The sequence below is a fragment of the Schistosoma mansoni genome (assembly GCF_000237925.1).
Source record: "Schistosoma mansoni, WGS project CABG00000000 data, supercontig 0204, strain Puerto Rico, whole genome shotgun sequence".
Classification (NCBI taxonomy): Eukaryota; Metazoa; Platyhelminthes; class Trematoda; order Strigeidida; family Schistosomatidae; genus Schistosoma; species Schistosoma mansoni.
In genome coordinates this window covers 201815-273903 of record NW_017386077.1, presented here as the reverse complement: position 1 = coordinate 273903, position 72089 = coordinate 201815, and the positions used below count along the sequence as shown (strand labels likewise).

At 32.5% G+C, this 72089-nt stretch overlaps 2 protein-coding genes across 3 annotated transcripts in view; both read left to right on the top strand.

Annotated features, from left to right (window-relative positions):
- Smp_174580 (vesicular integral-membrane protein vip36 (mannose-binding lectin 2)-related) overlaps positions 1-6402 on the top strand; it is a gene marked incomplete at its 5' end in the record, with an annotated part of 21740 nt that extends 15338 nt beyond the window's left edge. The window contains 2 exons of the mRNA XM_018793276.1: positions 3808-3871; positions 5643-6402. Coding sequence (XP_018647168.1) covers positions 3808-3871; positions 5643-5791 — 213 coding nt within the window. The 3' untranslated portion in view covers positions 5792-6402. The remainder of the gene's footprint in view (positions 1-3807; positions 3872-5642) is intronic.
- Positions 6403-12825: 6423 nt separating this feature from the next.
- Positions 12826-55423, top strand: Smp_095620.1 (4.1 G protein, putative; the record flags this gene model as incomplete). 2 transcript variants are annotated; one of them, XM_018793265.1, is made up of 14 exons in its annotated part: positions 12826-13002; positions 13036-13143; positions 13177-13219; positions 13255-13336; positions 14797-14894; positions 19610-19877; positions 23964-24051; positions 35979-36070; positions 41397-41468; positions 41959-42143; positions 46467-46478; positions 48499-48592; positions 49630-49768; positions 53981-54574. In XM_018793265.1, 14 exons carry the CDS (start codon positions 12826-12828, stop codon positions 54572-54574), a joined length of 2052 nt encoding a protein of 683 aa, XP_018647167.1. The 2 variants fall into 2 exon arrangements, with proteins under 2 accessions (XP_018647167.1, XP_018647166.1); XM_018793253.1 differs by lacking the exon at positions 46467-46478 and having other exon boundaries at positions 53981-55423.
- Positions 55424-72089: the final 16666 nt, after the last annotated feature.

Below are 72089 nucleotides of genomic sequence, written 5' to 3'. Positions count from 1 at the left end.
TAGAGCATCGTAAGGAGATGCAGTACCATGGTCGCCGGTGGCCGACGATTGGTCCGTACGCCATTTGTTCCCTCAGGATACTGGAGCCCATGTGCACCATTGATTTCAGGGTTCTCCAACTTCCCTAGGTGAACTTTCCGTGTCCACTAACCCGGTTATAGCGCCGGACATTTGCTTTTCATCCTCTCAATTTCGCAAACAACACTCGCACCACGAATAGGCAGTGAGTAAGACTTCCCTGGCAGAGACTGTATACGCATAGCCGTGTGAGAGCCTTTCGAGAGAGAGGGCTGGCCTTCTCAATCTCGACCGCACCAGGGCTTTTGGGGGCACAACACAAGTGTAAAAGAAGGAGATTGTCACCTGTTGCTAAACTTTGTTTATTGATGCATCACTTTTAAACGTTAAGTTTTATATAATTGATACCTTTTTCAAGTTAAAATCAATGTGTATTATACAGTGAGTTAAGATGATCACTTCATTGTCTTAAAAGTATAATTTGTGAGTAGAAAGTATCAAAAACTCATTCCAAGACTAAAATAAACACAAACACCTTTCCGTAAATTTCACTTGCAAAACTATATTTCTTTAAAATCATATTAGTCTATGCACGAGAAATTCTGTCTTAAAATTATCTTTCTCCATCTCATAATCTTAATTGTTTTTGTACTTGACAAAATTTATTTTGTAAAAGTGGTTCTTCTTTAATAATTAATACATCATATCATACAGTGTTTAACAACAGGTTTTGTGTTAATATATTTAAATTTGTATAGTCCTATATGATCTCATATTGTTTGACGTAAATTTATGAATTACATTCTTGATAATAGTTAACCTCTTTTACAGGATACAGAATACAGTAGTTGAATTTTTGTTTTCATTTCATATGTTTACTTTTATCAAATGAAATAATAGTCAATAAACTGGAAATTTACTCTCTGTCTTTCTGCTTATTAGTTCTCCGTATGTAAGAGAACGTGTGTTACTTGTAACAAAGAGTGCTTTAAGGAATATACATATAAACATGTAAACAAACAATATTGTCCTCAGTAATATCCTCAGACCTCACTCCTATATGAAGTAATATTTATTTGCACGTATGAAAAAATAGTAAACTAATTAAAGCAATTTACATGATAATAGTGGAATATATTACATGACTAATAGTAATGATAATAATCAGTAAAATGTATAGATATGTAGTAAGATGACATGTGTGATAAGAATAATAACATCGTAAATAAATGATTCAACATAGGAAGTAGGTCAGAATAGATATTATAATTACTGTCACACTCATCCTCACAAGTTCATTATGTTAATATATCAGCTGCTCCTGTGAAGAATACTTGACAACAAGCAACTTAACTAAAGGATGAATGAATGTCTCTTTGTGTGGTGGATAAGGGGTGAAACAGGGAAAATTTGTAGCTCCGTTTCATCGTACTTGGTTGATAGTAGTCATGTGGTAGATAGAAATAAATTATCCATGTGATTTTTGCCGTATTTTCGAAGTTTCACAACAAGGTTCGATCTTGTCTCTAACACACATCAAAATGCATAGGGTTCCGAGCTCCTAGCTCTAGTCTGTGCTCAGGAGAGATTCGTAACACTTACCTCTTCCTTGGCTTCATAAAACCTAATGGACGATGTTACCAGTTTTTCATATCATTTGTTTGGTTTTTATTCTTTATCCTTTACTTATCTCTTTTTCACTATCTATGTAATTGTTCTGTTTATTTGGATACCTCTTATTGATAATTTTTAATGTTTATTATGTGTTAAATGTTGCTTTAGGACAAGTCTGGGTCAACTCCCTTACCGATGAAAAGGACTGAAATAGTTGAAAGGGTTACCCTCTTAACGGTCTCATCGATCTTATTGGGTTGGTGTCTAGTGAAACCTCTTCACGGTTCCAAGAGCTCGACTGACTCTTGCTAACCTGGATTACTTGTGGTGTAGACAAGATATCCGTTTCACAAAAAGGACGGAATTACGTTGTAGCAGTTGTCCATGTTCTATTTTATGGTTGTGAAGTTTGATTATTAAAAATAGAGGACATTTAAAGATTACTGGTATCCGATTAGACACTTTCGAATGATTGTACGCATATTTTGAGACCACTTACTGAGCAACTTTGAGGTTTGACTCAAGGCATACGATAATATTGAAGAGTCGGTTGATCAGGCAGTGAATCTTCATCAGTCGAAATGTTTAGGATACGTGTTAGATATCCTCAACCACCACATATCTGGATGCGCGATGTTGGCTGATGTGGGATTAGGTTTGGAAAAAGCTAAGACTTATATATCAGTCCATGAAGTCACTGAGTTGAGTCGAACCGTGTTGGTAGGTTTAGGTCACCTGATCGGGGTTCGTGTGGTTATCGTAACCAACAGTTAGAGACAATGGGTTGTATGGCTGAAAACCGGTCGCAGTGGCTCAGATGCATTTACTGTTTGAATTCCCTTGAATCCTGAGTTTAAAATTTGTCTTATACTTTTTTTAAGTCCGCTGATTCATCATTTCTTAAGGATCATGTCATCTATGGGTAGTCTTTTCTATTAAGATTGATAGTCTGACTACTTCTAGTACTCTACGATTTGCCTTGTTAATTTAGTCTTTTAGTGCTAATGTGGTGTGGCAACTTGAACCGATCAACATATCAGGGACTAGCTTTGGTTAGAAAATCACTGAGAACCAGAAACCACTGGACAGCTATTTTGACTTAGTATGAACTCCTCATGGGTGTGCATCTACGATCGTATAGGGATCAAACCCAGGAAATTTAAATCTTGCAGCGAGTGATCAAAATTTGAACCACTGAGCCAGCATCCATTGGTTTACATATCTAACTCCAATCAATTTGCGATGTTGCGCATCCAATTTTTTATTGATTGTTATTTGTCCTGACCTACTTTTTATGTTGAATCATTTATTTACGATGTTATTATTCTTATCACGATTAGCACAAATGTCATCGTACTACAAATTTGTACATTTTACTGATTATTATCATTATTATTAGTTATATAATCTGTTCCATTAATATAATTGACCTATGAATTGCCTTAACTGGTCTAGTCGTTCTCATATATAAAGTAAATTCTGTTGAAAACATCATTTTTCGCTCAGATTTATCGTTTTAATTTACACCATGGGAATTTTTAGTTCATAGAAATAGTTTGGATAAAGTGATTTTATGGGAATCGGCTTTATTTGTAAGTTGTATTCGTCATTGATTGGTTTCATTTAGAATATCATAGTATAGAACTTCTCTGCAGAAATATATTTCTTTAAGCCAAATCAATACGTCTGTGTTATTTTAGTTTCAATTTGGCAACCTGCCAAGATTTCTTACTTTGTGAATTTGTCTACAGAGTGAGTCATTTCTAATTGTGTCAATGGTCTCAGAAATCTCATCATTTCTCGCCAAAAAATCATTAATATGTAGAACCATAGTATTTGCAGCTAAGTGTCAGAGCTCGCTCACGCTTAACAAGTGTGTTTAGCGGAAGCAATAAGCTCTTTTGCTATTGATCATTTTGGTTATATGGTATTTTTCGGTTTGTTATGGCGAAATTAATAGTCCTTTTATTGAAAATTACCTTTCATGGCAAAATAACTGTCCTAATTTTCCAGTAATTATTTATTTGTTTATGTTTGATTGTAAACTATTTGTAGTAGTAAGATCTTATTGGACTAAACCGCTGTCATTGACTTGTTATTAAATAACTTTCCAACTGTTTACTGTGAACACGTGCTTGCCCTTACTACTAGCCTTGATATTTGTTTCTTTTACAGGACGATCCGTTCGCTGACTTTTCTAAAATTGAACCATCAGCTGATCAGGAGGCTGCACCAAGAGGTCTGTCAATATCAATTTCCAAATATCATTTTCGTTGCCAATGTGTTTTACATTATTATTGTAGGTCTGTAAATGCAAAGCCCAACGAATTTTCATCAGTTATTGACTTTTGTTATTGTTTTCATTCTGTATTTGGAACTCGGAATATAAGTATGACCTCAGCTCCAATAAAATACTGTAATCTTACAAGAATTCACTTCAGAAGCTTAGAATAGCAAGTGATGGATCGATATTTTGCTCTAAATCCTTACTCTCTGTTATTACTTCTCACCTTAAGGACACAAAAACGCAAAACAACTTTAGAACTAAATAGTTAAACTCAATTATTGAGTCGTCTACTTCTAGAAGTGAATCTAAATATATTCTTTGACCTGCATAGTTTCGAAAAAATGAAAACTTAATAATTGCTTGGTTTGTTGGGTTGGCTTTCGAGAAGGAGCTATCTGTGTCCTCTTATCTCTAGTCTTGTTATTATGTCTTATTTCACTACAACATAAAATTAAAAGTTAATGCTTCGGGACTTATTGGAATTCTGACAGTTTAGTAAATAGCATGCAGAAAAGTTTTTCTAGTGAACGTTACTTTCCCTTTAAACCTAACTAGTGCATTGTCAGTTGTTTACCTTTACTACTCTTATTTGTGATGAAATATATAAGACGTCAGATATTAAATAATCTACACTTCTATGAAATAGTAACTTGTGCTGATTTCACTGAGCAGCTTGTTTAAGTGGACAGATTTAAACATATAAAATAGTCTCTTTTATAAGCAAAGGTGTATAGTGGCTAGCAGTGGAATCCAGGACGCACGTTTCGTTCTATTTGGGACTCGTCAGCCGGATGTACCTGCGTCTCGGAGTTGATGTTCACCCTGGGACTCGAACCCATAACCGTTCGCTTCAAACACCATTGCGTTATCCACTTAGCTACTGAGTCCGGCTTGTGCAATCGGGTGAAGTTATATTCACTTGGTGCTGGCGTTTGACAAATTTAGATAGTGCGATCAGAAGATGAAAGTTATCGGAATTATGTGATTTATTTGTGCAACGAATTTCGAACAGTTTCATCACACATATACTCGCTAAGACGTCATGTGTGAAAAGAAAAGAAAAATCTATACTCGGCGCCAAACTATTCGTTCTAACCTTGACGAATATTCGTACAAAGAATAGAAAAATGTCGACTGGACAAGTTAAATAATAATAAAGTACACAGTATAAAAACCACTCTGGATTGCCAGGATAGTTTCAGGGTTAAAACAAATGTATTATGTAAATACATCAAATAATTCAAACGACTTTCGTCTTCTCATTGCATTATTCAGGTAAGATGTGTGATTACAGTTTTCCTCCACTTTAAGTTTTAGATTTCAGTCATATTGGTTAGTATTTATGGACGTAACAATAACTACTAGGGTTGCGTACACATTCATTTTTACGGCTGATCTACGCACAAATTCAGCTGATTATGACTGGCCGCTGGTGATTCTCTGAAGTCTAAAATCAGTAGCTATTTTTAGAATAGTAATTAATTCTGATTAACAGTCATAGTCTTTAAAATGTGGCTGGTTTATTTAAACAATTCGCCTATAGTGTAACTGTGATTTTATTGGTCAAAACACTAGAGTATAGAAAATATATATACTACTATTAGTCGAATCATGATTGGAATAATATAAGGATTCTGCATTCGAAGCAACACTTCCCAGTGATAAGTGTTATTCAGCCATCGCTTTTTGTAGATGTTCATGTAATTTTTTTCCATTTTTTTAGCTCGAGTTGATGATACTCCACCATCGAGATTCAGCCGCGTAATCACATTATTTTCTTGGTTATTCATATTTGGACTTATTAGTGGCGGTGGATATATGGGCTATAAATACTACAAGAAGCGTCAGAGGCAAATGAAGCGATTCTATTAGTTAACAAATTTCAACTGATTATCACCGATTCCTCTTTAATTCTTTAGGAGAACTAATGGAAAACAATCTATTTTCAATAAACGGGCAGTGTATATTTACGGGTATTAGAAACTGGAGTCGTGACTACATCCTTTGTTTTTCTGAATGTTTATCTACACATTTTTTACAGATGATTTTTGTACTTGTTTTTACTACTGCTGGTCAATTAAAAGTGTTAAATATTTTTATTAACCTTATCAGTATGATGTTAGTATTTTTGTTTACCATGTCGGCACTGATATTAGTAGTAGTAGATAATAATTTGTTAAACGATACAACGAATTGCAATATTTATTTTTGTTCAGTCCTTCTGTATCCTTATTTTTTAGGCCAGACAAACTACACTGAAACGTTTTTTGCTGTAAAACTTTTGGTTATTCATATTTTCTTTTGTCGATAATCGTTAAACGTGTAAGAATTCAGTGTACTTTTTTCATTTTGGATATCTTCTTTACAACTATCATAAGATTTCTAATTTTTCTTCTATGGCGGTAAGAAGTCTTACATAATTGTGAAAAATAAATGTTTTCATTGCTTTGATGAATGTGAACGCATAAAAGTGTTCAACTTGTATCAGTTTTCTTTCAGTGTCAAATAGCATTCAAGGTGTCGTTTTTTCTTTCTAGTCACAATTGAATTTTGTTTACTAACATTGTTGGCTACTACATTTATGGGGGAGTTTCTGCCGAAAAAACCCAATGCAGTCTACTTTTGTTACTTTCAAACTTATGAAGAGAATGATAGTATCTGTGCGATACTCATCATACTTGTAAAAAATATAAAGGTTCACTGATACCTGCTGGGTAATCAATGGTCTGAAGTATACTTAGAAGTAGTTTATTCAGAAATCACCATGATTCTGATAATTCCCTGCGTTTGATTTATTCTTGCTTATGAAACATGATATTTTGAATACCATCCTTGTGGAAGCACTATATATTTGTGCATTAGCTTAGTAAGTTTTTAAGGACTACTAAAATGTGCATGAATAGTTAGAAGAAATAATGAAAATGCTCATAAACATTAGGTTGTTAGCAATATAAAAACATTTGACGTTTAGAAATCGCTGCAACGAGAAAGGAATCGAAACCAACGACCAGTCGTACAACGCACGAAGTTTTGAATCCGAGTTTTCATCACGTGTTGTCGCCTTAAAACATGATCAGTAATCCTACGGAGCCAAAAAGGATCAGATATAAATAGTTTAAGTGTTTCTGTACTATCTGAATTCCTTTGAGTATTTGATGCCGTTGGCAACAGCTGAGCAGTTTTGTATATCAACGTATGAAATAAAAACTAAGGTGGACGACGTTTTAATCTAATTTCCATGGATTTTGCCTAGATTAGATACTGTGTGACGCTGAAATCAGCAAACAACTAAATCAGTGTTAAAATGACTGCAGAAACATCCTATATTTGGTGGAATAATGATGACACAAATCAATTAGAATAGGAGCATAATGGTTTGAATTTGTCAGTTAATTGTTGTACATAGTTGAAAACCATTTGAATTTAGAACTGTTTGAAAACCAATGTAATTCCGGTAATAATAATATTAGGTTAAAGGGTTATCAGTTAGATTGGGATGGTTACTAACCTAGCATGCGAACTGGGACGTCATTGAATATACTAAAGATGGATTCACAATTACTTTTATGAGTGTGTGGTATGATTTAGTTTTAGTTACTCTATTTATTTAAAGAAATTGTGTCTCTGAACCTCCAACTATCGATATTTGTGCAATATTAGTGTGGTGAGAAATTTAGTTACATTGTTGAAGCCATTTTCATTGTTCAATCAGAATTTTACAACAATATCGTGTGATGGGTTGAAGTGGTGTGTCAGAAGTAGTCTTACTATTGCTTGTTCATTTACAGTCGTACAGTTTATAATTGTCAGTCGGACTGTCGTACTGTAGACATGATTCTTTAATTAATTAGGTCTTAACTGATGGACAAATAAAACATTTGGTACAACTGGGATCCTGTTGAGAATACATATCTGATATGAGGTATTAAATAATGAGACGGACTCTCAGCTCGATGCCGAACTTTATATCTTGATGATACTGACAAAGAGAAATATGAGTAACAGTTGAAAAGGTTCTCAATGGTCAACACGTTTAATTATGCGATGAAAAAGACCGAGTTATGTAAGTCCAACGACTCATCCATTTATTTCTAATATGTTGGCCACTGCCTAAGATTCTTAAAATATTTTTCAGAACAGAGAATGTAAAACAGGGGATCGGAATGATAATGTAATCGACTTACCAGGAGGAAGTTTGTATTAAAATATGATGGACACTTGAGAACATGTCTCAATTTCGTGTGGATTGCTGTTCAATATTTTTAATTTAATGTAATAAGTGCGCAGTTTAACACCCATCCTTTTGTTTTAATGTTTAAGTTTTAGGCATATCATTTGTTATTGTTTTAGTGTCAAGTTCATTCAATTTAATATTTTTAATTATTTCTCATGAACTACGTTCTGTATAAGGTACGGCGTGGGTTGTATGGTGATTTGGTGTGGTGTGCATTTTTATATTTCTCTTGTATGTGATATTTGTCAGCGAATTGTCAAGTGTGAAATCAATTTGTATATGTGTATTTTCGGCTAAAATTTAGAATATCAAGTCAGTTTTGGTATCCCGTTTGCTTGGGGCAGGTAAATGGTTTCGTGTTCAAAGTTATTTTTTCGGTTCCTTATACCATCAGCGACAGCCTACTGTGAGCGAGAATGAACCAGCTTCCAGCTGTTTAAAAATGAAAAGACGTTGGAAGTGGATAGGTGATGCATTACGGAAATCAAACTGTATGACGAGGCAAGCAAAGGGAAACACAAAAGAAAATTAAAGAAAGCACTGAGTGAGGAATTGGAAGCAGGCATAAAATGGATGAATAGCAACTGGAGAGGATTGCCCAAGACAGGGTTGGATGGAGAATGCTAGTTGGCGGCTTATGTTCCTCTATGATGGATAACATGAATAGGTAAGTAAGTGTACAAAAATAGTATCCGAATGTTAGCCTTGTAAAGCCTTGCACATTCATGACTTCAAACAGAACCGACTGTAATGTCCAAAAGCGCACGAGTCCACTTATAGCAGTCTATACGACCTAGTTTTCAAGTTAGCGACTCACAAGAATTTATATAATCAACCTAAAATGGTTATGTACAAAATGTGTTACTTATTGGCGGCTGCCATATTGATTGTCCCCTCTTTGATTGTGCTACTTGACTTGACTGGGATCGTGCATTTTGGTTGTAAATTGGAGCACTCTCCCAGAATTTGAAACACTTTGTGTTAAAGAGAAACTCATTGAGTGAATTTTTACTTGATCTATCCAGAAAGGATAGAATAACACTTACTTTTTGGATCGTTCGTTAATTTTCTTATATTTCTTATCAATTTGCTATTTATTGTAATTTAGATTGATTATTGTGGGAACAATTGTTGGTTGAATAACTGAGTGGTAATATTTGTCTAGGTAAAATTGTACATTTGTATATATGATGAATTTTAGAACCGTTGTTACCCCAATCACCTCATTCTGATTTCGATTGGGTCGCGCGTAAATACATCTATTCCACAGACAGTTATTCTTCACCCTAACGTAGTTTGGATTTTATACTGACGACAGTGTGATGCGTCTGTAATTCTCACATTAGCTCAGATCTCTTTTCTTTGGTATCTTGATGAGGTATCCCTTTTTCCAGTCTGGCGGTGGCACTTGTTCTTTCTCCCAAAACTTCTTGAACAGAAGGTGTAGCATGTTTGCGGTTACTTAAATGTCTGACTTCAGTGCTTCAGCTGGTATGTTGTCAGGTCCTGCTGCTTTCCCATTCTTGATTTGTCTGATGGCCATCTTGATTTCTTCAATTTTTGGCGGAGTGACATCTATAGGAATGTGTGTGCTGTCTCAATATCCAGTAGGTTCAATGGGACTGTTCTATTCAGCGATTCCGCGAAGTATTCTATCCATATTTTCCTCTGTTTTTCAATCTCTGTGATTGTCTTTCTTTCTTTGTGCTTAGCCGTTTCCTCTGGTTTACTATATCTCCCTGCTAGTTACTTCATTGTTTCATATAATTGTTTCATATTCCCTTTTCTTGCAGCTTTTCCCGCTGTCCTCGCTTGTTTGCCCATATATTTCTGCTTGTTGGCTTTAATGCTCTTCTTCACTTTCCCGTTTGCTTCTGTGTACTCTGCTTGTGCTTTGACTTTCTCTGCTTGTGTTCGACTGTTGTTAATTGCTGTTTTCCTGTTCTTCCTTTCTTCAATCTTGTTCAGAGCCCCCGTAGAGATCCATTCCTTATGACGATACTTTTCGTGGCCCACAACCTCATGACACATCGAAGTTAATGCTTCTTTAATCCCTTTCAGATTGTCTTCCATCGTAGTTTCTTGTCCTTTCAGTAGATTCTGTAAAGCTTGAAACCTGTTTTTGAGAGTTATCTTGAATTGGTTGGGTTTTTTAGTATCTCGAAGGAAAGCTGTATTAAACCTTTGTAATGCTATTCCTCCAGTTGTCCAATGTTTCTTCAGCTTCAGTTTCTATCTGATCTATCTGGTTCTCTGTGATGTGGTTGGGCGAGATACATGTAGCTTTGTGCATGCGTTTGTGTGAAAATATTGTGCCACCTATAACGAATTTGTTGAATGCACATAGATTTACAAATCTCTCCCCATTTTCATTTCTCTCTCCTAGTTCATGTCGTCCAATTATATCTTCATATCCTGTGTTGTCCACTCCAACTTTAGCATTTAGATCTTCCATCAGGATGGTGAGGTCCTTTCGTGAGCACTTAGCTATGATTGATTGCAGCCTCTCATAGAACTGATCTTTATCATCGTCGTTGCTATCATTGGTGGGTGCATAAGATTGGATTACATTCATTGTGACCCCCTCCTTCTTTGTTTTGAATGATGCTTTGATTATCCTGGATCCATGAGGTTCCCATTCTACAAATGCATTTCATGCTTCTCTGGACAACAGTAAAGGAACTCTCTGAGTATGTGGGGCATTTCCCTCTTCGTGACTGGAGTACAGCAGCATCTCTCCCGTATCTAGCCTTTGCTGTCCAGCTTGTGTTCAATGGTTTTCGCTGATTCCGAGTACTGCCAATTTGTAACTCCTCATTTTCATTGCTATTTGACAGGTCTTCCAGGTCTCCCACATTGTTCGGACGTTCCGTGTACCTATAAAGAGTGTTGCTCTGGTTGTTAGAAGGGGCATCGGCCTTGTGACATCTGAAAAATCTTGGCTTTGATCCTGAGGCGTCATAATTATTCTTCAACTCCCAGGGCAAAGTTTAAATGGCTTGAATTTTTCGCTGGTTAGCGTTTTTCTAGCAAGACTTTTTTTCTGCGAGATGGGGTTGTCGACTTCATGCCCAACCCTCCTCCTTTACCGTGGCTTGGGCTCGGCAGTATCTCTGAAAGAGCTACATGCGGAGTTTATTAACAAGATGTGATGAAAATGGCAGATAGATCCATTCTGTTTTGCAGAGGCAAATACTTTGATACAAACTGGTAAGGAATAGGAACGAGAAAATTGTATGAAATACTGTAGAAAATGTATTTTTTAGAGTAACTTGCAGGGCTAGTGAAATGTCCCCGAGCCCTAGACAAATCATCCGTCTGTTGGATAAGCGAATATTGAACAGTTCATCAATCTCCAACAAAGTCAAGCACAACCAACGCGATTCAGTTTATTTTACACTATGGACTTGCCCATGCGGTTGTGAGAACACATTCGTTTGTACTTACTCTATTATATTACTTTAATTACGTCCTATGTGTTATACGATCATCAAAGCAGCAAAAAACCCTTGATATAACGAAGCGGTAAACCACTTTAGCTACTGAATGAGAGGTGTGAATTCGACGTTAGCTGTTAGTCACACGATACTCGTCTTACACGAATAGGCGATCAATCATTAACAATAAATCTTCAAACTCAAACTAGTTATTTGCGACAAGCTAGTGAACATTGTGAAATATGTAACAGTTTTGAAATGCCGAAATGTAGGTGAATAGGGCGTATTCTACTTCATTATATACCACAAATATGCGCTTTAAGTTGTCTCTAGCAAACGAAATTTAATCTTATCACAAAAACATGTTTTTTTAAAAAAGCGGAACATAAGTATGAAGATGTGGAAACATTCACGTATCTCGAGAGCATCACTGATGAACAAGAAGAATGTGATGCAGACGTACAGGAGAAGATCGGCAAAGCAAGAACCGCCTTCTTGTAATGGGTGAACATACAGAACCCAAAACAACTGTCAACCAATATCATAGTGAGAACCTTCAATATGAACATCAAGACAGTCCTACTGTACGAAGCTGAAACGTGGAGAACTACTACATCCATCGTCAAGTATGTACAAGTATTTTTGAATAGTTGTCTACGCAAAATACTCAACATTCATTGGTCGGATACTATCAGCAACAGCCTTTTATAGGAGAGGATAAACTAGCTTCCAGCAGATGAGGAAATTATGAAAAGACGTTAGAGGTGGATTGGATATACGTTGAAGAAATCGCCAAACTGCATCAGGAGGCAATCTCTAACTTGGAATTCTGAAGGGATGCGGAAAAGTGGTAACTAAAGAACACATTACGCCGGTAAATAGAAACAGATATGTCAAGGATGAATGTTCACTGGAAAGAACTGGAAAGGATTGCCTAGAACAGGGTTGGATTGAGAGTTCTGGTGGCGGCCTATGCTTCTCCAGGATGGGTAACAGGTGTAGGTTAGTATGCATGTAAGTTGCTTATAATACTACTACTGTCGACTGATTCCAGCATTTCGCAAACATGGAAGGTCAAAATAGAAAATAAATTAAGGAACATAAAATGGCCACTTCAAGTTTGAGATTTATTGTTATTACTTGTTTAGTCACATAGGGAAGGCACACGTTCATGAGCGGGACTTCGGTTGGCGCGCTGTTAGTGTTCTGTTTGTTTTATCGTTGATAAGTCCTAAATGAAGTTATCAGGAAGGAATAAAACTAAAGAGTCCTCAAAGAAACGGAGAACAGATGACCCCGAAAACAGGGACAGCGAAAAAGTTCCACATTCCAACACCATAACTGATGATTCAATCCATTGTAAAGTCAGGTTACTTGATGATACCCAAACTCCTATTGAGTTTACAATAAAGGTTGGTCGTTATATGTTATTAGTGATGCTTTAGAAAGCTGACAGTGGTTCGGTTCTTTTTAAAAAAGTGTGTCAGTCCATAGGTGACTTAGTTGAATACGACTATTTCGGGTTGAGATATACCGACAAAGATAATATACGGGTAGATTTTATTTCTTTCCAGTAAATCTTTTAGCAATGGCTAGAGTTAGATAAAAGTGTCTATAAACAGCTCAAAGGTACCTGTTAACGTGATAACATAAATGCTTTGTAGACTGTAAGTCTTTCGTGGTAAACTTCCGTGTGAAACATTATCCACCGGATCCTGTCAATGATTTGGCGCAAAGTATTTCCAGGTATTTCACGTTTTGTTGTATATAGTTTTTAATTTTTCGTCTCGGGAACAAATTTAATGTTCGGAGTATTTTATAATCAGGATCTGAATATTAGGTTGTAGCTTAATAATAAATTACAGATTATAAATGTCATCGAACATCATATGAAATATATAGTTCAAGGCTAGTCTTGGTACTAACCTCGTGTATGAACCCTTTGGAACTGAAAGTCTAGAGCAGTAGTATGGATTGTAATCATACTTTCTACTGCATAACGGTTGTCAGGTCTCAAAATTCATATCAGCTAAAGTAGTTCAAGTAATTTCTTCGTAGTCCTTTGGGAGAGGATGTAATTATTCAGTGTAGCGTCTCATATTGACGTGTTAAGGCTTGTTTTGTTCCTGCATATCTTCATGTACTTTGGTATTTGCCTGGAGGCATTGATAGTCTAATGATAATATACACGGTATTTCGTTAAGTCAAATATTTTGTTCTGTTCAGGATTATTTGAGACCATTCATATTACGAATTTTCATCGACATGGCTCTTGTTTCTGCATTTATACATAACTTTATAGCTGTGTTTTAAACTAGTACAGATACTTCCGCGTACAGAAATCGAAACAAATTCAATTTTCCAAAAGAGGCTTTATTATTGATGTTTTGTTTACCTATGTTATTTTAACATGTACTTTAGATGTTGCGCTCGGTGCAGAGTTATCAGTGGTAATTAATTACTTCAGCAATAATGCTCACTGGAAGGAGGGGACAGAAAGTCAGTTAAAATAGAAAACATTTCTACCCTATTAATTTATTGTGCCAGTGCTGTGTTGAAAATATCACGTTAACCATGTAAAAATAAACACTCAACAAAGGTTTAACGCGACCGACTTCCAGCAGCCCTTTTAGTTTTGCAGTTTCTGCACTAAGCTGATATTTAGGAAGTGTCAGTCGCACACTAACAACACACGTTTGTTGACTACACTATAGTTTTGCAAATTCTCTTCATTTTGGGTATGCTTAGTGAAGTTCATTTCCGGGGTTTCCGTATAACTAGAATATGGATTTGTTGAAGACGAATACCGTAAACTTCTGAATTGGTTGATATGACTTTGGTTGAAATTATGCTTAAGGTCATTACAAAAGTTACTTTGGCGTATTATTGATGAATCTTATATGGGAATTTTTCCCTAAGAAAGTTTCCACTTATAAATTTTCTCTTCAAGCTGTCCTACTAAATTTAATGTGATAATAAAAAAGAGTCTGAATCATTTGCTTTTATATTTTCCTAGGAAAATATGTGTTTAAAACATAATGTTTAGCCAATTCTGTTACTATATTTTCACTTATTCTTATTTCGGTTAGTTTTGTGATGAAACTAACCAAGTGTATGTATTGTGGGTAATCTAAACGGTGTGATTTTTGAAATATAGTTCTCCCTTTCAGTTTTTATTGTCTTTGGTCCTTTTTATTTCTTTATAGGTACTTGGTATATCTTCAAATACGTCGGGATTTGACTCAGGGACGTCTTTTGTGTCCCCCATCTATCGTTGGAGAACTTGGAGCACTGGTCGCACAAGGTAAGAGGCACATTGTTTTGTACACACGATTCAGAATATGTTTCCATATCTTTATCAACAGATTCCTATAAATGCAGCGTGTCCTAAAGTTTAAGTAGTTAAAGCACTCGGTTACCAACGGATGTGTGGCTGTCACAAACCCTTCTTAATTTCTTTTGGGACCCAGGTGGCGCATTAACTTGTATAGGGTTAATGCGTTATATTAAATCATGAAATGCATTATATTCATGCGTTTCATCATTCAAAAGATACTGGTATCTCGGAATTTTGTTTTCTTTCTAATCAGCTTTGTTTTTATACGATTCAGTGGTCATTTTCATACAAATTGTTTGTGGAAGACTAAGAATTCGCTCAGTTGACGCCTCAATCCTTACAATCTTTCAATTTGGGATGCTTTCTATAAACTTAAGCTCCGAATTTATAGGCACTAAGTAAAATTAGTTACATAACACCATTGATTCGTTATCTAAAGTTTCAGATTAAACACTCTTTATGTCAATCATCTTATTTCAGTAAATTAATGATATTTATATCAACTTCCCTAATGTTTCATAGCTTTATAAACCTACTGTTCCTTATTTCTGTCTAAGAAATATTAGAGATCATTTATCAAGCTCAGTCCCCACTAAAGGACTACACTTTCGAATTAAAACTCTGAAAGTATGTGCAGATCTTTTTTCACGTTTTTCCCATCATTTTTATCCGTACCTCTCACTTATATTTTGCGTCTACTGTGAACAGACCTCTTGCAAATGAGATCATGATATGGAATGCTGTTTATGACAATTTATACAAACTATTATTATACCTAGTGTTTCGTTGAAAATACACTCATGTTAGTTTGTATGCCTACAATCAGGTAATAATAGACTTAATTAGCATCTTTTTTGTTGCGAAAGGCAGTAAATTAATTAGTCCACAAGTACTTCAATCTGCCATCAGGGTAAAATCAAACTTCATAACCTGTACAAAACGTTTTGAATCAACACGTTCACTTTGTGGTCATGAGTAATAAATGTATAAATAGCACATTTTAACGTTTTACCTGAAAAGTACTAAAAAATATTGTGATATAGTAATGTTCATAGGAAAATGTATGTCTATCTGAAATCCCCCCTAATTAATATGGTATTTCCTAGTGATTAGTTATTGTATCAAAAAACTTCAACCTGAAATGTAAGTTTTATATTATTTTATTTAACTGATAATAATAATAGTGACAAAAGTCATTTGTTAAAGAACCTGCCAGAATAATTCACTTCCTTTTGCATGTCATCGCGTATAACTCGAAAGTACTCGAAAACAAAAAAAATTGGAAAACAGTTAAGGTTGACTTCGGCCTGCAATTTTGTTTCCGTAGTGTTTAGTCTGATTTGAATGGCTCTGAAAAATTGCTCATATATGGTGACATTATATGAGTAATTCCGAGGTCCGGGGATGTCTATGCAGGCACAGTGATTCATATCCGACTGTTAACAATGATTGTGGTTTTATTGTTTTACGGATATCATTCCAGCAAGTTGCATTTTATCCATCGTTTACCAACTTTAAGACAGTGTGGATAGTGGAGAAGGGGTTAGCTTATGACGCCGCGTCGTGGTACATAAAACAGCTGTATAGGACCTGGATCACTTGATTCATGATGACTATCTTATTGAAATTCTCAGACTCGTAAAAGTTAGCGCCTCGAGGTGCTATCAGATAGGCCTGATAACAAAAGCCAGCATTGATAATTCCGTACTTTTCCATCATACTTTTCATAAAAAGAAGATAAGCTTTCCTAAATGTGATAAGTCCTCGTTGTTTTCATTTTTTACAGAAATTCACTTCATATCATACACTGTTTTTATTCATTTATTGATCGATTATACTACTCCCTTCAGTTTTCCACAATAATATGGCTTTATTTTTGCGAAGCACTTCTACACCTAGTTGTACCAGGACTCGTGCATGGTTATGCTTAGACAAAAGGAACGTTTTTCACAGACATACTTCGGTCGCTATTTATAGGGATTCTAGATATCACATTTACAACGTTGTTAATAGTAATTCAGTCCATAGTTTTTTAATTGATTTGGATTTGTGATTGCTGTTTCTTCAATTGTAATAATTAAGTCTTTATGTTCCTTCAAGTTTCTCGTACTTCAGTTTTCAATCTTCCAATGTGGAATAATTATGGAAAGACTGATTTCTATCCTAAGCCTACTATACTCCATTCATACTATTAGTTCAACATGTATTGGAACAAATCTCTTTAACTTTAAGATTTATGGTAACTGAATTAAATGAAATTAAGCGCCAAATGTATTTTCACCATTTCATCGATATTCGTCCCTTATTTGTAATTAATTCAACCACCAAGATCGAGAAGTGGTGAGAACTTTCAAGGTAACTTATTGTCTCTATTTGAACAATCAGGATTTAGATCGCATCATTTTCGCTGTACAAGTTCTAATTTCCCACAAGTTTGCTCATACAAAGTGTACTGTGACGATGTAGTTGATTACCAGAGTTATTTCATACTTTTACTGTTAATCAGTCAAAAGATTACTGTCATGTTGGTTTCCTGAACACACATTTTTTAAACCCTAAGAATCGAAATAAAAATTAAGTAAATATCTGTGGTAGATAATAAAATCTGTTATGAACCTACAGGATTGTTCTTCGTAGGGTCTCATAAAAATGGTTGTGAGAAGAGCGATTAATAAAATGATGACTTCACTAGATAGTTTTATATGAAGTATACCAATTACTTAGAGATAAAATGTCTATGTAACCGACTGTTTGTCTAAAGTGGGTTTCCAACGTTCTTTTCAAGCCTATTCAAGACTTTATTAAAACAAATTCATGATCAGCAACGTCAAAATTAGATTTTTGTCCAATGATAAGACAGTTTCTTCATTAACATTTAATTTCAAAACAATAGCAGTTCTTTATTTACCTTAAAATTCCACATACTTTACTTGTTGCAAGTACATCGTAAATGTCAAACGTACTCAGTCCTTATAAAAATAACTCAGTCAATTTGTCCCCATATTTTCTTATATACAGAAAGTGTAAATAAAGTGATAGTCACTTTGTTTGTATTTGATGTTACATCAAATTACATCCGATCAATACTATTTTCACGTCAACAAATTAGGTTTTCGTGATTATGATAGTAAATATGGTTTGCAACTTCCGATGTCCATCGCATACAAATTTAGGCATCCTGTGAGTTTGAGGCTTCAGACGTCAAGAACTGAATCAATCCAATGATCAGAAGCCTCATATTTCTACATGATAATATATATATATATATAAAGCTTTAACTGATCACCTTTCTTTGCAGTTGATAAAGCCTTTTTGAATTCGATATTCTTAACATCGATTTGATGGTTCTAATAAATGGTATACACCAATACTGACGATTTAGTTTGGAGTTTTTCAAATTATTTAGGATTATTTGGTAGCTTTTGTGGGTAGCTTAGATACTGTTTTGGCTCAAGTCAAGATTTCACGTGATAATTCTCCAATAAAAAAAGAGTTACAATTGACACAATCGAATCTGTAAATTTAATTTGCTTCTTCATTCATATTCTTTGAAGAGTTGGTTTACAAGTAGTCATGAAATACCCCAGAATTTATTTTCTACTGATTTAGATATTAAGAACATGTCATCATTTTTATAAGCAATCTAACCAATACTCAGTCTTCTTAAACTGATCAAATTGAGCCTTAGTAATGATATCAATATGTGACTGGATGTATTTTAGCAAACTACTGACTTGTGATTTGTTAGTTTGGGCATTTGATCTATCTATTCGAATCTAATCTTTTCACCTTACCCAGTCTAGGTAACCAGCGTTTCAGATAGCTACTTTGGCTGTGACTAGTGTCAAATACACGAAGCCGAAAACATTTATGAATTAGTTTTCTCAGTCGGCAGACGCTTCGAAAATTGAAGCTGAGACTTACAGATCTCAGTTTCAAATCATTGGGTTAACTGGTATAATAAATATTGAAGCATAGAAAATCGATGCTAAAAATAAAATGTGCCAAGGATTAAAAATAAATATTTAATTGGATAAATAATAAACGTACGTGTCCTTCTAACCTCTTGATTCGTTTTTTCGTTAACAAACTTTTACCATGGAGTGACAAGCTCCGGGACATCTAGATATCAATCAAAAATTCCCTATTTGATATGTCAGTCATAATTTCAGAACATCTGCTACCACTGACTGGGGAATTAGATATGTAATCTTCCTAGAATGCCTATAAGTTTTTATGGGTATTTTTCTGCAAAGTGATGTCTATTGGAGTTGAAGATTTTCGTTAAACTGCTGGCTAGTTCGTTTTGGGGTATGTAGTTTCCTACGTTTTTGGTGTAGTGAAGTGGTGCGTATTCAGATTTGCGTTTGACCTGTTCTGGTATAAGATTTAGCTATTAACTTGATACTACATTTATTTCAGTCATCTAGTAGTATGCCCGTTTGTTATACAAATTGAAGCCAACAACCTATGATTATAGGTCGAAATTCCGCTCCAAATCAAACATTTTTTATTTGTATTATTATTATGTACTTTCTATGTTCAAATAACACAATCTCGGTAGGAATTGTACTTCAAGTAATGTCGGAAATTAAATTTTATCGTAAGTGATATCATATCTACATTTTATCCACTTGATCATATTAAAGGTATTTTTTCTTGATTAATCAAATTTCTTTTAGCTGAAATCGGTGATGCACCGTCAGAACACGTAGAAACACCAAATAGTGATGTTAATCACTGTACACCACCTCTATATGACTCACGGTTGGATAGTGTGGAGTCTACTGAATCTACAAATATGTCCAACAATAATGATTGTGACCAGTGTATACAAGGAGAGACATTAAATTATACTGCATGCTGTGAGATGCTGCGTAAACTGAAAATAATATTCAACCAAACGCCGGAGGTTGAAGCACAAATAATGAAAGAATACCAAAAGCTTCGGTAATTTGCTTTTTATGCATCTTTGTTTTGGATGACGTCTGTTAGTTTAAATGACCGGAAAGAGATTTTTTCGGCTGCTGTAATCAGTGGATACAATCATTTCCCTTCTTCTTTAAAATATGTACATAGTTCGACTTTAAAAATCAATTTAATTACAAAGGTTTCAGATCTAGTACTGTGTAAAACATATGTATCATTACAAAGGTTAGAATATATAGTTTGAGTACTGTGTAAAATGTTAGTAATGAAACAATGATATATTTATCAACGTATGCTTGAAACTAGGTCTGATGTGTAGAGGGTTATTTCTTCATATTTGACTCCAACATACAAAATTAATATCCCGTTAACTGAATACTTAAAGTAGGCTAAATCTCCTAGTAGAAATTATGGGTATACTCGAGATTATTCAAAAGCCTGAACAGCAGTTATAGAGACAGTTTATTGTTGAAGTTTGGTAAAATCCGCAAGCGTACAGATTGCAAGCACATAGGGAAAACACGTGTGTGTGTCAATGAGTGTTAAAAATCCATATATATTTATGAGTGTTAATGGATTGTGGATAAATTATTGATTGTCTTTGCTTACAACCAATGAGGGAATAGATTGAAGATTGATGTGCAGCATGGGCTCAATCAGACTCATACATAAATTTACAAAGTGAATTAAATGAGAACACACAAATAATAAATGGTTTAATGGGCTTGCGACAGATTTTCGTGTCTGTTTGATTCTTAAAGTTGGAAGTGTAGTGGGATTGAGCTGGATTGAAATAGTATAAATAACTGTCTGTATGTGCTCTACTAGTACATACTTCTTAGGCGTCTAACTGGCTCACCATGTAAATGGAGAATAATAATAGTGTGCACAACTCTTTCATATATACATGCCTAACTAATCCTGAAAGCCATATGATAGCACTGGCCTCCTCCAGTAATTTATTCCCTAATACCATGGCGCTCATAATAACATTTCTCTTAATTATAGTGTCTGTTATCTTTACATGAGAAATATCATTGTGAAATTTCTAAAGATAGCAGTTTCACTTAATTTTAGTCATTAAATTGGGTGAAATTAAGACGTTTTGAAAGTGAGTTTTAACTGGTTCACCGTTCATTACTTCTGCCAACTGATCCATAATATCATTAGATTACTCTGAAATCACGGAGTCCATTTTAAACCGATGACATCATGTCCTGTTGTGATCATAAAACTGTCATGCAAATATAAAAAACTGGTAATTGCACAATCGTATGATTGTTATTTCGGCTAATAGTTATTTTTATTGAAAATCCAAAATGCATTTCAAATACCAAGGGTATCAATATATGAATTTTGCCAAAGTGTGATCATTCCATAAGGTTATGAAGACAAGGTACAACAGTACTAATTAAAATAGGTAAAAACAGTCCAAACAAATTTTACTATATAAGCGCATTTTTAGAAAGTTTGTATATTTTCTCTTATGTTTGAATATAAGCAAAAGGAAGTTATAAAGTATACCTTCTAAATTTAGGAAAAACCGATAGTTTTCAAATTCCATTTAAAGTGTATAGGGATATATGCTGCTGTGGTTAAAGTATATTGCCTTGCATTCCACTGTGTGCGTTTTTCAGTAGCATACATCTGAGAGTCAACTCACATAAATACTAAGGTTTTGAATAAATTTGAATGTTGATTTAAATAAGTATTTGGTGTATACTGCCTAATCTAACTTTTGTACGGGATTGCACACAATTTAAAGTCAAATCCTTTAGTCCTAACTTATTTCTCATCTGACTGTTATTCATATGATTATTATAAAGTCGTACGTATACAAATCTGGTCATTTGATCACACTTAGTAAAAGAACTTCGTATCAATCCGTTGTGTATGTATATCACTGGTAATAGTGTATACTCATTTATCCAACTTTGTAGAATTTTTTCCAACTGCATGGCCAACTTCGTATGAGCTAATCTTCCGAGACTGTCATATTAGCTACAAATCAGAATGTTTATCGCCTACTATCTATTCTTAAATACTAGCATATCTATCTCACAACTAACACACTTTAAACAACCAACAATGTCTCATTTCCTTTTCATGCCTGTACTTTATAACACATGACTTGTTTCCTTTATTTAATCAATTTAATCTACAGTAAACAGCTCGTGGTTCATTTTTTTAAAAACATTGGATATTTTGCACACTTATATATTTTAGTGGGTTTTTTGTCATCTGTTAGCTAAGTAAATTAATGTGGCACTGTTAACATTTATCGTTATGAAGCTTCAATAAACTTCTGTTATTGTGTGCAGACGGTCTGCGTATTGGGTATAAGTTTACAGTGCGAGACATATTTGACTATTCTACTATGGAAACAATGAAAAGCATTCTTAAAAAAAGGTTTTTCGTAGCAGTAAAGGTAAACATAACTCATGTGAAGGATGTAGTAATTCCTAGGCTTATAAATAAAAGTTGGGGACTTCCTCGCCTCTGGGTTCTTGGATTAATGGTTTAATCAACGAACACGTGTAGTGGTAAGTGATGCACTCTTAACAGTAGTCGACTGACAAAACAGACCCAGACATCATCTGTTTCTTTCGGATCTTAGAGACCACAAGTCTTCAAAGCTACTTAATGGACGTTCACTGTCTTCCGGATCGGTTTTGACAGAAGGTATTCTCGTCCTTCCCTCGTATGAGACGCATTTTTCATGTGGAAGAAGTAAGCTTTACTTCTCTGGACAAGTCAGTCGTATTAGTGTACTGAAAAATCTAAATATGACTAATCCTATGTTTCAACAGATCAAGATATTTTAAAAGAATTGAAAAACTTATTCGGTTTACACAGTATTAGCCACGTAGATGCTGAACATGTAAGGTGGTAGAATTCTTATTGTGTTTCTTCATAATTCTAGTGTATACACAAAATTTGCTGTTGGCAATATTTTACGTAAGTATTTCCTCCGTTAGCTAGTTATATTAAGAGTACATAAACATAATCAGTTGATGAAGTTTTCGTAACCTAATGAGACTTCTGATTTGAACATTTCATCGTGTCATGTCACACACATCATTGCATAATCATTTTATGGCATCACACCTAAATATGTACATAACATTCTTGTGAGTTCTCTAAAAACATGTTGAACTAATCCAAATCTCAATCAACTCTAACACTTGTAAGAAACATCTTTTATTTGGTCAAGTCAACCTAAAAGGCTCTAGTAAGCTTATCTTAAATAATGAGCGATTCCATTTTCTTAATTTATGTCTTAATCTTATGCTAGAGAATCAATTTTACAAATCATGTGACCAACTACCTTAGTCACTCCTAAGAATTAACTGAATGTGACTACTTAATATAGAAAACAAATCAGCTTTATTGTACGTACGATTCGATTCTTGTTTATGTGCGGTTCGTATAGGTTCTAGTCTTTTCAATGTTTTTTATATCATAAAAACTTATGTCTGTCTATCCAGTGAACTGTCCAAATATCTACAGAAATGTTGTTATGGTGAATAGTCAAATATTGAGTTAAAAAAAGTTTATTAACCAATCAAACCGATTACTAGTATATATATATATATATATATATATATATATAAACTTGTCATGGTTTTTAACTCAGCAGTTTGTCAGTAAAATTTCCCTTAGTCGCATTCTTAATGAATTTATTGGAAATTCAATTACGAATTCGGAAATTACGATAATAAGTGCTTACCAGTCACTGGAAGGAATATTTTGTACCGGTTCCTTAGCAGTGGTTTCTCAAAATCATTAGACACGTCATAAGATTCTCACAAAGTACAATTGTAACTCGACATCGTTACGAAGTCTTCAATTTAAAAAGTTAACTCCTTTTCGTTTCCTGAATTAGGGATGGAGCGTTTTTTTAAGCCGTCTCTACACATATGAATAACATTAGAGTGAAGCTTGTTTTTACAGTATTTTCTCTACATTTGCTGTGTTAGAATCAAAATGATTCCTATTACTTTCCATTTGTTGAAGAAATTTGAGTTTGTCTTCTCATTACTTTAGCTTCTTCTAAGTCATATGTTGCAACATTTTGACGTGATCCCAGTTTCTTTTTACTTTCAGTGGTCTTAAAGCGGTTGATGCGGAAACTGAACTTCTCCGACGGGCATCACAGTTGCCGACTTATGGGATCGATCCTGTACCAGCTACGGTATTTATGGAATTTTTGTTCTTCAACTAAAATTTTTTTTTCTATATTTGTTTGAATTATGTTTGCAAATAAGTCTCTTTTGACATCAGTGGTTATGTTATGTTATGATATAAATTATATTTTTATTACAGTGGTGGGATACTTTTTAGTATGAAGTCTAAGATCGCTTTGAAGTAATAATAATATTAATAATCATACTGAGTATAATGAGTATAATAGTTCACTTTAAAGTGTAGACCAACGTTAAGGCAAATATAACAAGTGTGTTTTATAAACTCAAATACGAACCGATGCTACATTACGTAGCTACTGTCAATCCGTCTGAATAGGCCTGGTCTTTAAAAAATACCTAAATATATTTTATTTGTACCTTCTTGTGTATCTTTGCTTTAACTAACAGTTTAGAAATAAACCAATCATCAGAACTGAAAACTGATTACTTTTTTTAGAAAAGATATTTTGAAGACAAATATTTGAGTTTGTGGTAGTAGTCTTGTTTTCCAGTTTTCGCACACTTGTGATGTTACGAAAGTGATGTAGAGATTAGATTGAGGCTTTGTTTGCCTGTTATGGCAATGTAGGTGTTATCATTTGAAATTAATGTGAATTTCGGACTAAATATTTATGTTAACTTGCATTTAATGTCTAACTATCCGCTGAAAGATTGTCATTGTATTTTACATTTTGATGAATTACAATCGTCTTGATTATTTTTTTTAAGATTTCGTATCTGTTGTCTTGGGTATTAGTGTAATTTTGACCAGTAAGAGCTTACTATATCATATTGTTATCAGTCGATTAGTATGTAAAATGTTTGGCATAATAATATGAAATTGTGTTATATATTAGAAATAAATGTGTTTATCTAATATTCATCACCATTTTTATTAGTTAATCAACTGGTAGAAATCATGAAATATAAATGGATTGATCGATTTCATTTTAGTAGTTCTTGATAGTAAAATTGTTAATGATTTAATAGTACCCATGACTATTGATACCTTAGACTACTGGTGCCTTTAAACCTTACAAATAAGCTATTGTGACAATTTATTGAGGATCTTCTCCAAACTTGTCGGAAATGTTTGTTATTTGATGAATTGAAATTCCGAAAATTGATTTTGTTGAAGCTTGTATGCTGTTAGAAGTTCAATTAGGAAGATGACATTTATTGACTATAAACACACTGTGATCTCTGTTAGTAAATAACAAAACACAGTAAACGGATTTCTTTAGTGGAATGGCTAAAGTCAGAGCAACAACGATCAGAACTCCTCATTTACTTCGCTGGAGCAATCAACAGAGTTATTTCTGCAGTAATTGTGGATGCTTAGTCAAAAAGAACAGAAGTTTTCCCACTCATGCTAACTTTCAGCTATTGATGGAGGATTTTGACTGAAATGGATTCCCAAACACTTGTGTTAAACAACCGGTCACAATCCGCGCCTATATATTACAAGGATTTCTGTCGACATTATGTGGTCAAACACATCTGTCCAACACTTTGTAACCCCCAATCGAATGACCAGGCTAAATGATTCGTGGATAGCTTTAAGCGGACTCTGATCAAAGAAGAGAGGGTGACAGAAATAGAGACTCTACAAAGTTTATTTTTAATATGAAGCACCTCGATAAATGAGCAGTAAAGTGTCATCGATGTAGGCACTTATTTATCTGAATCTAAAAACAAGGTACCACACAATGTCAGTGCAGAGACACTCAGCCGACCAAAATAAGGTTTTCACTGAGGATTCCAAGTGTTTGTCTGAGACTAATGATCTAGTGAGATCGAACAGAATGTTTATCAAGAAAGCAGAGTAAAATCATTTACTAAGTAAGAGTGGGTAAGGACCTTTAAACCAAACAACACAAAAACACTACTACTGAGCTGTCTAGCACAACAATTTTCATGGATATGACGTTAGACACATTCAGTTTAAGGATGAAAAGAGATGAAGGTCAACAGAAGCTCTGAACAAGAAGATGGTCCGACTGATGACATCTAAAAAAGCCAGATGCTAAACTGAAAAGTGTCGATCTCTAATTTTCAGCAAAGTACTTTTTACTCCATGATTTATGTAAGTTTGGATCCTTTTTTTGCGTTCGAGCGCCTTATGGAATTATCTCATTTTATTTGGATTGGAAACAACATTTTCTCACTGATCAGTAGCTCATTTAACATTCCTAATGTTAACCCAGGTTCCAGATCTTTCTGCATCTATTTATTCACGTTAGTTTGAATCACTCTCCTGGTGTATTTTTTTATTAAATATCTATTACAAGATTTGATTTCTGAGTTACTGTAGCTAGGACAGGAAAGGGACTTGTGGTTTGTAGGTACCCTATTTGGAGATGGAGGTTATTGTTGTCTTATTCAAAATATATCACTATCATAGATTATCTTGTTTAATCAAATCAGAGATTTATTTTCCAATGATTCATGAAACATACACGTATGGACTTCAAAAACAAACAACTGATTTCAGTTTTTAAAGTTTTATGAGACTATAAATTACTCACATCACCTACCTGTTATGTGTTTTTTGATATGTTAATGTGAATCGACACATATTAACTAAAAGGTTGCATTCTAATTTTTTCTTGCCAGGGAAAAGGGAGTAATGTGACTTATAAGGCTTTCATTTTTTCAGTCAACTCGTGTCTTGTGAGATCACTTTTTATACATATGAAAGTCAACATCAACAAATCGTTAGATTGTTAGGTAGTAGTTTTAAAACTGAATTATTATGTAATACAATAATTTCCTTTTTCCTGCCTGCAGGTCGACTCTAGAGGATCCCACATTTACCTGTTTCAACCTCAGCAACTGAAAACAATTCGCCGCCAAATGAAGTTAAAGCTACTAATGGAAAGCAAAACTCAGTCACATTGAGTCCTCAACCTGTAAATTTACCTGAAGGAGCTACTTTCTACTTGGGTATAACCAGTACAGGTGTAGTGACTTTTGTGGGGCGACAAAGAAATGCAGAATATACATGGTGAGTCCCCGTTATCCGAAAAGTACTTATCAAAAGTAAAAAAAAGTATGTTGTGTATGATTATCTTATGTGTATTCACGTTCACACATAGTAGATGTTGAACCATAAGTACGATATCTAGCTACCTGTAAGTAAAATTCGTCTTTTTAGACATCATTTAAAAGTCATGCGGTTAAATAGAGACACCATAGGTTTTTCTTGATTAGTTGTTTTCGAAATTATTTTCAAATAAGTCTCTTTTCCTTATATTCGCTGTTCGCTTTTACTATGCCTAGACAGGATGGATACTTTTAACCAATAATCTTCGAATTATACTCACATTCATATATTATATAAAAACCAAGGTGAATAACGAAGTAGTCTTCGACTTCCACTTAGTACATTACCTGAATGATATGTACGACCATATTATCAATTTGCTGGCTATCGAGTTCCATGTTACATGATTTTGTAGTAATGCCATATAAGAAATTTAGATTCTGTTTGAGGCGTATTTTATATTTTATTTTTCCTAGAACGACTGTATAAATGTTTTTTTAAAATGCAAATATTTATTCCGAAGGTTAAAATTAAAGATTAACGAGAATGAATTTTCGCTTCGAAATCTCTTTCTCAGTACTAACTAATTGGATGTATTAGTTATTATTTATATCTCAGCGACCAATAGTTTCTAAAGATATGTAAATTTTATGGTTTGATCGACTTCTTGAGTTTCCTTACTATCTGAAAATCAATGGATGATAGGTTTGCTTCACACTTCACATACCCAGGTCTTTAACAGTTCACTAATACGGTTAATATTCACGTAATGAATGTAACGTGGAAATAGTTATTGAAACGAATTGATTTGTAGTTATTTATATTTACTTTTCAATTTAAGCAGTTAGTGGTCGTTTAATTCTATAATTATCAGTAGCTTTATTCTTCATATTCATAAATTTCATCTGAGTTCATGCTAATTGTTGTTAAGTAAACAGTTGCATCTTACATGTAAATCTGATTATTTCTAATTTCAGGGATCAAATTCATCGATTAGGCTGTGATGGAAAATTATTCCTAATTTACTTAAAAAGAGATCATGTAAGTCATTTTGTTTTCGATTTTGTAATGTACGTATACATGTACTAACCATCAAAAGTTCCTTCTAATATCCTGATATTAATTTGCTTTTCTAGAAAAGTGTTTTACGTTATTTTTATAGCTCAAAATATGGACAAATTTTTTAAAACAAATTTGGCTTTATTGTTATTCTCTCTTTGTGAATAAATCAATATTATTTTGTTCGGCTAATAAGAAAGGTTAGTAGGTCTTACTTTGGATGAATTAGGACAGACAAAATTATAATCCAAATTCAGGACGATAGACAGATGATAAAAGTTGAATTTTATTGGCTGAATTTATGCAGTTGGTTTTTACTACTGAGTTTTTAACAACTGGGGTATTTTCATGTAGGCTTTAATCTGTGGGTGGATAGATGTGCAATTTGGTTACTTCTACACGTGTTAATCAGAGTAAGCTGAGTTACTATCTTGTACATGATAAATTCACTGTCCATTTTATTCAATATAATATTCATTTCAATGTCTTGGGTAAGGCTGACCAACCTTTGTTTAAAATACCTCATGATAAATAAGTGTTTAACATGACTAGATGTCTCCAACTAGAACGCTAAATAAATTGACTTACGTTTACAGGTGGTTTTCATCATTTAGTTTTGTTTAAATAATTAATAATAATCAGAAAATAGTGATAAACATTTTATTTCAATAAAAGACATCTTTGACTGATATTTTCAGCTTGAAACCTGCAATTAATACGTCATTTTTCCAATCATTCTCTTCAATTTGACTGACTAGCAAATGATTCTTTATGTGAATCAGTTTGTCTGTGCATTAAATCAATATGGTAGGAGCAGATTGGTGGAGTTATTGCAAAGTATAAAAATGATAAGTAAAATTTCGCAGGTAAACATTTTCTAGAATGTACTAATCATAATGACTAGTTTCTGCCGTGAATTCTATGTTAATTCCAATTAGATGATTGTTTTAAAATAAAGATAATAGATAATTAGCGAAAAATTAGTACTTCAAAATATTAATATTCTAAATAATACTAAGAAACAAATGTTTTCAGTTGGTTTCCTGATAGTTAATAGCGATGATTAGGGAATCAAAATAAAACTAAATAACACTATGATAGTATTCTCTTTTGGGTTACTATCATAATTAACTTCGGTCACGGGATACCTGTTATTTTCCAGCTATCGTTTTATGAAGAATTTATCGAAATACACTGTCCTTTAGTGTTTTGCATTTTAAATTTCATATCCTCATCAGTACTTTTGAAAGATTTTACTCCTGCCTGATTAGAAATTCTCCCTTCATGTCATTCGCTTCCCAGTTATTATCGATATTGATTGAAAGCTAGTGATTATAAGTACTCGTACTTAATGAAAGTTATAATTATTCATAGACATTATGTAAACATTCTTAGAAATATTTGTCTAGTTAATTATGTGTTGTTGTTATTTGAAGAAAAGCCATTCAATTAGTAAATGATATAACAGTGTAGATATGATAGCATTCAACAAATATGTTAATCACATTACGATAAAGTGTGCTTTTGTAAGACTGAACAAATAGTCTTATTTGAATGCTGTATTCACATTTGTTGATGTTGTTATCAGTGGTATCGTGTGACGTATATTCATTTTGTTATCTAAATTTTCCAACCATTTTTCTTGTGAAATGTTCCGTTTACCGTAGCGACGCATTTTGACATAATGATGAGAATACTATTATTATCTCAGTGTTTTAATGGCGATTTACTATTTACACCTACCTATTTTTGTCTCTGTGTTGTTGTTTTTTCATTCCTTTAAATCTTCCTTGTTGTGGTTATCGTATTTAGTGTTATAACTCAACGCTTCGCTACAAGATTCATTCGGTTTTACACACATAAAAGTTAAAACCAACCACACCCATATTACTTATCAGCATCATTTATTATCACTGCTGAAAATTTCATATACTTTTGGTTGGTGGGTGTCTTGGAGATTGCTAGTTTGTATTCACCACGGACTAATATAATACCGAGGTACAACTAGGTATTGTGAAACATTTAATGGTTTGTTCAACGTACTGTATGACATTTCAGAAGCTGTAATTTCGGATCGTCAAGATTCGTGACGGTCACCTAAACTTTGACCTATTGGGTTGTAATTAAATATTTACATACAACAAAATAATATGATCTGGAAAATAAAATGCGATTGTTCGATTTTAAGGATTTACATCAGATGCAAATAAAGTAAAGTCTCATTTCATAAGATAGTTAATCGTATTCCATTTCATAAAGTTCGGATAGAGATTTGAAGCTGAACAGAAAATCTTTATAAGGAGTAGAAGACATCAAACACCGTATTAAACATTTGATAAGATTGATGCGTATTCACACGTTAAAAATCATGCACATGCTCTGTTCATATTGACGGATAATTATTCATATTTAATATGATAAATGTGTCATAATTCTAGTCGTAACATTTACATAATAGCCAAATCTACTATCCTTGCTATTATGAAAATAGTAGGTATTAGTGATATACATAGTGTATGTCTAGTTTGCTCTCTTTCAAATGCTGAATTAATCAGCTTACCTTTCTCTACATATTTTAAATCAATCGTGCAGTATTTTAATGAATAATCTAAACTTGACGTTATGCTGAATTGTTAGTGCAACTACATCATAAAGTCTCTTTCATTCAGAACATCAACTATATTGGTTCCACAAATTATTAGTGATAGATTTTAAGCTATTATATCATTGACATTTTTGATGTTCATTCAAAATGAATATCAGTTGAAACTAGTCAGTTTATGTGAGTTGAAATCCGAGTATGTTTTCTCCTTGAATATGGTGATGTGAATTTCGGCTTTGAATCTAATTTAACTACCTGAAGCGAAGTAGAAGTTAGTCTAGTAAAATCTATTCAAGTCATCACACTATAAAGCACCAGAGGAAAAAGAAATTTTCAAAATACCATCGACGATAAAGATGTGTAGTTTCAAAAGAAATGGAAATTAATCAAGATGATAAAACTCCAAGTAAATTCGTATATTGAAGTATAGTTTTTGTTATGTGACTATTGATTTCCACCATCTGGTTTGTCGCCATAAAGATGTTAACTATCAAAGTTTCATTAATTGAATAATTTTGCCGACTTTCTACCTTCTTGTGATTCAGATTGTTCAATAATTTCTCAAAATACCATGCCAATCACTGAATAGATATGTGACAATAAATAATTTACTCGACAACATATGTGTTTATACTTATATTAAATGCGTAAATGTGAACTAAATAGAAGTTTCAAATGTTATTACTAATAAACAAATGTTTAACTGTAAAGTTTAGTTATTTTAGCTTTAATACTTACGAATATTTATTGTATATGTGTTTAATTTACTGTTTCAAATCCTGGGACATGTAAGATATGTGCTCAACGCTATCATTTACAACTTAGTTTATTTTCAGAATTATTTATCCATTAGTCACTAAGTAACTGGAGGATCCCAAGTAACAGTTTATGGAATAAATTGACTAGGTTATTGATCATACTTTTGCTAGAAGTCTTTTTCAGTGTGAAAAATATTTTGATGTTAAATTGGGAAAAATTGCGTCTGTTTTCCTTACTCAAAATTTTTGTCCAGTTTTAATGTTTTCCTTCTCTTCTTTATTATGTTATTAAGTGTCGCTGTTAATTCGTATATCTACTAATTTCTTCCTCTCAGTTGTTGTTTTTCGATTCCTTTACTGTATACAACATTTCACATAGTTTTACCACAATAATTTTGATTATTGCCAAAGTTGTCTTGTAAACACAAAATACACACGCTCATAGTGTTTACTTTGTATTCCACTTGTTATGGCTTTAATTAAAGAAGTGTTATATAACCTCATTCATGTTCATTTGGTAAGTTATGTAATTTTTCGACATTCAAGTATAAAAGGTTTCATGCAGTACTTTTTTTTATATTCTTATCATATTAATTCTAGAACCATACTGGACGAAAATTGTTCCGGGTATATTTACCTATTTTATTACAGTTTTTATCATTGATATGGTTTGGTGTAAAGTAGCATGATTACTCATTCCCTATTTAAAACTGTTTTATTCTAACATAATTTATCTCTAAAACATCTATTGAGATAATTCATGCATCTCATTTATATGAATAATCATACTACTAATTTGTGTTGTTTCATCTGTTTATGTAAACAGTGTGAGTGTGCGTTAGTGCTCCCCATAAAACGTGTTATTGTGGTGTTTTATAGATTATTTTTTTTAACTTATTGATTTCTTTCACTTATTTATTAAATGCACTATCATATTATACACATATTTTTTTTATTTATTGAACAAGATTTGTTTTGCATACACATTGATTGAATTTTCATTTTATCTCAGCACTTATATATTTCTCTGTTTCCTAACTAATACATATTTCTCAAGAAACATGCATGTGTTTATTTGTCAATTCAACATGAAATTTATTTTTCGTTTATATCTGGTTAAATGAGTACCAACAATTGATGATCTTATTTATGTAAATTCAAAATAACCATTCATTTTTAGAACATATACGATTTATCAAACTTTACATAAGCAACTTACCAAATCATATGTACTAATAAATTGTAAATAAAGTTAGTGTAAGGAACTTCTTGACTGGTTGATATAAAATGGAAAGTTAAAATTATTGGAATTTAATTCCTTCGAAGCATATCATTTACAAAAAATCACCAACATGAATTGTGCAACTTATGAATGATTAACTAAAGTCAAATATCTTTCTCATTGCTTACTTTAGGCATTTTCCAACTGCTTTTGGCAGAGTTGCTCCGTACAACTACTATCAGTCACAGCTGTTACCAATACTTAATGTTAATTACTCGTTTTTTAAGGCTAAAGCTCACAAACTACCGTTATTTTGACATAAATGTATGTATTTTGACCAACTTAAATCTCGTTACGGCTTTATTTTTGCACATATCTCACAATTTTTCGTCATGAAAGTAGCAAGTAGTGTCATTTGTTGCTTCGAGAAACATCCTGCTTATTACCAGAAGGTTTTCGTGCCCCGTTTGCTGTTTTATTCCGAAAGATTGCGAAAATAACGTTACATAAAAATGTTTGCAAATGGATGGACTAAACAAGTTCGAAGGTTTTAAGAACCAAAACTAGGAAACCCACTAGTGCTTAGAATTCTTATCGGTACACATTAGAATGTTATAGCTGTTCTGTTGTCCTAGCAACTTCAATCAAACTATCTTGTACGCCTTGGTCCACAAATATTGTTCAAAAAGATTCCCTAACCACCAAGACGTTACAAGTCACTCGATTAACATTTCATTTCTAGAGTACGAACAACACTTCACACTAAAAGTCTATCCAAATTGTTTCCAAATTTTATTATAAACTGATAGTGTACCATCATTCTAAAATAAATCTGTTCTAATTTAACTGAAAACCATGTGTTCTTATAGTAATAGTTTTCTTACAGTTTGTGGTACTTTTTTCATTACTGTCCTCATAGTGTACTTAGTCAATACTCAATAAATAAGCGTATATGATTTTCGATATCTACCTACCTCTTATGCTGTAGATGTTAAATAGCTAAGGCCTGGTCTTGCTCTTATATGGTTATAGAATCTTTTTAAGGTGATTAAATTTTTGCAGTATATTATGACACGTTCCATACCATTTTCAAGAAACCTAGCTAGTTCTAACTTGTAAAACAACGTTAATTATTAGTGAGGATATGATAAACTTTTGTATGATTTACATATGCATTCATAAAAATAGTCACAATATAATAAAATTTGAAGCAGTTTATTTAATTAATTTAAATAAACAATGAAATTGATAGTTGATCAGGCCTCGTAAACATCCTCTTAGGAATCTTCTTCTTAGAAATCACATTATGAAAAACAAAATTCATATCATAAATATACAAGAGATTGTAGTTATTTATTTAAGCAACATAATGATACTTGTCGACTCAATGATATGTAATAAAAATTCGATATATATTTAGTATCTTTAAGTCTCTATTGATCTGACCATTTGTTGTATTAACAATAATAATATACTATTTGCCAAATATTTCACAATTTTAGTATCTCATTGAAATCTGATATCACAGTTTATATGAATAAAATTTTTCATTTCATTCTTAATTTATTGTTACTTAAAAATAGAAATATGTTCTCTGCAATATTTTCAATGTAATAATATCATACCTAACTTACAGATGAACTCTACTTTCATTTTATCAAATTATGTTGTGCCTCGGAAGCTGCATCATTTCCAGTTATATTAACGTGAAATGGTACTTACTGTTCTGAAACACTGTGTAATTTATCTAAAACTTTAATTCCACTCTATACCTGAGAAATATGACATCTCGTAAATGGGGGTGTATTGCACTTATGCTACTTTTTAGGATCATTAATATTTGATGGTTACCCTGTGGATCCTTAACTTTTCATGATACGTTTGGAGTTAATAAAAATCATTTTTACGGCTGGTTGAGAAGATTTGTAGCTCCGGTGGGTGATTTCGATGTAGGTTTTTTCTCTAAGCTGGATGGTTTGGTCGTGGAGCTTTCATCGTCCTTCTGAACGACATCATCAGCACGAACTTCTTTTAGAAGTGAAGTGTTTGAATTTCTCCACATGTGATTGACAGCTTGTCCTGTGCACCTCGATGTTGATTGGTTCTTATTGACCTTAAATCTGTCATTGTTTATTTCTTTGTTTTGGTCGTGCTGATGATGTCGTTCAGAAAGACGATGAAAGCTCCACGACCAAACCATCCAGCTCAAAGAACAAGCCTACATCAAAATGACTTTTATGTAATGTTTATTTTGTAAGTTCATATCAATACTATCGTAGATTTGAATGATAATTAGCATCTCCTGAGGTTCAGTGGAGCGAACCGTAGTGACTTACTACACGGAAAATAGCTTGTTCTAGAGTTATACTTGTGCTTATCCATAGAGTCACCCTGTTTTATACAACACTGTAGAAACATACATTGCACTTATGTTACTTTCAAGCAACAATCATCCATCTTCTTTACTTTTCATCAATTTTACAAATTTTTCCTTGTGTGTGCACATGTTTGCCGTGTTGCGTGTGTGGGTGTGTATCTTCTCATTTTTTATAATTATTTTGTGAATAAATAGAATGCAACTATTACAGTATTTTTGTTCTGTCACATATATACGCAAAAATCTATTTTTGATTAATCAATTGTAATGTGACTATTTCACAGTTGGATACGTACTTATCGCAACTGAAAAATACGCATGTTCTATTTCACGAATCGGTACATCTTAATTTTTATGAGAAAGAAGTTATTCTGTGCTGATAATCGTTAATATTAAAAGGCTATATCATGTAATCTTGAAGTCTCCTGAGGCAACCAGTTCAATGTTATTACAGTTAAACTGTAAATGTCAGTTTTAGTTTATTTCAATAGCACTAAATAAAATTTTTCAAATTCTTTAGCATAGTTCTTTAATTTTTTCTCAAGAAAGTGTTGTTAACTATTTCATTTGGTGCTCATAAAATATGTGTTTGTGTATGTAGTCCTTCATTGATCTTTATCTTACAGATTGTCTTTGTGATTATTATGTTTAGTAGTTGTTTTTTTAATTAAAAAAACACCATTCTTTGTTATGTTAATTTGACGTGAGAACACTGAATAACATCATTTTCCATTTTGTGTCCATTGAAACAAAGAGATGTGGTACTGGCAGTAATTGCTATTCTCTCTCTTGAAAATAGTTTTTTTTAAATGAAAATTATTATATCTATCTTATTCATTACTTATTTATTTGTTTTATTCTAATTTCTTAGACAAAATATATTCTGCATTCATTTCGTTGTAAATCTAAAACTGCAGCATTTGCTTTTTGGCATTGGGTTGTTGATAGAAAATGCTTCTTCACGTACGTCTATATTTTATTTCATATTGTAGAGAGTAAATGGAAAGTAGTTTTTATTACTGTAGATTTTTATAGATTTACTAATGTTACTATGTAAATCCCATTTTACTGGGAATGGTAATCATTAACTGTTAGTGTTTAAAGAATTATTGAAAATGAAATATCATTTAAGGAAGCGGCTGGTTTAATCATTATTATTCGCGTTTATACTGTAGTAAAAGTCTAATTTTCACTGATAATAATTTGTTTATTTCATAACTTTTATTTGGTCTTTAATTATCAGAGTATTTCACAATCATTTGTTCTTACTGATTTCAGTCAAACTGTAAATAATCAGATATAAAAGACCAACAGTACAAAGCCCTTGTAGTGTCGTTCCTTATTCTGGATGCCTTTATTTGATGATTTGATTATTGTTCTAGTTGACACCATCAAAATCTGCCTCTAATGAATTTCATTCGATTATTTATTCATGTTATTTCTGAGCCACATAACAGTTGAGAGACTAACTGAATTATCAAAGAGGTTTTTATGCTACTGCCCATCGTTTGACTGTAGTGGCCTATAATAGAAAACAGTAGGCCAAACCGGTGGTAGATGAATGTTTTTGTTTTCAACCTAATATAAAGGTCAGAATGTTCTAAATATTTATATCTTGTTCTGAATCAAATGGTTAAAATTTCTTTTGATGAGATGCATATATACTTCGATTCCATTATCAATTAAGCTAAACAGTAGAAAAATATCCTGTATTGATATAGGGATCGCGTCCAATTTCGAAGATTATTACTTACTTTACAATATTCAGGTGTTTAAAACTCATTACTTCTATTTACACTAGTTAGACCCTTATTTTAATGCATGTTCATAAGAAAAAACATTCCTCTGTACGAGACTTTGTGTTCAGAATCTTTTAATTATCTTTGAATCTTCATATGCTTAAGAATGTGTGTTTTTCAAAATAACACATCAGATTTCATTTAAAAACCTGTCCTACTAAAGTCTTACAAGCGCTCATAATAAAAACAAATCTTTGCTTAACTCAGTAAGCACAATACTGCGACAATAAATATGTTCTCAAGAATGGCAGTGTTATATTAATTTATCATTGAGGTCGAACTTTATCCCTTTCATTATCTGTAATACAAAAACCCACATCAGCTTTACTAAGGTTGAATTACAAGCCGTAGATCAAAAATAAGCATCAAATGAAACTAATTTGGCTAAGCAACTAATTGGGTGGTCCACAATATCATATTATAGAACACAATTCTGCTTAGTTCGGTTTAGCAACGTGCAGTCAGAATTGTATGGTCTAATTTTTCTCAGGCCAAATAGAAAATAGTTGTTCATAAATTATGTCATTTCTACGTAACATTGTTGTTTGATGTGGATGGTTTACAGCCAGTTACTCATAATATTAACATATATTGCATATTCAATCACTGGTTTCTTGTTGCTACTTATATTATAAAACAGACGATATTTCTGTGTAAATATAATGAGCGCCGAAAAGTCGTTACTAAGTTTTGATTAATTGATCCGTAATTCTCATCTTGAACTTTGCTAACAATTAGTTCTCTTCTCTTTCACCTTTGATTTGAAAACTGACAAGAAAAACTGAGGCATCCCTCATTTATTATAATTTTAAGTTGTAATACTTTGGAATCCTTTTTCTAATACTATATATGACCTTGTTCTTAGGTTACATTCGTTTTCATTAAATTATATATATATAATCCTTAAAAAGTATGCGACCTTTGAGCATCAAGTCAATCGATTTATTCATTGTTTTCTAAATTAAAAAAAGATAAAGTATGGTTGGCAAAAAAAACAAGTCTGAAGTATCATGTTCACATACGTAATGTGTGCATTCAGCTAAAGTCGGTTGTGTGTGCCAAGAAAAATAATGTATTTTCAAACGCCATCATTATTCACTTTGTACTCACTTCGCTGTGCTTAGAAAAATAATGGTGATTCTTTAGTTTTTGTAAAACAAAATCCATTCATAATAGCTAATATCAAAAAGCTTTTATTTCAGAAAAGCTATTTTTGCTCCATTAGCTGTCCGTTTTTCTTTTGTCTATATTCATAGTATTAAGATTAATAATACTACTATTAACAATAATACTCTTATTTTCTAGTTTAAAACAAGCTAGTGAAGCAAAGAAAATCAAGCCTACTACTAATATCTTCAGTCGAAGCCACGCTTATCGATTTAGGTAAGATTAAATAGGACTGTTGTCGCGTATCTGCTTTAATCATGCCCTATTTTATTATATCGCATCTTTCTGTTTACAGAATAAACAACAGAACAATGTTAAAATATTACGGGTTGCTTACTAAAGCGAACCAAAATACACTTATCGGGTCAGCACAGATCATCTGCCATGAAATTTAAAAATTGTTTGTTCGTATCAATTCATAGAATGTAATCACCATTATGAATTTTTCTTGTTATCCTGTAACTAATTACTACATTTTTAAAGTTTATTTCTTCTCAGTAGTTAATTTGTGAAATCATGATGATAAAAAGCGGTTTATGAATTCACTCCAAGGATAACAACTGTTCTGGAAAATACTTCGATGTGTTAGACAACCACAGTTCACAACCTAAATCACTATTTATGTTAAGACTTAAATAGATAGAAAATTAAAATCAGGAAACTGTAATCTACTTCAATGCTTTAACTAACAAAGAGGTGAAATTGTTAATTTCTATTCAAAAACCGGAGACATCTAAGCAATTAAAATCTATAAATACAATATTTTTAATCGTGAGTACTTGAAAAATGTTTTTTAAGCGTGATATTTCACAAATTCAACATGCACATTGTAAATAACCCATTAGCCTTGTCTACTATCTTGGTGATAAAATGAATGTTTATCGAAAGCCTTCTACCATATTTTTATGACAAAGAATAGAAACTCGATATAAAGATCAACACATATTACCTCCTATATAAATCTTACTTAATTAGAATATATTTTACGTTCAAATTCTACTAAAATATCATTCAAATTTAAAATTGTCCTCTACTTAGACTAATGCTCTTAACATTTTTGGTAAATTTATTCCTACTGAATCTAATTGATTCTCAAAATTGTCAAGTATACAATAAAGGAAAACATGGATTTATGAATATGTGTAGTGTATAATTCACTATAACTTCATTTAAACAGCTTATATACATCATCAAATTGATGAATTGATGTCTAACGAAATCTCTGCGCGAATTCAGAAAGGCTGGTTGACTTTAGCCAACCTACGTCACATATGACGTAGGCGAGCTACGTTTTCCAAAAAGAACAAGATTGCTGTATAGAAGATCTCTTCTTTCTGCTTAATGGGTGTGAAACTTGGCTTTTAAAAATAGCAGATATTCTTTGGTTACAAGTATCTGATCATAAATATTTCCGAAGAATTGCTTTTATATCTTGGGACCGACTTATTAGCAATTCTGAAGTTAAACTCAGAATAAATGGTAAAGGTTGGAAATTTATTGATCAGATAGTGAACTGAGGGATGATTAGGACCTAAAGTTTGTATGCCTAACCATTGCCTACGTCGACTCATGATCTTTACTATTGTAGAAATAGGTTGGAAGAAGGCAAGGGCGGCCAAACTAAGACATAACATCAGTCCATGAAGACGCTGACTATTGGACCAACCCTTATTTATAGCTGTAGACTACCTGGTTGAGGTCCACTTCAGGTAACATGACTCAAAATCGTTGGCAATAGCACCGATATATTCGCCATATGTCTCCCCTTAGATACTAATTTTGTTATCTTTTATATCTTGTTACTTAGCCAATCCATATTTTCTTCTTGGACTTCATCTTTGATTACTAGTCTTTATTGTTACTATTACTATGCTATTACTTCCTCTGCTATTCCGAGATTTTTATTGACAATTTCATCTTGCTTTACAAATGGGTTGTGACAACTGGAACCGACGATAATATTTGCCAGGTTCTATGTTATTTAAGACTGACTGAGCCTGTAAACATAAATGCTTTTAATAAATGTCTTTAGTAACCATGTTGAATTTTCTCTTTCCTGTGTGATTATTATTATATCATCATTCTCCTTATCTTAAAAACAATGAAAAAAAACATATCGATTCTGCTTATCTTATATGTTAGCTCAGTTAGCCATTTTCCAGTTTATTAAGTATAAATCTACGTGTTTGTTGATTTTTCAAAGTTCCCTATAAAGTAAATAGTGTTTTCCATGTTAAATTATCAGTAGAAGGATTTCGAAACTTTTTACAGCGTAACGTGCTTAAATTCCCGTATTTATTTCTGTTTGGATCGGTTGCTTTGAAACAAACAAAACAAAATAATAGGATGATACAGTTAAATTATAACAATGTCATGTGAAATATTTTTTTTAAAATCTTCATTGTTATAAAACTTTGTTTGCCATTTTGTTCGTTAAAGCTTGTTTTAAAAGTTTATTTTCCAAATTTAAAAAAACATTAGCCAATTATTTTTAGTGAATCTTTAAATTCCCAACCATTTAACCTTTTTTTTCTTTTTAAAACCTTAAATATCAATTTTAAAAGCATTATTGGTTTGTTTTTGCTAAAGTTTATTGACACATCATAAGTTAGTTCACAGAACATTGTTGTTTATTATATTCTAGTTACTGATGCTCTTTTCTCAATATTAATATATTTTATACATAATTTATTTTGATATTGTTTTACTCACTCAAAGATATCGATCGATATTTAATAAATTCCATCCTTAATGATACTCTATTTTATCAACATAATGGTGAAATATATCCATTAAATGTAAATGACGTTAAATCATTTCGTAGTATTTCAACTTGTAATTACACTAAAGTATTGATTTTTATTTGGAGATTAATCGATGGTTAAATAATTCAGCTTCATTTGTTTGATATATTAAATATTTTGTTAATTAAGGTGTAGAAAATTTGTTTTTGGAGTTTTCAGGTATTTTCTTTCTAAAAAAAACATTAAAATTAGTTTTCTGTATTCTCTGTTTTCTTCTAATAATCGGATTTGATTTTTGGAAATTGAAGTTTTCTATTTCAACTTACGTTTAATGTGAATGATCTGGTTAAATAGATTGTTTTGTAATGATATTGTTTTTGATCATCTCGGATGGATTTCATTTTACCTTCCAAAACCATTTGCAGTAATGTCATATTGAAAAAAATTCTTATTTTGTTATATATTCTGTTGTCATTCATTTATGTTAAACTACTAAGGCTGTTATATTTTTCAAATTTCTGTCACTTTATGTCACGTTTGTGGTATTCACTATAAATAGTTTTTTTTCTTACATTTCAGTGGACGGTCACAACAAGAACTTCGAGCTTGCACTGGATCTATTGCCAATCTACCTCAACAATCTTTTAGTCGGTATGATAACCTTTGTTTTTACTGGATTTTCTGTGTTAATGATCTATGAATATTTGGAAATATTATTGACGAGTAAAACTTAATTTACCGTTTTGAGATTGGTTAGATACAGATTCACCAACACTTTTTAAGTATATGAAAAAGCAAGAATTTTTTGGTTTAGATAGACAGATAGATTATATCATCGGGTACAAATATTATAAACGGCTTCCGGAATTGCTCATTGATAACTAGGTTGAGATCTGTAAACAAAGTAAGCAATCGGTAACAATCATCGTTCGATTTATTTGGCTGTATGCTTGAATAGTAGTAGTTTTTCGATTTTCGTATGTTATCTATTTTATATTGGTGTATGTTTCACTTTTCCTATCCCACAAAATATCAAAATTGAAGCCACTGATTTTTATGGATTGTTTTGTAGCATCAAACCACTTTTATTCAAAAATTTCTACTACTGACCAGACATTTCTTATTAACACTTTTTCCTCAGAGTTTCTAGTTTTCGTAGAGTGATTGGACTTTATCCTAATTCAGATTCTGGTGGAGCTTTTAGTCGTTCTACACTCCCAGGAAGACTTCGACCATCGAATGACTATTTTGGTAATCGTTCAGAAAAATCTAAAACGTTAGATGAAGTTAGTCCATTAATGTCAGCATTTTCAGACATACCAATAAGTAAGTTTTTAAGTTTATTTATTGTTGATATATATTAATTCAGTTGATTCTACATTTATATGGCAGCCGAAATTGTACTGTAAAAGTCAGAAGTATAAAGAACATAAAGTGTAATGTACGTGTGCATGTCCTTCTATGAACCACCAGGATAGCAACGTTACTTGGATTAGGTGAAAAAATCAAAAACTTTAATATTGTCACTACTACGAAAGTAGAGATAAGAAATACTGTTAACAAATGAAAAGTATGGAATAGAATTGGATCAAGATGGTAGCATATAATACACACTACCGCTAAGATTATGTCCATAATATTGACACTAATACTTGCTCTATTCAACAACTTTATACGTCAGATCACTTCATGACATATCGAAAACATATTATTAAGCAGTAAAATTGAGAAATATAAAACGCTCAAATACCTTGGCAAAGCTTACACGTAAAAAGATAACATTTGATACGATTTTTATGATAGAGATGTCGATATTAATTAGAGTAACTGGTAATAAACTTAGTAGACATCATAGCTATACGTGATGGAATAACTTTAGCTTGAGAATTATTAACACGTAGAACGCACTAGACAGCTGCTTCGTTGGATTATGAGATTTCCCAGCAATGGGCATTCATGACAATGCCAGAGGTCGGAAAAGGACCATCAGGCCTCATGACAAGCACTCGTCTTCCGAATACCGAGTAGACATCTATTGGTTTACAATTCCAACTTCGGTCAATCGGTAATCCTACGCTTTTCACCAAAATTCTGATAATTAACTTTCAAAGCTATTGAATAGTAGACATATGATGATTTTTTAGTATATTCTCGGATTCATGCAAGTGGATTATATTTCCTTATTCGTTTTCATTTATTTTATTTACTTATTTATTATTGGCTTCATTCAATATTATATTTATGGTAAAATACAGAATTCTCAGCATAAAGTATTTCATGGAGTTTCCGTTTCTTATTTCTTGATCGATATTGAGTGATCAACATTTATATATTAGCATTTCAAAAGTCGACATTTTAATACTATTCATTCTTTTCAATGCATACCAACCATCACGATGTTTCCGACTGTACATTTTCGTAACTTGTACAGCAAAAGGTCATAAACTTTTCACAAACACACCTGAATAGGTTATGCAATTAATTAACATAATGATCTGTTAAAACAGACAAGGAAATATGTAGATGGCAGGAACAGGCAGCCCGGATATTCAAACAGGCCGCCTATGTATAAGGCTAGAATCACACCTAAGGATACTCACGAAGACTAAGCGTAAAGTCATCTGGGACTCAATGTTTAAATTTTGGTGAGAGCCACTTAATTTCCATGTTATTGGTTATATCATAAAACTAAATAAGTAAGAGTAAAAAGGCATATGGTGTACATTGATTTTGGTTAAGTAGACAGATGGAACACTTATTTTATATACAATATATTAATTTCATCCAGAAATAAAATAGCATTCACATAATCTTCCTGGTCCGAGTATTTACTTTAGCAAACTTATTTAAAAGGTGACTAATGACGTACATCAATACGATCCTTCAATAAAAGTGATAGTGTAAAAGAAGGTGAGTGTTACGATCCTCAAATCTCACATTTCTGTCTGTAAACAAGAAGACAGATTTTGAAATATTTGAAAACCATTTCCATACGTACAATATAGCGCATGTTAGTCAGTACAAATGAATTTTCTAGGGTTATATAAATCTTGTCAAGATCTAAATGAAGAATTTAGAGATAGTAAAATCTTTGTTTAAGATTTATGATACATATGCCAAATTATTCTATTGCATATCTTATTAAATAAGATACTAAATTTCAGAATAGATTATGCTAATCTCTACTCGATAAACAAATATAGTTGTATATTCTTTTGTGAACAACAAATATGATCAAATGTAATAAAATATTTACTAGGACTTCATTTTAAAATTTTCATTAGAATAACTCAGTCAATGAATAGACCATGGTTTTAAAAAAACAGTTTAAGATGAACGACAATAGCTAATTGACTATTTTTGAAATCGTTATATATTATGGGTGAACTGATCGAATCACTTTTATGATGATCAAATAGAAATAATTAATGCTATACAATATAAAATAATTGAATTAATGTGCATCCGGCTATCATACTACTGTAAAAAAATCTTTGTATTAAAATACATCATGACCTCGTTTATGTTTATATAAATGTTAAGTTGCTATTACTAGTATTCCGTATTTACAGACGATTATTGAAACAATCAAGTCAATACTCATTTTTGAAAATCAGTTTCATGTACTTATTAAATGCGTAATATGTTGAAAAAGTTTTTTTTTAACTTTTTTTTTAAATTGACTTTTAAAAACATATAAATCGAGATACTATTACCACTTTGACTGAGTTTAATTACTCTTTTTTAAAAAAATATCTGCTTGATCAATTTTGATAATACTATGGGCAGTGATCGATGGCATAACATTTACAACTTTCATATGATGTACATGTGACTATTAATGAACTAATTTAATATGATTTTTGCTTTATTCTATTATCAAGTTTACAAATTGATTGATTGTAATGTTACATGTTTGATTTGCACTTCTGTTTCTCCATTACAAAATAATCATATATATCTGGTGCCTCTTTGTACCAATATGTATGTGTTTAAATAAATAAATATATATATACATGTTTCAGTAAAACCTTTATATAAAATTAAAACTATAAATTACATTGATAATATCATATATACAATTGGGAGTCTACAAAAATATCTATTGATTAAGTCCCTAAAAGCCCTAAAAATGGCTGAAATTCTTTTTATCTAAACAATATTGAATAGAAGCTTTCCCTAAATCCCTAGAAAAATAAGGGACTATATGTCACATCTTGATTGGATAACTATATATCATACCTGTTTCAACTATTTTTTATTTAGTATGTCTTCAGAAGTCACTTAGAGATCAAGAACATACGAAAGCGTATAAGTACACTCGGTTTCCTGTAAATAGATCTTCCTTGGAGTAACGCTTTTCCTCATATTTTGTCTCTATTTTTCAAGTTCAAATACATAAGTAATCTAGAAATATAGGAAGCAACCAGTAGATCAATAATAAGCATTCAATTAGAAAACTTAACACATACAAACTTAGTACCTAAGAACTTGACTTTCTGTCTGTGTAATATATATACGCACTTATTTTTCTGTACTTTTTTTGACTGAAATCCTTTGTTAACATCCATTAAAGATTCTGCAACAATTACGTCTAATAATTATCAACAATTGATTATTACTTATTATAATCCATTGAGTAGGGATTATTAAGTATATAACAGATAATAGAATACTATAATTCATTCTTATGTAAGATAAGAATCACTTATCTTGAATTCTGTTTTAACTTTTAATACATTATTTCTTTGATTAGTTTATAGCATTTTCCTCTTGCATACATGTGTGTGGTTGGTTCTTTTTCAAATTAAAATTGATTTTTAACGAAAAAAATTGATGGAATTTTCCTTTTTCTACAAATATTGATTTATTTTCGATTTATCAAAAGAAGTTTTTCATTATCCATCTGATATCTATATATTTTCTTTGTGCACTTTTTTCTCTTAAACAAAAGCATATTAATTATGTTCATCATACTATTTCTATGATAATTTTGTGTTGACTATGACAATGTAGAAATCGTTTATCTTATCAAGTTTTCCTTATGCAATACAATCATTTGCTAGAATTTTATGGTTTAGTGATCAGTTCCTATTAATATGTAGATTCCATGTGTGCCTACCTCGATACCAGATACATTTAAATATTAGTTACTTTTTTGGTCATTACTGGCTTTAAGATCTAAGATGCTTGTATTGTTTTATTTGAAATTTGTCAGCCAGAAGTATTTGGATACCGGTGTTAGTTTCTTCACAAAGATTCTAGACGTCATAACACCACGTGCTAGACTGCCACATAATGATTTACATCATGTGTTACAATATATACAGTATATGACATGTTATTTGCTGTATAGATCTAAACCATTTAGTGTTATAGTTTCAATACATTAGGCTACTAACTGAACACAGTTTTTGGTCATTCCAATTAATCCTGTTTCACATATTTACAAACGAATCAGTTCACTTATCTAAATCATACTTTTAATAAATGGTCATCTGAGTATATGAGTGTTTATTTCTTGATTATAAATGGTCAGATACTTGTAACTATCATGTGGGCATATATGTATATTATTTCATATTTATTTTTTATAACAAAATTATCTAACATATTCTTTATTTCTGTTAAACATCTCAATAATTTCAGATACAAATATAGGTAATGTTAGATCAATCGCCTAATATTTTTATGCTTTAATGGTTGTAGTTTTGCTTTATTATGTTATTTTATACTTTCATGATTTGTACAATATTACTCATATATCTTTATGGTAAAAACTTGATGCTCTCTTCAAATTTTAATAATTGACTCCCGAAATTCAGTTATTCCCGGTTCCATCACTAGATTTCCATTATCACTACACAACTATAATTCCAAGCACAATTTTCTTTTTTTTTTTTAAATAACCTAACTACTTGATTCACATGTATACGCTTCAATAATCGCCAAATTTTTTGCGTTCACTTATTTACAATTTGTATATATGTATATATCGTTCACAGATTTGCAATAGTTTGTATAACATGTTAACTACATATGTTGTTGTATGCTTTATAAATGACACATTACTTGCAGTAATGATCTGATAACAAGTTATGCATCTTAATAATCTTTAATAATCATATTTACTTCAATATCCAGAGAATAACAAAGTGATGTCGTTTTTTGATGTTCTTTTGTAAACTAACTGACAAATTGATATCATACTGAATATAGATATCATAGATTTAGTTTTAAAGTGCTTAGCTTTGTGTAACAGTAGTTTTCAGTAGATAAATTGCATTAGTAAAGAAAATGGATATTTTTGCAAAATAGCGCACATTTAATTAATTATTGCAAAAGATTACTAAGACTTGAGAATCATGAAAATTGGTCGGTACATATGTAAATAAACTTTATCTACTTGGTACTTATCGAGATATACTATCTAAAGTGTTATAGGGTTGGACAAATGATTTAAATGAAATCACTCTGAACAGTCTAGGATTATTATTGAGAATGAATTGAACTCGATATAATATTAGGCTATTGTACATAAATAAATGTTATCATCAATAAACAAGTTTACTTTTTTTTTAATTAACAGAGGTTTTACTAGAAGATAAACTCACCACATTTGAGTTTAATGAAAATACCAGAAAAGGGTATTTAATTTCTTATGAACATAACTTTTATGTCTACTGAAGTGTAGTTATATAACTATAAGCTTTGCGATCATTTGTGTGGAACAAACTGAATTTTTTAACAAGACGTTTTTAAAGAATAAATACAAATTAACTCAAAGTTTTTTTCAGTGAACTTTTTGTTTAATTACGAACCATGCTTTTAGTGCCAAACACTCAGCTTGCACTCTTTTGTCTAATAGAATTCTAACATATTTAACGACCGTTTTTTTCCATGGTCAAGAGAATAGTTTTGTCTAATTTCTTTATCTTCATTAGCATTTGTTTACTATCTCCATGGTTTAATTTTCCACCTTAATATTTTCCATGTAACTTTTGAGCTCTGGGTCATTATTTAAGTCTTTTATATTATTATTAATTTGAACACAGGTTTAGACCTTGTTCTGTCTTCCTTGTATTTTACAGAGACCAAACCGCTTCTTTTCATATAAAAAATGTATCTTGCACTTTCAAATGAGGACCCTTATCAGTATATTAAGCTCGATGGCGTGGAAATTTCGTTTTTGATCAGTGAGAGAAGTCCGAACTATTTTTATGAGTTGCGCATTCTTTAAGATTGCTTTCTTATACGAGCAATATATCGATTTCATTATGTAACTCTAAGCTGTTTAAAAACAATATTCTTCTGTAGCCTATCGTCATCAAATCACTCATCCGTCAGTGTTTATACAGCGTAAATTTGTCCGTTAATTGATTTCATACAAGTAATATTGTTTTAACATTTTATTTGAAAATGCTTTCTATGCATACACATCTTTCTATATAACAAGTACATTAATTTCTTTAAAGTGAGTGCATCGGCTTGTGGATATTACCAAAGACTATTAGTTCAATTAATTAAACATTCGACCTTCCTTCAACTCCCTTTTTGTCTTCTTGTTTCTCATAATCTTACCATTATCAGTTTTCCTCACTTTATAACAGTAGTATCGCACGCATTTTTTAAAGGATTCGATAATTGGTTGTTTATATGTTGTTATTTTTTGATTCGTTAGAACGTATTCCAGATACTGTAGTGGAACAACCATGTGAGGAGGATCTACTTAACAGTACTAAAGCTTCACCCACTATTAACGACAAAAAGCTAAAGTAAGTTCTTGTTATATTTATTATTCATTTTGTTTAATTACTTGAGGATTTTTCTTAATAATTTGCAAATTTTCATGAAAATATCAGTCTTGGATAAAAAAAAATGTGACGTATTTTACATGTCCATTAGCAAAATATTGTTATTATTAATTCATTCCGTCTTTTCTGTCACCTGACGTTTTTTTACTGACAAACCTTTTGTTTAACATTTTGCTCTGTGAAATGAATTCGGGCGTTTAGAAAATTCGTAAAGCTAATGTTTTATCAGTCCAGGTTACTACATTTCATATTTTCAGACCAAGAAGATACTTACACATTGTAAATCACTGAAATCAAGACAAAATCACCAAATTATTTATATATTCGCTTTTTTCCGATTAAAATGTGTAGTATTCACAATGAACTGTGTACTACATATTATCTGTATCAGTATTTACATTACAAATCTATTTCGCTTATCTTCATACTCGTACATTTGAGGTTTATGTTTTGTTGTTTGATATTTTTAAAGAATTATTTCCCATATTCAAGCTGTTCCCCATTCTAATGGACTATCATTAAAGCTTGAAGCTTTTGATTTAACAATATGGTTCTTCTAAATGAACTGTTGAAGAAGGATTTATCTGGAAACTTTACTCAAATTATTCATCTTTTTTTATGTGATAAGAGAGTATGTGCTAGCTATATCTGCTTGCCTTATACTAAATGTCTTATCATTTGATGACAAAATGTCTTATCATTTGATGACTTTATTGGTTGGGTTCCGGAAAAGACATATTTGGCTACACGTTTTGATTTTATGGGCGACCAAACAAGCTCCCTAAGTAATTATGTGTTCTAGCGTAATAAAAATTTAATACCCTTGTTCAGAGCATTTATCTACGGATATTCATCCTCTGAATTTCAGTTTTTGTCACAAAGCTCTTACTAAGCAACTTGTTTTTCAAAGTTAATGATTTGTAAACTAATTCATATATATATATATATATATATATATATATATATATATATATATATATATATACTGTTCTTTCTCATAGTAACGCAGATGGTGATGAGAAAGACCTTGTGATTCAAGCTGCTGTTGAATCATGGATTGAACCAACGCAAATTGTTCAACAAACAGTTTCCGCTGAAAAAATAAATATTCAGCCTGTGGCACTTGAAAAATGTTCTGAGGTAGGTGACGGTTTTAATTTCAGACAGCTGATAATCGACGAAAAATGTATTTTTCGAGTGAAAATAACAAAAAAATAAGTTCAAAGCATAAGTAGTTTTTTTACTTTAATTCCCTTTACTTTGTTATAGTTTGGCAGCCATTTTTATCAAATGCTTTATCTTATGATAATTTCTATGTTAAGGATACATAAAAAGATTTATTAGCAACCATTTAACAATTTATCCCGGTTCAACTGTTTTTTTCTTCAATCTGCTTAAGATGTTGAAATATAAATTTGGTTATGCGATGTGTAAGAATTCAAAATGATTTTAAATATTGGAGGGATCCAAATACACTTCCCTCCTTATAATTTAGGATATTCGATATGCAAAAAACATGGAAGTGGTCTGTTTATACTGATTAGTAAATATCTTAACATAACTTTGCATTCTAATGTATATACTTCATCGATTCTTTTTTTAATATTTACCTGATTGATTATCAGGGACTCGTCGGGTGTATGTACCTGCATCCCATAGTTGGTGTCCACTTCAGGACTCAAACCCTGTACTGTCCACGTCAAAATTACCTACTTACACCTGTTACTCTCAATGGTGCATAGGCCGCCGGCCAGCATTTTCCAACCCACTCTCTCCTCGGCCTTCCTTTCTAGTTCTATCCAATTTTTGTTCATTCTTCTCATGTCTGTTTTCATTTCTTGGCGCAGTGTGTTCTTTGGTCTTCCTCTTCTCCTTTGGCTTTCGGGATTCCATGTGAGGGCTTGCCATGTGACGCAGTTGGGCGCTTCCCTCAAAGTTTGTTCTATCCATTTCCAGCTCTTCTTCCGCTGGAATCTGGGTTTTCCTCTCCCACAGTAGGTTGTTGCTGATAGTGTCTGGCCAACGGATAAGAAGTTTCTTGCGCAGACAACTGTTAGTAAACACATGTATCTTCTAAATGGTGGCTTTTGTAGTTCTCCAGGTTTTCGCCTCACACAGTAGAACTGTCATGACATATGTATTGAAAATTCTGATCTGGATGTTGGTTGACAACTGTTTTGAGTTCCAGATGTTCTTCAATCGTAGATATGCTGCTCTTCCTGCTTTGCCGATCCACACCTTCACATCTGCATCTGATCCAGCGTGTTCATCAATGATGCTGCCCAGATATGTAAAGGTTTCCACATCCTCCAAAGCCTCTCCGTCAAGTGTAATTTGATTGGTGCATATTGTATTGTATCGGAGAGTCTTGCTTTTCCCTTTGTTTATATTGAGACCTACTGCTGCTGAGGCTGCTGCTACACTGGTCGTTTTCTCCTGCATTTGTTGTTGCGTTTGTGATAGAAGAGCCAGATCATCCGCGAAGTCTAAATCGTCCAGCTGCATCCTGCCTGTCCACTGTATCCCGTGCATTCCTCCAGATGTTGACGTTCTCATAATCCAGTCGATCACCAGGAGAAAGAGAAAGGGTGAGAGTAAGCAGCCTTGCCTTACACCGGTCTTTACTTCAAACGAGTCGGTGAGTTGTCCTCCGTGGACGATTTGGCAGTTTAGTCCATCATAGGAGTTCCGTATGATATTGACTATCTTCTCAGGCACGCCGTAGTGTCGAAGAAGCCTCCATAGTGTTGTTCTGTCCACGCTATCAAATGCCTTCTCGTAGTCGATGAAGTTGATGTAGAGTGATGAGTTCCATTCGATTGATTGTTCCACAATGATACGTAGAGTTGCGATTTGATCTGTGCACGATCTATCCTTACGAAATCCAGCTTGTTGATCTCGAAGTTGAGCGTCCACGGAATCCTTCATCCTGTTTAACAATACTCTGTTGAAGACTTTTCCTGGTATTGAGAGAAGAGTGATGCCCCTGTAGTTGTCGCACTTGCTCAGATCGCCTTTCTTTGGTATCTTGACCAGAAGTCCTTTTTTCCAGTCTGTTGATACTTGTTCTTCATCCCAAATCTTACTGAACAGAATGCAGAGTATCTTTGCACTTACTTCTACATCTGCTTTCATTGCCTCTGCTGAAATGTTGTCTGTTCCTGCTGCTTTGCCGCTCTTGATTTGTCTCATGGCCATGCTGATCTTTTCAGTTGTTGGTGGGCCAACATCGATTGGGAGGTCCGTGGGTGCTGCTTCGATGTTGAGTGGATTCAATGGGGCTGGTTGATTCGACAGTTCTTTAACGTGCTTTACCCACCTGTTTTGCTGTTCTCTAATGTTGGTGATTGCTTTGCCATCCTTGTTTCTCACTGGTCGTTCTGGTTTACGATGATTTCCAGCGAGCTTCTTTGTTGTGTCATACAATTGTCTCATGTTTCCTTCTCTTGCAGCTTTTTCCGCCGTCATTCCTAAATCTTCCACATATTTGCGTTTGTCGGTTCTGATGCTCCTCTTCACTTGCTTGTTTACTTCTGTGTATTCAGCTTGTGCCTCAGCTTTTTCTGATCTTGTTCGGCTGGTATTGATTGCTGCCTTCTTGTTCCTCCTTTCTTCAATCTGATCCAGTGTACCAACAGTGATTCATTCCTTGTGGTGGTGCTTCTTGTGGCCCGAAATCTCTTGACATGTTGAAGTGATTGTCTCTTTTATCTCTTTCCAGTTGTTCTGCATAGTAGTTCCCTCTCCACTGAGTAGATCGTGAAAGTCCAAGAACCTGTTGTTGAGGGCTATCTTGAATTTTTTGAGTTTGTCAGTATCCTGAAGAAAAGCCGTATTAAACCTTTGTAATGTTGTACACCTCGCTGTTCAGTGCTTCTTAAGTTTTAATTTCATCTTGGCTACCAGCAAGTGATGATCTGATACTGTATCAGCTCCTCTCTTGATTCTCACGTCCTCCACTGTCCTTCCGAACTTTTTATTGACACAGATATGGTCGATTTGGTTCTGCGTGGTGTTTCCGGTGAAGTCCATGTGGCTTTGTGTATGCGTTTATGTGGGAATATATAGTGCTGCCTATGACCAGTTTATTGAAGGCACATAGGTTTGCAAACCTCTTGCGATTTTCGTTCCTTTTTCCCGGCCAATGTCGTCCCATGATGTTTTCATATCCGGTGTTGTCCATTCCAACCTTGGTATTTGAATCTCCGATCAGAATCGTCAAGTCCTTTGTTGGGCACTTCTCGACAACTAACTGCAGCTTATCGTAGGATTGATCTTTAGCGTCTTCATTGTAGTCGTCGGTAGGCGCATACCATTGGGTGACGTTGATTGTAATGCCCTCTTCCTTTGTTTTGAAGGAGGATTGATGCCCGTTGGTCCATGGGATTTTCATCCTATGAGTGCTTTTTGTACTTGTTTGGACAGCATCAATGCAACTCCTTGTGCATGTGGGACATTTTCTTCTTCATGGCCGGAGTATAACAGCAGCCACCCTGAAGATAGTCTTTGTTGTCCAACCTGCGTCCAATGTGTTTCACTGATTCCAACCACCTCCAGGTTGTATTGCCTCATTTCTGCAGCAATTTGGAAGACTCTTCCGTTCGCCCACATAGTACAGACATTCCATGTACCTAGAAATAATGGTTGCTCTGGTTGTCAGAAGGGGTATCAATCTCGTGGCTTTCGAAGGGACTCGGCTTTCACCATGAGGCGTCATAACTCTTCTAAATGAAGACCTTCCAACTCCCATTACAGAGTTTAAATGGTTTGAATAATATTTTCTGGTTAGTTTTTTAGCGAGTTAGTTTTTTTACGGAATGAGGTAGCTAACCCTATGTCCAACCCTCCTCCTTTATCCGGGCTTAGGACCTGTAGTAGCCTCCGGATGGGCTACAGGCGGAGTTGTCAAAATTAATAATGATGAATTAGTCTGTTTACCAGTTTGTAAGTTTTTATTCTCTAAGACATTAGATAAATTAATCATTAGAGAAATTCTTTTGAACAGAACTAATAAGTTGATTCAGGTACATTTTAACAATATCAGTTATTAAATAATTGATTGTTAGCTTACAATCATATTATAACTATTTATGCAGTGTTCAGTTGTAAAATCTTAAGTGAAAAAGTCAAAATCTATCTTGTTGGTATAGAACTACCTACACTATTCATTATCTTACTTTGAAAATTAAATAATTTTCTAGGTTTAAAAAAAAAGTTTTTTAATTGCATTTTAACACAGTTAACGACGGAAAGATCGTTTAATTTGCTCATTCAATTTTTCATTTGATAATTGCATATTTTTTGTCTCTTAACTTTTTTCTTTTTTTTTCTTACATATTTTGTGTTTAGCCAAATATGGTTGTTCGTAAACGTACAGAAAATGGTACTCTAACATCAACTGATTATACACAAGCAGTTATTGCTTTAGATAAAACTTTAGATCATCATAGCAGTTTATCTCAACCAGATGAATTGACCAAATCGAAAATTCAGACTTATATTCATGTGTCGAATGGTGAAGCTGTTCGAATACGTGATGATTTTAAAGTTTGCGCAAATGGTCCAACTAATAAGAAATTTAACTATCAGTTAATTACATCTAACGGTGAAACATCACCAGTTAGTGTTCATAGTTATACATTGAAGGAAAATTGTCACCAACAAAATCAACAACAAAAAGAATATACTCATAATAATGAACATAGAAGTTCAATTCAAACATATGCTATTACGTTAACTGCAACAGCGTTTGTTGTACTAGTCGGTGTTATTGCCCTACTAGAAACTACACCAACTACATCGAATCATTATGATCAAAATGTTTTCTATCAAACTGTTCGTCATAATTTTTTGGTTGATAATTTTCAAGAATATGTTTATACACCATTAAAAATGTCAATAGTTAATGGGTTTAGCTTTCTAATGTCCTATATTAATCCTTAAATTGATTGAATAAGATACAAAAGAAACAATGTTTTGAATTAATCCTACTTCTATAAATTTATATCTTAAACAGTCCGAGTAATTCTAATTTATTTTTTCATGTGTTCTTCTAAATTCTTTCAATGTGTTCTTTTTTTTACGTTTAATTTGATGAAACAACTACTTAATTATTGTCATTTATCTATATAATCATTTCATAATATGTCTTTCTTATTTTCTGTATGTATCACTTATCAATTACTCTATGTGATTGTTAACATTTGTCTGAATAAAATCGATTGAAACCTACATGTTTAATCGTCTTTATTGTCATAATTGATGAAGTATCTGTATCTGTTTCTATGTCATAATATTTATTTCTTAAATAATAATACTAACCTGTTATATTGAACTATATTTTCCTGTGTATTCAATTGAATAAGTACTTTGGTTAGTGAATGTGTCGTATTATTTGCACAAAGTTATACTTATTACGGGCTAAGAATCTTTGTTTGGTGATAAATCATGTGATGTGATGTCCGCTTTTTCTTCCCTTTTCCATACCTTTTTTTCTAATACTTACCAGCTGGAAGTTTTCCGTCCAAGAAATTGTAATTGACTGGTAAAAAAGGACGTTTATATTTTTTATTGTTGAGCATTCTGCTTTCAATGGTGTTATTATCAATCGGAAGATTACCATAAATATTATTATGACAGCTACCATTAAGATGCTTTTCGTAACAATTACTACCTGGACTGACTCTGCTGTTGTTGTTTATTATTATTCATTGTCAAACTACTTTTAATGATAATAGTAGTGTCCTTGGAATGTTGAAAGTTTTTAGACAAATGCTTGGAATTCGTTGACTGCATATATATATTATTAAAAAGAGAACGTACAGTTTGAAATGTTATTTTTTTCTCACATCTTTAATTTCTATCTTGATTTCATTCTACATTATCGAATATTGTATACATTCAGTCAGTAACTTGTTTTCTTCTAATTAAGAGGCTAGTTCCGATTAGTATGAACTTACACTTATTATACTTATTATAGCATATTAGTTGCACATACTGATACAAATGTGAAGTGCATGTGAGCATATGAAATACAGATATTTCGTCTAATTTTACTGATTTAGGTATGATACATTCTAGTATGTGATATATTCATATATTCGTTCATTATCATATCGTGATTGTTTTTTTTGTATTTCTATTTTATACTTTCATAGTTTATGCAGTCATGTTTGTTTCTTTCTGTTTGGCCTTTTATTAACAACTATTTTTGTTTAGTTTCAAAGTTGACAAAGTTTATCTTCCACTGTTTACTTTTGGAAAATACATTTTGCTTGCTTAATTTATGTATGTCTGTATGTGCGTGAGTGTTCGTCAACATCTCCCAAAATGATCGTTTTCGTTGTTTTAATTATTTGCACTTGATTTTCGTGCATTTTTGGTTATTACATGCTTGAGACGTTTAATAGTGAGCTTAATTTACTTCTGTTTTCTTTACTCTATCCATAATATACATGTATTACTGTGCATCTATGTATAAACGTTGCTGATGAACTTTTTCATCGTTAATTTTCATTCCTCATATTGTTCTAGTATAGACTGATCATTTGCTTACTTTGTTAGATGTAATAAAAAAATTTACAAACATTATTTCTGTTATATTTTCACCAGACAATAATTTTGAATTCCTGTAGAAGATTATTTTCTGAATCTGGTTAATAATTATGTCTCTGCATATATATATATATATATATATTGCACACATTGTGATATTCTTTCGTTACATGTACTGACCATAAAGTTTGATATATTTTTGATTTGTTCCATTAGATTAGTTTCCATGTCTATGTATTTGTGTCTGAAATGCATATTTGTCAATTTTCGCTCATCATATACCTGTTTTATTTTTATCTTCATTTTTTCATATTCATTTTGATGTAGTAATCATATACACATATATATATATACCATCAAAATAACCGGTTTGTTTGTCTATAATTCTCTTTTTTTATGACTATTATGGGTAGTAAAGTTAGTCAACATGGTGATTATTAATAATCAACGGTATAATTCTCAAAAAAAGTTAGTTTTATAGAATGGAGTTGTTTTATGAATATGGTTTAGTTATATCTAATAAATAAAATCTACTGAAATATAATGACATTCACTTATAGCTTTGTCGTTTCATAAACTAGTTGTATAGAAAGAAATACAACGAATTCAAACTAGTATGTCTCAAAATTTAATCTTGTACATTTACTTCAAATAATTAACGAAGCAGTGACGTTGCTTACTATCATGTATGAAAAATAAAATAAACTCTGATGATTGGTAATTTGAATATACATATGACTCAAACTGCGCATATGAGTGATAAGTGTTCGTAGTTTCTTTTGAGTCGAAATTTATTCATTGATACATGGTTATCAGATGTTTATAATCAGTTTACTAGGATTATCAACGTTGTTATATTAACGAAGAGAATACTACAACCTTCCATTCTGTAATCATATACTTATCAATTCTCATGATAGTTTATCTGCGATTATATTAAATAGATTTGATGATTAAAATGACGAGTATTTAGTATCAAACTACTCATTTGGCACGACGTGATCAGCGATAATACTGATCAGTATTGTTTTCCCCCATCCGTTTCACAGATACATGTTAGTCATTATTTGTTGAATTATCCTATCTCTTCACTAAAATCTTCAAATGAATATGTGAAGACACACTTTTTGATGAACCATCATTTATTTTCGCAGAATAAACTTGCAAGCTATGCGTAGAAATAGATAAGCTTTTTCAAGAAAAGTAAATGTCAGGAAGCTTCAGAATGAGCTCTTTAAAGATTTTTGTGTCATCATATATTTCAATAAACATTTATGATTAGCAAGGATGGATAGTGGCTAGCAGTGGAATCCAGGACGCGCGTTTCGTCCTATTTGGGACGCGTCAGCTGGATGGGAAGATTCAAACAAACAATACTAAGTGAATTTAACATTTATGATTGTTTAAAATAAAGTTTCCAAGCCTTGTTACTTAAGAATACTGTCAATTTGTGAATGACGGTTTTAACTTCACTTTCCAAATACATCGTTTATAACCCTTGCAATGAAATACCTATTAATTTAATGATATTCTATTTTAACTTATTGAGAAATGTCAAAATGACCTGAAAATTAAGATGCTGTATCATGTGATTCAAAGAATTATTCGACAGTTATAGCCAGTAATAAATGATATGATTAGAACTGTTGACTTGCCTTAAGTTGTGATTTGTGCAAAAACTATTCATAGTTTTTAAATAAAGAGAAAATTAACTAATAAGCAGAAAACTATAAATCCAATTATTGCTAACATTTATATTGAATCATTTATTTAGTCACTGTTAGTTCATTAATATTAATCTGAGAGTATTATTCATAAACCCGACATAAAATCTAATCTGTGAATTCAACTAATATTATAAGCAAAAATGGATAATGGCTAGCAGTGGAATCCAGGACGCGCGTTTCGTCCTATTCGGGACCCGTCAGCTGGATGTACCTGCATCTCAGAGTTGATGTTCACTCTGGGACTGATCAGTTGCAGTCCTAAGCATCAATGGGAAGATTCAAACAAACAATACTAAGTGAATTCACAATTAATATTGTATTTTGGTTATGATTAATATTTTTAGGTTTAATTGTAAAATGCAATTACCTGGAGTAAACTATAATTTTGTGTTTTAAAATAATATGTTCATTTTAAATGAAAGTAACAAACGTTCAGAAGATCTTATTTAAGTAATGACAACTGTTGAGTGTTAACTGATGGTAATTCATAGATTGACACAAAACTAGAATAAAATTGTTGAGTACGTTAGAGCAATTAATTCAATGGTAGATAAGCTTTTGTCTAGGGTTTGCATCATTTAGGGATCTATCTTGTAAGCCAAAGTGAATGGGAATTTTTTTTGTTGGAACACCTAAGCAGCACGCACTTACAACCCGATTTTAAGGTAATTTCTCAGGCTCGATTAATAAACGTCTTATGTTCAAACTGCGGCATAATCTATGATGAGTAATACCAAGGACACCCAAATTTAAGTGAAGTAACTTTTCACTAATCTTCGATTTTGAAGGTTTCTCAAAAACGATCAATCCGTGATGAAAAGCCTCGTCATATAATACAAAGATAACAGTCTAATGCCATTCTTTAGTCTGATAAGACTGTTTAAAAAGTATATCAACCTAAAACCATTCATCTCTACTATATATATATATATATATATATATATATATATATATATATAGAGAGAGAGAGAGAGAGAGAGAGATTATATTGCATTTATCAGTTCGACTGCTCCTGTGGAGCAAGTTATATTGGTCGAAGTTCTAGGAATTTACATTGTCGTACTCGGGAACACCCAGTGTGGCCAAGCAAAGGTCAGGTGAAGAAAGTGGACAGCTTGATATTGGCCTATTTAGTACAAACTGGTCACAGTGCCAATATAAATCAATCCCTTTTAACTATTTACAGGGTCAATAATTTTTATCAGACCGAAAGTCCTTCAAACGGCTGAAGCAGTAGCCATCCGGATTAAGAAACCGGAGCTATGGGTACACTGAATATCTTCAACCGCTTCTCCTCCCCTGGCCGACCTCAAGGCCAGTTAATCAATAATAATCTGGGCTATTGAATGTCCTAATTTGACAAATGTACTTAAAACCATTCGTAGTCAAATGTAACTATCTCTCTTATCTTTATTCACAAATCTTTGTATTATTATTATTATTATTATTATTATTATTATTAATGGTTTAACATTATTAATCTCCCCAATACATGATTCATCCTCTTCGCATTCATCCCTCCTTATTACGTCTTACGAATAATTCCACTAAACATTTGATCGAATTGTAATTGCATGATCATATCTCTCTCACCCTATCTGACCCATATTTATTCTGATCACGGATCTTGAATTTTTACTTGACATATATACAGATTCAAGTTAACATTCTATATGAGTCATATCAACATTAACAATTTTATTCTATTTGGTTTGACAATCCTAAATCCACATGCTTCAACTTTAAACTATGTACTTTGCCCCTATCCTAGCCATTTTTCGGATTATTAATTTGGATCTATAATTGTAGTAACTGACGAGAATTTATCGAAAAGAATATTCTTTATTCAAATATTTGTCTTTTAATGTGATGGGGGTCTTTAAATGAATAATAATAATAATATTAATGTTTGACTTCGATACTGTAAGGAAAAATAACTTTGCATCTCATTTCTAGTTCAAACCAGTTAATCATTTGATGGATTTAAGGAAAGGAAAAATGGTAATAGTCTTCTAATATGATGAAGATTTTGAAACGATTAAAATGTTTATTATTAAATTCAGAGTTAGATTTAAAACTACTTGATACATATAAAATGTTTCTGAGATATTTTACATCAATTAGTTTAATATACTAGTAATCTGGCCGTCCAGTGATTCCAGGTTTTCAATTGACTCATGATTTCAACTATGAAAATACTGAAATCTTCACAAAACCTATTCTGATCTATAATCTGGATAATGTGAAATCTAGATTCATAAACATTATATAATGAGTGTGAAATATATATTTTGTATCTACTTTTCTTTTTCAAACAGAATATAACAAACCTCATTTTGTTTCATCTTTTTTCCATAAAAAAATTACTAGTTGTCTGATTTTTTTTATATATTTGCCAGTTCATGAAAAAAAACACCAGAGACATAATATGAATAAGTGATAGAAATTGAATATTGATAAAAAATGTTTTTAATGAACATTCTTAGACTTATTTTTATCAATAAGAGCTAATAATCTTCGATACTATTTGGTAAAAAGTCAGTTTCGTTTATTACAACATAAAACTTAAATTGTAAAGATCAGTTCTATGAAAGGCTGCAATCAATTATAGCAAAGTGCTCACGAAAGGATCTCACCATCCTGAAGAGAGATCTAAATGCTAAAGTTGGAGTGGACAACACAGGATATGAAGATATAATTGGACGACATGGACTAGAAGAGAGAAATGCGAATGGGGAGATTCGCAAATAGATGTGCATTCAACAAATTGGTTATAGGCGGCACAATATTCCCACACAAGCGCATACACAAAGCTACATGGATCTCACCGGACCACACTGCAGAGAACCAGATAGATCATATTTGTATCAACAAAAAATTCCAAAGGACAATAGAAGATGTGAGAACCCGGAGAGGAGCTGACATAGCTTCAGATCACCACTAGCTGGTTGTGGCTAAGATGAAACTGAAGCTAAAGAAACACTGGACAACTAGGGGGAACGTCATTAGAAAGGTTCAATACAACCTTCCTTCGGGATACTGACAAGCTCAACGAATTCAAGATAACTCTCAACAACAGGTTTCAAGCTTTACAAGATCTTCTGAAAGGACAAGAAACTACTTTGGAGGACAACTGGGAAGGGATTAAAGAAGCATTTACTTCAACGTGTCAGGTGGTTGTGTGCCTCAAGAAGTATCATCATAAGGAATGGATCTCTATTGGAACCCTGAACAATATTGAAGAAAGCAAGAACAAGAAAATAGCAACTAACAACAGTCGAACACGAGCAGAGAAAGTGTGATGATTTGAAGTATTTGAATTATACTATAAACTAGTAATCCCAGCAATAATACACTTTAATCAAGAAGTATTAGATGAACACGAACGAATGTACTGTATTTGGAATTCGAAATCAAAACAGTCATCAATACAAGGAAATCGAGTAGGCTTGCAGAACAGAATGAATTGATTCTATTTCTGCGAACAGCTTGAAATCACAACAACTAATATAATTATAAACAAGAGTTACCATCAGAATCCTATCTCAATGTTCAAATAGTGTTAGGGAAAATTTTCGAGTTTAGAACTTGTGCTCATTTGTAACAGAATCCTTGGGTGATAAGTAACTCATTCTCCAACTGTTCTCACGAATACAAAGTGTATATGAGGTTGAAGCAACCAAATTACAGGGGCACTTGCATATATTGGTCAGCTGTAACTAATTTTTAAACTTTAATTTTTAATATAGTGATAAATAGTGACAGTTTACGGGCTGGAAAAAAGGATACCTCATTAGGATACCAAGGAAAGGAGATCAGAACATATGTGAGAACTACAAAGGAATTACACTACTATCAGTACCAGGAAAGATTTTCAATTGAGTGTTGCTGAACCGGATGAAAGACACAGTACACGCCCAACTGCGAGATCGACAGGCTGGATTCCGTAAGGATCGGTCGTGCACAGACCGAATTGCGACACTACGGATCATCTTTGAATAATCAGTTGAGTGGAATTCGTCACTACACATCAACTTCATTGATTATGAGAAGGCGTTTGATAGCGTGGACAGAAAAACATTATGGAATCTTCTTCGACACTATGGAGTTCCTCAGAAGATTGTCACTATTATTCAGATCTCATAGACGGACTACAGTGCAAAGTGGTACATGGAGGACAGCTGACAAATGTATTTCAAGTAAAGACCGGAGTCAGACAAGACTGTCTACTCTCCCCATTCCTCTTCCTTCTAGTGATTGACTGGATTATGAAGAATTCGACATCTGACGGGAAATACGGAATACAATGGACAGCTCAGAAACAATTAGATGATTTGGACTTCGCAGATGACCTAGCCCTCCTCTCTCATACACACGAACAAATGCAGATGAAGACAGCAAATGTAGCAGCAGCCTCCGCACCGATAGGCCTCCACATTCACAAAGGAAAAAACAAGATTCTCAAATGCAACACGGAGAACATCAACCCAATCACACTTGATGGCGAAACTGTGGAAGAGGTGGAAACATTCACGTACCTGGGGAGCATCGTTGATAAACAAGAAGAATCTGATGCAGATGTACAGGAGAGGATAGGCAAAGCAAGGGCAGCATTTTTACAATTGAAGAATATATGGAACTCAAAATAACTGTCAGTCAACATCAAAGTGAGAATCTTCAATGTGAACGTCGAGATAATCCTACTTTACGGAGCTGAAACGTGGAGAACTACTATAACCATCATCAAAAGCTTACAAGTATTTATAAACAGTTGTCTACGCAAAATACTCAACATCCATTGGCCGGATACTATCAGCAAAAACCTACTGTGGAAGAGAACAAACCGGGTTCCAGTTGAAGAAGAAATTGGGGAAAGAAGCTGGGTGCGGATATGACATGCATTGAGGAAATCTCCAAATTACATCATGAGGCAAGCCCTAACTTGTGATCCGGAAGGGAAGCGGAAAAGAAAAAGGCCAATGAAAACATTACGCCGAGAAGTGGAAGCAGATTCGAAAAGGATGAATGTTAACTGGAAAGGATTGCTCAGGACAGGGTTGGATGGAGAATGCTTGCGGACGGCCTATGCTCCTCCGCGAGGGATAACAGGAGTAAGTAAGTAAATATTTTGATTGTAAATTGACTATGGATACGACTGTATGGCTCGAGTAATTGATAACATTGAAAAAGAAAATTTCCCTCACTGATTTGTCATGATTCTTTTCACGTGTTAGGTTGTTAAAAATAGAAGATTAACAAACTGTAGGCACTAAATTCAAGACGTTAAATCGGAAAGACAAGACATATTATGGCTGAAATATATACACTCTTATTTATGGAAGATATAAAACTCGTGAACTGGATTCATAAATAATAATTCTCACAATAAAGAGAAATGATGGCATAATTAAATGACAAAATCAGAATATAATTTATATACCTGTCAATCAATAACATAGAACTTATCACATATCAACATCGATTCAAGGTGATCCATCACAAGAACACAGATAGACAGAATTAACATAATGAATACCAAAGTGATAGGATTCATAGCATTGTTAGGGGAAGCAAAATAAATGGGAAAAAACAGACTATTTGAGAAACAAGAAATACATAATAATTCTGGAACTCAGGATTCAAGCTAAGAAAAAGAGCAATTACGTTTGTATCAGTATGTTCGATTCTGATCTATGTTCCTCAACGTTTGAAACTGCTGTTAACAACTACAACACGAACGTGAAACGAGTTGTCTGCATCTTTCTTCATGGACTGATGCTACATTTTGGTTTGATCACCGTTTGGTTTTTCCCGAATTACTCCTACTCCACCGGACATTTTAAATGATAAGTATGGTATCTATGACAGGCATATCGATTGAAGAAAATGCATAAACTCAGAAACCTGTGGCTTCTTCTTAGCTTCGAAAGTGCTGATTCCGTTATACGCCTAAAATGCCTTAAAAACAACTATAATCGAAAATCTACAGTATACAAATGTTTTTTTAAATACTATGTTCTAAAGTTCTGTCTTGAAACAGAGTGGACAGTATGCTCCACCAACGGTTATTGATCTTAAATTTTGCTAAGCCAAGTACATAAGCAAATAAATTGCATCAAGCATTTATGATGAATTCGTGGATTCTGACTTAACTAGCATGAGTGGACGTTTTGATGTAAGTGTTTATATTTCGATATATACTTTTAAAGACGAAAACATCACTTTGATTAATGTTGAATTGCCAAGAAAATAAGCTAATGAATGTATTTACTTTCTTCAGTAAGTAAATAATTTTTACCGAAACAACATTTGTGTTTTTGTCTAATGATATTTAGAGGACCATATTAAATCTAAAGAACAGACAGACTTGTTCAATTTTAAATCAAATGTCTGGATGTAGAAAATTATTTGCTGTAACTATTACAAGTATTTTGGACCTGGTTTTTTTCAATATAATTTATGTTTGATGGACATCTAAGCATAACTATACAAACCAGAATCTATTTTTGATGATTTGTTTATTTTAAAACATTTATACTCATAGGTTTTCTATCGTTCCCGTTTCTTTAGTTTTTAGAAATTTCTGTCAAACAATATCATGGAACAGACAAAGGTTTTATCTTACCGTATGTTCTTTGACCATGCCTAATTCTCAAAGAATCTTTGAATCCAACTATTAAATCATTTGTCTTACTGAGACAGCAGTTAGTTATACTTCATGAAATTAACTAACTTTCATGGATGAATTGGTTTGTTTTGGTGATTTCCAACATCACAATGCAAACCTATTCTCTAATATCTACAAAATATAAAACTAATTTTCATTCATCATAGAGACAGTTGCTATCAGATCATGAAACTACAAGCAGAAATGTAGCCAATCATTGGATGTCTACGAATGTATTTTTTTGGTATGATAAGTAAATGATAAATGTTGACTCTACTTTTTAAAGAGGGCTTATAATCCTGTTTTTGAATTGACATTTCATTATATTATTTTATAAGTTATCTTCATTTCCTGACTATTGAACTTCTAAAGTACATTCATTATTATCATAATACTTTTTGGTCATTATATAACTTCAGATTATCTATATGCGTTCGAAAATAGGAGTCGGTTTTACTGAACTACAAACATGCTTTTATCCATATTCCTTTTATAACTGAGTAGTACTGACAGGCATTTTCTAGTTTGAACAAATTATGACTAAAGTGAACTATAGTTTTCATTTTTTAAAACAATTTGTTGCATCGAATCAGAATAACTAATTGTATTCAACATCTGTTTAAAATAAACTCTAGAAGTCATAGATGTTACATTTTCTGAAGGTAGGGAATCCGTGTTAACTCACTTGAATTTATTATATTGAAATATAATTAATGTTGATAACCATGCAGGTATCATCTTTCACTCAATACAAGCTTAAAACAAATCCTCAGTATCCAAATGAATAAACCAAATCTATTATAATGAACAGGCTATTACGACTGACCAGAAATCTAATTCAACCAAAATCGAATGCATCTAAATAATTCAGCGAAACGAATCTCGTTATTGAGTTTTAAAATCACATCTATTTATTATCTCACTGATAATATTGACTGAATTAACGCTATCATTAAAAGACAAACATGTTTCTAATCGAATAAGCTTACCTTGATCAGTTGACATCAAAATGATGTAATGAACAGGATCAACGAACAAGGTGTCTAATTCTTATCGCTTATAGTCTTAAATAAAAATAATATACTGAGTATTATAATTCCTGATCATTAATAAGTTGCATAGAGTAGAGTTGGCTGACTAAACGTGCATCTGAAAACAGATGGTTGGATTCCGAATTGATACAAAACGTTAACAGTACATCATGATACTCTTCATCATGGTTTTAAAATGAGGATTTTCAAATGAATTTACGAGACATGTTTTGTGAAATCAAAGGATAATTAAATGGTGGTTGATTAACCCATTTTATTAGGTATTTAACATAAAAAATTGTGACAATATCCATTCCAAAATATTAGTTTACAAACAGTAATTAGTTGGGGTTATATGCTCAGTAGGATCATTTCGATCTGAAAATGAATTCTCAGGGTTTATATTAATAAGATTGTGTTTTGATTGGATTCTATGTATGATTCTTAAATTAATTACCATCAGTTTAAAATAGTACCAAGGTGATGAGGACAGTGAAATTAATTAAGACAAAGGGCAGACCAAATAAATAACAATGAAGTTAGGATATTTAAAACGATGGATAAAATAAAAAAATATGAAAAATCTATAAAGAGATGAGTTACTGATAAGTAACATATGAAATGTCATATAAAAGTTACAAATTACTTATAATATTTAATGTTACACACATTCTGCTTATCCCGGTACGAATAGTAAGACAGAATAGAAGTAAATTTATTCAGTGTTGAAAAGACAAAGCAAATGACTTATACAACTGAATAGTTTCATAAAACGATAGATGATATGAAAAAAGCGTCATAAATTAAATGTAGAATATGTCTTAACAAAAGTTTTCAAAACATCACATCAGTAGCTCAGTATTTAGGCTTTGTGACTGATTATATCATAGCGACTAACTTGAACTCAAATATCTCGCCAGATTTGTGTGACTGAAATGTCCAAATGAAAACAATTTCTTATATTCTTTATAGTGAAAACTTCGAAAAATAGATATGATATGCTATAACAGTAATAAGTACTAAGGCAATCAAAATGTTAAACATATTGAGAAGATAGGTTCATAAGAATAGAATAAATAATTTGCCTAGATGTCCCATTCTTTCTGTGTACATCAAACTACTTTTCTAAAAATTGAATAAGAATAGCTGGGGTCGACGTTTATCACTATAATTTATGTCGTCAAATTGTGTATAAAACGAGAAAGCTTTCATACTTTACAATGATCATATAATAAAGTATAAGCATTGAAGCGGTTCTTTCTGTAGGTTAGAACAAAAAAAACGGTTGTTTTTGTCTAATGTGCACTTAGGTTTATATATTTTAATGATTATTTTACTTTTAAATTTATTGTATCATAAACGATAATAAACACAAGGGAAGCAATAAGCAGGATAAGAAATAGGAATCTGAATTATACTGATGACAGTAGTTATTGTTGTCATTGAAGATGAAAATAGAAACGTTCAAGATCTCAAATAAGATATGAGTTAAAAGTGTGAACTAATGATAATCTAAGCAGTTGGTTATGTCCATCAACAACCCTAACCATAAATAACACTTATGACGATAGGGCCTAACTAGGAAGTCTATTTCTGTGCACATCAATTGTTAACTAAGTACTTCCTTAGTTGCATGTAAAAGAAAAGAATTCAATACCGTATATGGTAATACTTTTAATTATGAAGATTATACAAAAATAAGTGTTTTATCTCAATTTACATCTTGATAGTAAGTAATTTATGTTTTCTGTCTATTATTACTTCTACAAACCACTTACTTATCTATAAAATAAACTAAATACATTAAAGGAAGTATGTTCTCAGCGAAACTATTAATTTAACTATCACTGAGAAAAACTCAGATAATAAACATGTTTTTAAAAAAATATTAAAAATGTCAATTTTGTTGAAAAACAGAAGCTACAGGTGATTAAAAGTGCTATAAAAACTTTCTTCAAACTCTGGAATCAGTATAAACAATTCTTACACAACCTTAAGAAAGATGAAGAAAGAATATGAGTTGAGATCTGGAATACAACATAATTAAGACAGTTCTTTCTTGTAAACTACTTAAAACAGTAGTATAACATTGGGATTTGAATATTGAAATCTCGTCCGTAAAATTGAAAATCTCTTTCAAAAAACATTTATGAATCTATTAAGGACAGAATTTGCGACAGAACATCTTGTGAAATTCTGTGTCATCTACAGAAGTTCTTAGTCAAAACTATCTATTAAAAGACATCAGTGGAGATTATTATTATTCTAATTGAGATCATGAACCAATTGATGTTAGACCACCATTGAAAACCTGGAAGCACTGGAAGGCCGTTTCGTCTTATTATGGGATTCCTCAACAGTGAGCATCCATGACCATGTACGCCGGACTCAGACTCAGGACCTTCTGTCTCGCGTGCGAACGTTTAACCTCTAGACCATTGAGCCGGCATCCAACTTTGCTAATATCCAGGTTCTCAATGGTGGCCTAACATCAATCGGTTCATGATCTCAAGGAAAAGACATAATGTATGACAACAATGTATGATTACTTGTCACTTACATATGTCCAGGACCGATGAAAATCATGAGTAAAGGATAATTGAGATAATTACATTTATGAGTTATTTCGATATAAGAATTTGATGTTACTGATATGGTTCGAACATAATATCGTCAACCATGACTGATATTTTTAAAATCAACATAATCATTTGAAACCAAGTCTACCGTACATGTTTTTTTCTTTTTTAAAAGTCATCAGCATTAAAATTTAAATTGTTATAGTGCTAAGCTCGGAATCTAAATGTTTGATTGTAAGAACTAGACCATTGAGTCATTAGGCTGGAATTCATAAAATGATATTTTTCAATTTCAGTCACTTTGAGATACAATTCAAAGTTGTTGGGGAATGACTGTTTCATTTTCAACTTGTTTGATTCTATATTTCATGGACAATAACCAGAAACTCAAAAGTTTCTTCACAAGACTAGTCAAACTATATGCTTGTTTACTTCATTTTATGAAATATGGATAATTCATATCCAATTCATCACCTTTTAATATTGCGCTAGTTGTGAAAGTTAATGATTTTCACGTTTATCCAGTATAGGAACATGGTGGCACACAACAGAGACCTAAACTTACCACAGCCGTCTATCCTTTTAAATTCACTAAAATATAAGCCAAATATCGTGTTTATCGCTTTAGTGTAATTAGTCGAATTTCTTTGGTTTATATCAAGAATGTTTTTATATAACTTAAGCCTCACGATAGATACATCATATTATGTTTTCTAGATAATTCTAAACTTAAAAACGTAGTAAGAAAAATCATATCGGTAATTCGGTATTTCGTATCATTTTCGACTTTCAGTAATGAGAGTAATATTTAAAGCAAACTTATTGGTTGACATATATATTAATACATGTCTAATTCATTAGATTAGGAAGGATTACTTAATTATTCCAAAAGGTTTGTCTTCTCAAACTTTCTATACCTTAAGTTGTGTACCTTTTTGTCTACAATGTTTGTAAGAAACCTAAATGAAAAAAATAAACATATTACTGAAATGAGTTCATTTCATACAATGTTTTCAGTCTAGTTTGAAATTGCAAATAAATAACATAGAAGAAACGAATATAAACTAGACTTTTGAAGAGTTGCCAGAATTTGACTATTCAGAACCAAAATAATTTAATAGATTCTGATCTAACACAATCGACGATATTATAGTAATTCACATTGATTTTCTTAAGCAGAAGCGTACAAGTAAAGATTGCTTTCATTCATATATATATATATATATATATATATATATATATATATCCTAAAGGTAAGTCAATGCCTAATTTCATAACCAATAAAAAGTAACTGGTCATTAATTGTTATTTGTTAGGGTTTATATTCTCTCGTTGTTGACATTTGGAACTCCATTTAGTTATTTATAGTTGGTATACGGGCATTTTGTGTGTATACCACGCTCCGCTAACGGATTTGGCCTCTAAATGCTCTGATAAGGCCGAAGGTGCGAAGAGTCGGCTCTTCCTTTCGAAATACATTTACATAACCTCGCGTATACAGCCACTGTCAGAGAAGTCGTAAAAACTGCCTTCTCGCGGCAGGGCTGTCAATTACGAAATTGAGAGGACGAAAAGCAAATGAGAGAGAGCTGGAAAGTCCTGATTCTCAACCAATGGTCTACATGGACTTCTGGATTCGGAGGGAACAAAAGGCGTATGAAACTATTGTTGGTCTCCAGCTGCCGTGAGACTGAATCTACTTATGTCGCTCCACTGCCATGTAGTTTAGACCTTTAGGTCAAAGGATAGGAGAGTGGCATCTTAAGTAAACCACCTGCTTCGGTTTTGGCTCTCGGGAAGTACCCAAGCCCTCACACGAATTGAATGACGAAGTTTGACGTATATCTATATGTTGCCTCCTTGTAACAATATTTATGTGTTTAAATAAATAGAATAAATAGATAGTGGATATAACTCTGGTATTTGAAGTTACAAATATTAAGTATTAGTATGAGCATTAACATCGAACTATTTCTGTGCATATTCAGTTTCAAATTCTGAAATATGACGTGGCCCGCTTCATAGATTCCGAAATATAGTCAACTCGAATCTACAAATAATATCATATTATCCCATCAATCAGCTTAAATCACAAGAAAGACTGGTAAGATTCAATCTTAAGCATAAACAACTGGAAAAATAAGTAGCTTATCTGTTAATATTTAACTTAAGTGGATTTAATTTGTCGAACTATATTACTATCATAAGTAGTATTTTTCAATAGTAGCTATGACCAGAAAAGAAAAGTTTAATAAAACAGTTATGTATATATAGTGAATAAATGCTTTCTTGCTAATATTCAAAATGTTTGTGTTTTTTACCTGTCAATATCATCCTGATGAATTATAAAAATAAACAATATGAAATCTGTCTTAACATTTGTTCAGTTCACGTACCTTGACGATTAAACTTATCAACCCTAAGTCTTGCACTGTCTTAAAACCAGTAGGAGTTAGAGTAAAGATTTCACAGTAAAAATTAATCAAGATATATAGTCATTATTGTATCACATATAACTTGGTGAAAATAACTTAGTTCTCAAATAATTTAAATTTAAATAATTTCGGTTATCACAGAATAATACTTGGTCATTCAACAAATAGGGAACAAATTTTCATATTACTGAGTTTGTAGGTATCATTACCAAGTTTTGACTTGATACTTTTGGATAAATTGAACATTTGGTAGATTTTTATAAATAAATTAATATAATTGTAATATCCCAATGAGTAGAAAAATTGGATTTTCCGACGTTTCGCGACTCAGTGTAAGTCACTTCTTCAGAGAATAAGTGAGACTTACACTGAGTCACGAAACGTTAGAAAATTTAATGTTACTACTCATTGGGATATCACAAATTGTCATATAATACAAATGAGAATTTAGTGAGATTAAGAATTTGTAAAAGTTTGAATAAGGCAATCGAAATAATGTTGCCAGAATAAGATGAATCTAGTTTCATTTTCCAAATTCTTTATTAGTTATGTATATATAACCAACATTATTAAACGATTACTCATCTTATAGAAGCAAACTGAATAACAATACAGATTTTCAAATAACAAATTTACTTTGAATAAAATTAGAGGGTATTCATAGGCTACTAGTATTCGATCACAGGTCTCTTCAAAGCATTGCTCGTATATCCTGGGACCACCGAGTAAGTAATTCAGTTGTTAGGAAACGGGTACTAAGTAAGGATGGCAAATCAATTGAAGTAGTGAAACTTCATCAGTTGAGATGGCTGGGACACGTGTTACGTATGCTCAACCACCGACTGCCCCGACGTACGATCTGTTATGGTGTAGGAGTAGGTTGGAAGAGAGCTAGGGGTGGCCAGACCAAAACGTGGCATAAATCCATGAAGTCACTGACAAGTGGACTGAGCCATGTTGGTAGGTGTAGACTACCTAGTTGGGATTCGCGAGATGATAGCAACCGATGGTTAGAGACTTTGAGTGACATGGCTCAAAATCGTTTGCAATGGCGAGGGTGCATCCACTCTTTGTGTTCTCCTAAATTCTAATCTTCTGAATTCTTCATGTCTCTACCTTTTTTCTCTTCCCAAATTTATTTCACTGGATTATACTCCTTCAATAACATCTTCAAACCTTAATCTTTCGGATTAGTGCTTATATTCTTACTACTTCTACAACTACGGGATTTGAATGGACAACTGCATCTTTGTGCTAATGTGGTATGGCAACTCGAACTGATGTACGTACGTACGAAGTTCTACGTTGTGACTGACTGACTTAGAAATACGAAGTCTTAAAAGAAGGAAGAACAAAGATCACGTAATCTAGTTAGTGTTAATCAATTAAACTTGATTACATTGTGTATGGAAAAGTATTGAATATTACTCATTGTTTCACAGAAGTATATTAAGGTAAAAGTAGA